This window comes from Hirundo rustica, chromosome 18, assembly GCF_015227805.2.
Source record: "Hirundo rustica isolate bHirRus1 chromosome 18, bHirRus1.pri.v3, whole genome shotgun sequence".
In the NCBI taxonomy this organism is placed as follows: Eukaryota; Metazoa; Chordata; class Aves; order Passeriformes; family Hirundinidae; genus Hirundo; species Hirundo rustica.
This window is the reverse complement of record NC_053467.1, coordinates 9,391,678-9,453,814: the sequence shown is the minus strand read 5'-3', so window position 1 is coordinate 9,453,814 and position 62,137 is coordinate 9,391,678. Positions and strand designations below refer to the sequence as shown.

The 62,137-nt window shown below is 52.2% G+C and overlaps 1 protein-coding gene across 2 annotated transcripts; it reads left to right on the top strand.

The window, feature by feature from the left end:
• The first annotated feature begins 1,722 nt into the window (after positions 1–1,722).
• Positions 1,723–33,171, top strand: RGS9 (regulator of G protein signaling 9). Of its 2 annotated transcripts, XM_040081847.2 has the most exons (19): positions 1,723–1,857; positions 7,505–7,601; positions 10,100–10,150; positions 10,308–10,414; positions 10,868–10,919; positions 11,899–11,957; positions 12,354–12,430; positions 13,804–13,885; positions 14,213–14,275; positions 19,838–19,867; positions 20,487–20,548; positions 22,647–22,760; positions 23,658–23,773; positions 24,353–24,440; positions 24,918–25,056; positions 25,687–25,772; positions 27,079–27,193; positions 31,050–31,435; positions 32,202–33,171. In XM_040081847.2, the coding sequence occupies exons 1-19, from the start codon at positions 1,795–1,797 to the stop codon at positions 32,350–32,352; spliced, it is 1,938 nt and encodes a 645-aa protein (XP_039937781.1). In that variant the 5' UTR covers positions 1,723–1,794; the 3' UTR covers positions 32,353–33,171. The 2 variants fall into 2 exon arrangements, with proteins under 2 accessions (XP_039937781.1, XP_039937782.1); XM_040081848.2 differs by lacking the exons at positions 31,050–31,435; positions 32,202–33,171 and having other exon boundaries at positions 27,079–31,041.
• The last annotated feature ends 28,966 nt before the right edge of the window (positions 33,172–62,137 follow it).

The following is a 62,137-nucleotide window of genomic DNA, read 5'->3' as shown; positions in this document are numbered from 1 at the left end:
ATGATACTCACACAAAGGACAGTGCCTTTTGGCCGGCAAGAATTCCTGGGAACGTGTCATCCCAGGCCTGGCACAGTCAGATTCTGTGTGACTGGATCTCAGCCTCTCCTCCTGCCCAGCTGTGCTGGCAGCTGAGCTGGGGGCAGCAGAGGAAATTCTGCCACTTTCTGGAGGAACCAGGCAAAATCTTGCTGGAGCTCTTGGTTTCCAGTGCTGCCAGGGGGGTACTGGTACCTCCTCACCTCGTGGCATGGGGCAGTTCCACTGTGAGGAAGCACTCTAACCACATGGTCTTCCTCTTGTCACTCTTCATCATAATTTCCTGTGTGAGAAAGCCACAAACTGCCCATCTGGCTCCTGCATCCACAGCTGAGCTGTCCAAGGCTGGTGGCATTCAAGGGGCAGATGCCCAAAGCACTGCCCAACCATCACACACACACAACACTCAGTCACAACACCTGGGCCTTAGCTTGTTTTACGTGACTTCACAAATTCCAGAATGATCTTATGCCTTTATTTTCTCCATGACTTCAGCACACGCTGCCCCCTCTAGCCTGACCCCCCAGAGCCAGCTGGGATCTACAGGGCTCTGCAACCCGAAACTCTGGGGGATGGGGCTGTCATTGCTTGGACCCTACACACCCTGGGGAGCTGTGGCCAAGCAGGATGTGACCATAGATCACCCTCTGAAGTGATGCCACCACATCGCCCTTCATGGACAATCGGCCTCCATCGGTTTCTGTGACTGCTACAAACCCAGGCCCAGGACCCTGGCCCTCCCATTCCATTCCATTCCATTCCATCCCATTCCATTCCATTCCATTCCATTCCATCCCATCCCAAACCGTTCCGTTCCGTCCCATCCCGTCACATCCCATCCCATCCTGTTCCATCCCATTCCGTTCCATCCCATCCCATCCCATCCCATCCCATCCCATCCCATCCCATCCCGTCCCGTCCCGTCCCGTCCCATTCCGTCCCATTCTGTCCCATTCCATTCCATTCCATTCCATTCCATTCCATTCCACTCCATCCCATTCCGTTCCATCCCACTCCATTCTATTCCATCCCATTCCGTCCCGTTTACATCCCATCCCATTCCATTCCATTCCATCCCATTCCACTCCATCCCACTCCATCCCATCCCGTCCCATTCCGTCCCATCCCATCCCATCCCATCCCATCCCATCCCATCCCACCCCATCCCATCCCATCCCACCCCATCCCATCCCGTCCCCTCCCCTCCCATCCCATCCCATCCCACCCCATCCCATCCCGTCCCCTCCCCTCCCATCCCATCCCATCCCATCCCATCCCATCCCATCCCATCCCATCCCATCCCATCCCACCCCGTCCCGTCCCATCCCATCCCATCCCATCCCATCCCATCCCATCCCATCCCATCCCATCCCATCCCATCCCATCCCATCCATCCCATCCCATCCCATCCCATCCCATCCCATCCCATCCCATCCCATCCCATCCCATCCCATCCCATCCCATCCCATCCCATCCCATCCCATCCCATCCCATCCCATCCCATCCCATCCCATCCCATCCCATCCCGTTCCAGCCCAGCCCAGCCCATTCCGTCCCGCTCTCCCACGAGCGCCCCCAGGCGGCGGCCCCACGCCTTCATGCAAATGAGCTCGTGGCGGCGGGCGCTGATTGGCTGCGGCGCGCAGCGGTGGCGCCGCCCCCGGCGGGTGTCGGTGTCCGCAGGCAGGTGCCGCCGGCCGGGGCCGCTCCGCGTTCCGCTGCGCGCTCCGCTGCGCTCCGCTCCGCGCCGCCACCATGACCGTCACACGGCTCGACCAGGGCCAGCGCTACCGCCCGCGGATGGCCTTCCTGAAAAAGGTGAGGGCTCAGCAGCGCCGGGGACGGCCGCACCATTATGGGCACGCCGGGGGCGCGTCCGGGCGGGGCGATGCGATGCGATGCCCAGCGCTGGCGATGGTTCGGGTGATGTGTGTTCACAGCGTCTTGCTCGGCCACGGCTCCCTGGGGCACTTCTGGGCGTGTGGGGTCCGAGGGGTGACAGCCCCTGCCCGGGAGTTTGGGGCCATGACCTGTTGCTGTGGATCCCGGCTGGTTCGAGGGGCAGGCTGGAGGGGTAGCGTGTGCTGAAGTGATGGAGAAAATAGGACTGTAATGTTGTTTATCTTTTGTAGCTTGTCTTAGCTGAAAGGTTCCCCTGACACATTTTCTCCCTCTTCCATTATATTTTTTTCAAAGTCCCTCAAAGCTGTGTCCGTTCCCAGGGAAAAAAATCCATCACCTGCAGTGCCAAGCCACTCAGTGTAGCTCTGGTCCAGTCGGTCCAGTGTGTGTTCCCAGTGCTTTCAGCTGATGCCCACATTCGGAGGGTGCATTACAGCCAACTGCGTGCTCTCTGCCTCCTTCCATTTTTTCAGAAATGAGCATGTTTGTGGCCAGAAGCAGTAGAAGGAGTGGGGTGATGTACGCCCACGCTTTTGGGTGTAATGTGTAATTTTGTAAAGCATTCGGTGGGCTTTTTCTGTAGCATTCATTCAAAGCATAGCCTGTTGTAGTGTAGCTGGTATCTGCAGATTTTAAGAAGAAGAGTGTTAAGCTAGCTTTTCTCCCACCCACCTCTCCTGAGTGTGGCTTATCCTGTTGAATGGGATTAACTGAATTTCCAGTGACAAGTACAGCCAGCAAGTTGCTGTTCGAATTGTAGTTAGGTTTCCTCAACGCCCACAACCTAAGGAGGATTCCAGGGGTAAAGGGAAGGGAATTTGGGGATATTCAGTGCTAAGGTATGAGTCTGGCAGCACATGCACTGTACTTACTACACCAGAGGAAGTAAAGAGGGTATTTTCTTTGGTGCTATGTCTTGCAGGGTAAATTTGGCTGGGGAGCCCTGCCAAGGGAAACACTCCAGGCCAAATTCTGTACTGAGGAATACTCAGTGGAGTTGTGTGCGGGGGTGCAGAGGAGAAGCTGTGTGCTTTGAGAAAACAACTGCCTGCAGCTGTGCTTCAGCTGCTCCGTGGGAGTGCAGCAGTCTCTGCAAAGTGCTCCGAGTTCCTCAGGTGGGAAGATCAGTCAAAACACAGCGGATGGCTCTTACAGAGTGTGCACCGCTCACACCGTGAGCAGCCAGGGGGGCTGAGCACTTCCAGTGCTTTGCAAGTCTGGACCTGTTAGCAGTAGGAAGGGAAGCTCCCGGTGGTCAGTGAAAGCCCTTGCCTCTCATCTCTACTTTCATTCCTGCTCAGTTTCTTCCAGACCCTGGAGAAACCGTGTTTGGAGCCTTGGCTGTTCCATGGCAGTGTGGTCTGTGTGCAGCCAGCCACGTCCTCAGAGCTGCCTGGAAACACCAGGCACCTTTCCTTCACCACGATGGGAGCTGAGGATGCTCAGCGAGCACCTTACAGGCTTAGACCCATGAGGAGCTAAAATCCTAGAAAGAAGCTTTGTTAATTGCTTAAGCCTGTGCTCACGCTTTGCTGCCAGCTGACACTCGCTGTGCCTGGGCTGCTGCAGCTGCAGGGAGGGATTCCTGCCCTGCTCTCAGCCCGTGGGCCCCCTGTGCCTTTGCAGCTGCCAGCACCTGGGTCCCTGTGCTGCCTCTCCAGCGTGAAGCTGGTGACCACAGCAGCAATCCTGCCATGGGACAGGGGAGAGCACAGGGGGTTGCTGTAGGGGTGGTGGGCAGTGCCCAGTTCTTGCTGTGAGGCTGCTCTGAATGACTCGGGCTGGATGTGCAGCTTGGTTTTTATGGCTGAACTATGAGGGGATCTGAGGCCCCCAGAGCCCTGTAAGACCTGCTCATCATGCTAGCACTTAGGTTGTTTTATTCTGTTTTTTTCCCCCCTTCTAAACCGTCTTGGCTGGAAGAAGAATGACCCAAAAGTCTGTTGGGATAGTGAGCAAGCCTCTGAAATGCATTTTGGCTGGATGCTGCAAGAGCTTGAATGAACCCAAGGTTTTGGTGCCTGTGCCTGCTCCAGCAGCCAGATCTGGCTCTGCTGGGCATCAGCTGGGCATCAGCTGGCAGAGCTGGGCTCTGCTCTCCAGGAGCTGCTGGGCTGGGTGTTTTTCCTTGCTGTGCTAAGGAGCTGCACCGTGACTCACACCTTGTGGGAAGGGCTGATGGATGGATGCCTTCTTCCTCTGCCTCCTCCTCACTCTGGTCCCTGGTGGCTTCCCCAAGCTATGCAGCAATAAGGAGGGACCATTAGGGTCTGCAGCATGGCTGGGGGCTTTTCCAGCCTGGCTTTGCTTCTCGAGGCTTAGGTTTCCAGCAGCTGCTGGCCCTCATCTTCCCAGGCATTTCCAGAAGTGTGGGAGCACCTGAATTGTGTTTTTGCTGGAATCCAGCAGTCTCTTGCTCTCTGAGTGAAGCCCTGGTTGTGGCTGAAGCTGAGCCTTTAAGCCAAGCTCAGCCTCATCCCATCCTCCCTTTCCCTGTTGCAGGCTGGGAGATGCCAGTGCTGCATCGTTCTTTGGAAAAAATCCCCTCCAGACTGGGAAGAGCCAGCTACAGCCCTGCCCTCCCCACTCACAGATTTACTTCCTTTAGCTGAGGCATCACTCAGTGGGAGCAAGCCACTTCCCCTCAGCTTTAATTAAGAAAAAGCAGGAAGTTTTAGGTGGTTAACAATGGATTTTTTAAACTTCTTCTTTTTTCTGACCATCCATCAACGTGCAAAGCGAGGTTGGTAGCTGTAGACCTTGAAAACAGTTGAAATGACCCTACAGAGGCCAGAGTAGGGGTAAGGACTGTATTCTTACCTTGGAAATGAGAGCAGGTAGGGCTGATCCTTGCAAACAGTAGCAGGGTCAGGTGGGATAGAACCACGCAAGTAAGATGGAGAAAGCAGCAGATGTTTAATTATAGCACCAGGACTGTGCACTCAGCTGGGAAATGGAAATTCCTGCTGGGAAAATTGATCTTTCTTATGTCTGAAGCAAAGATGTCTCTGGGTTGATGCTGAGGAGGGCTGGCTTCCTCACCTTGGCAGTGTTTTGCTGTTGCATTTCTGAGGCTCAGCACCTGGAGTTTGTTTTTTCTGCGTTGTGGATGCCCTGATCCTGGGGAGCTGGTGAGTGCCCAAAGGGTAAAGCTCAGGCAAGCAGGGATGGGACCTGCACCCAGGGTAACTCAGCCAAGCAATCCATCAGCAGTCATCTGCCCCCACTGCTCCTTGCTATAGGAAAGCATCCATCCTTCTCCAGAGCCATGGACACCCCATTCCTGGTTATTTGCTTCTCCCTGGGGTGTCCCACAGACTCCTAAACTCCAGTGATGTTTTTTTCTTACTTGATGGGAGTTTGAGTTCTGCTTTGCACTCAGTGAACTGAACCCTGTGACTCTGTGCAATCAGAGAGGGGACAGACAGTTTCCTTGTTGTCTCCTCTGTGGCTTTCAGGGTGAGTTCACCTCCAGGCAGAGATTCCAGCTGATCTGAAGGGAAATCTCCACGGGGCTCCTGCCTCCTGGCGTCTCTGTGCGTGAGATGAGCTCACCCTGGAGCCTGGCTCCTTTGGCAGTCCTGATATTTACCTCTGTGTGCATCTCCACCCATCAACCAGTCAGGAAGTGGCTTCTGGTTCTGCAAAATTCAAACCAGACAGCTCTTTCCTGGCTGAAAGCGTGACAAAATGTACTGGAGCCCTTAGCAAAGCGAGGAAGAGTTCCTGCTGTGTCTGAAGCAGCCCTCCTGGCCTCCCTCTGGCAGGCTGGTGCTGATGGCAACTCCTGATCGCTGTAATCCTCTGTTCCCTTGGGAGAGCAGACAGAGGCAGGCTGAGTTTTGATCAGCCAGGTGGATGGTTTGCAGCCACAGCTAAGCACCCCCCAAGAGCAGCTCCTTGCTTTTTGATGTATTTGTCATTTCTCCCGTGACAAGAGGGAGCGCGGCAGAGCGTGAGCATGATGAGAGCTGAAGAGCTGCTGGTTAAAGGAAGGGAACGTGCTGTGCTGTGCTTTGGGGGTTTCTGAGCCAGTTCCCTGCTCTCAGCTGCTTGAAGATGTCTCTCGAGCCCACCTGGAGAACAGCAGCTGTGTGCTGGAGCAGGATGTGCTGTCCTGCCTGAGCCTGGGGGGATCCTGCTGGGATCTGCTGCGTGGTCACAGCGCTGGGACGGAGGGATGAGCAGGGCTGTGTTTGCCCTCAGTATCTCTGCTCTGTGGGTGTGACTGTGCAGTCACAGAGTGACTTCCCAAGGTACCTGGGTTTGTTTAGAATTACCCCTAAATGAGTGCCCTGCCTGCTGGACCATCCTGCCTCACCTCATCCCACGCAGCTGAACTTTCTGAGGCTGAAATTGTGGGTTCTGTTAAAAGACCTGAGAGAGTCTTCATATTCCATCACTTATGGTCTGGTTTTGCTATTTTAAAATATTTTATAAGTATTTATACAAATATTTTTTGTTAGATTTTACCAGGCTTCTCCAGTTTAGCATTAATTTGTCGCTGCCTTTAAAAGCAGTTGAAAATCCAGTTTTACTGACAAGCCCAGAGTGTATCCTGTCACTACAGCTTAAATCCTCACAGAACTTGGCAAGACTTGGGACCAAAGTCACTGTGGTGCCTGTGAAGACAATACCCTCCATTATGTGTTCGTGTCATCAAGTCACGCTTGTTAAATCCTCTACTCTCAGTTAAAAAGCTACAGCCTCACCCAAAACAAATGTGTGGAGAGACCAAATTGGTCCTGTTGGACCAGTTTTGATTTAATATCCCTGCAGAAGCTGAAGACAAAAAGAAGTGCATCTTCCCCCAAGTTCTCATGGCACTCAGATAATCAAAAATGAAGATATGAGTGTGCCCCAACTCCGTCCATCTGAGCACAGATCCCAGGTGAAAGCAGGAGCTTTGTGCTTTTGGAATGGCGCTGGTAGGAAGCCAAAGAGGAGGAAAATACCTTTGAAAAGCTTTCTCTTTTAAAAAGAAATAAAGATAATTGGGAATGAGGAATAAAAGTTGTCTGGCCCTGAGTGTGAGACTCCTTCTCTGTTAAAAATGAGTCACCAGGATCCCTGAGGAATCCTAGACCAGAGATGCTGCCGGATGGGAGGATGTCCCTGCCCCATCCCTGGAGGGGCTGAGCCCTGGCTGGGGGAGTGCAGCCCAGCACAGAAATGGTTGGAGAGCCCCTCACACACCTCCCTGTGCACCTCCTAACAGAAGCAGATTTTATTCCCTCCCTTCTTTTCTAAGTGCCCAGTGAGGCAGAGAGGAACCTTTATGAGTAGCAGAGATTTCATTTATTTATTGGTTTTCTCCTTAGCTCTCATGAAATTACTCCATCCTGTGCCTCCTGTGCTAGCCCTGGCTGGGTGTGTGTCCAGTGGCAGTGTGAGCTGCCGTGGGCTGGAGGTGGCACCTCTGGTGCCAAGGGAGGGTTCAGAGGGCGCTGTGGCCGCTGCACGCGTTGCTGTGGCACACCAGTGCCCACCCCTGCAATGCTGGCTGGCAGAGCTCCCTCCTGCCCGCTCCTGAACTCCATCCCATCCACCCCCTGCTCTGCAGATCGAAACACTCATGATGGAGATGCAGAACCCCGACACGGGAATCAAGACCCAGACACAGACGGTGACGGTCGCCAGCATCCCCCACGCCGTGACAGGTAGGAGCTTCCCTGAGGGAGGGCACGGGGCTGGTTCAGCAGAGAAAAGCTGTGTGTAGACCCCAGGGCTGCCAGTGCCTGGCTGCGTGCTGGAGCTCTGTTCCCAATAAATATCAGCTGCACATCATTTGAAATGTACCTGCTCCCTTTATCTCCTTCTCACTCGTGTCTCGTTTCGTTCCAGCTCTTGGAATCAGACACAAAGGTTGATCCCCAGGCACTTTCAGCTGTCTCCTGGGGGTTAGCTCAAGTGACCTTGCCTTAGCACAGAGGTGAGGACGTGCTGCGGCTCTCATGCTCCCAGCGAGGCTGGATCACAAATAAAGATAAATATTAAAATCCAATTAAAACAAGCAGCCTGGAGGCAGACTGAAAGATGGTACTTCAGAAAGGAGCAATAAACAATTAGTCTCCCTTTTAATGTTTACTGCTAGTAATAATTTTCCTTGAGTAGGCAGGAAAAGAACAAAATATTCAACCCACTTCTGTGCCTGTAAATGACAGCTTTGCCTGCCTCAAGGAGGCTGAAGGAGCAGCAGACAGGAGCTGTGCTGTGTCATGTACAGTGTTACAGGCAGCTCTTATCACAGCCTCCTTGTGCCTGCTGCTCCTTTCACCAGGCACTATCAGTGCCTCTGCTTCCCTCTTCTCCAAGCCTCCACAAAAGCTCTTGTGAGGAATCCTCGACTATAAATATTCACACGTACTCCTATCATACCCAAGTTTCCTCCTCCTGCTTCGATCTTTCTTCGGCACTTTGAAATTCAGAGCAAAAACTCCCACTGAAACCAGGGAGTTTGCTCCAGGCAAGCCAAGAGACTTTTCCTCCCTATGTTCACAAAGCCTGGTAGGCCCGGTGTGTTTGCCCCAATATTTTTTTTAATAAAAATGAGGCTGCAGAGGCACTGAAGTCACTTGCCCATGGGAAGAGGCAGTCAGTGGAAGGCTCGGGAGAACGCGGACACGTCTGAAGCCTGCTCTCAGCAGCACCCTCCATGCACAGCAGTGCAAACCACATCCTGGCTCACACAGCTATTATGCAGCTGAGCTGGGTGGAGGCTCTGCCTGTACAAAGGAGCTTCCCAGAGCTTTGCTTCCCGGAGCTGGCAGGGAGCAGTTAAGGCAGCACAAAGAGGAGATTCCCTGTGCTGAGGATGACGTCCCGCGCAGACCAAGTGCAGGGGAGTGAGAACTTCTCTCGATGCCTGCCCAGCGTAAAATCCCACTTCCTAAAAGTCCACGGGTGTCTGGTGTGTTGGCACTTTCCCTCATTGCATGCTGTCTGCTTTACTCTGGTTCCTTAACTAGAATTGCTGCAAGTTCCCTCTTGCACAAGTCATAAATTCTGGTCCACCTCTGAGAGGCAAGTGCCTTCCACTCCCCCTGGGTGCTGGTCATCCCTCTCTGAACTGACATTTTTACTGCTGCATGGATACTGATTGGCTTCTAGATGTTGCAAACGAGACTGATTCATGTCTGATGAAGGTGTGGTGAAAATATTGGAGCAGGGGACAGATTCATGGGAGAGAGCCCGGCTCTGTCTGTGCAGGAAGCTAACTAGTTAAATTCAGTGAAAGTCAGTCAAATGGCTCACAAATAAACCTCGATGTTAAATGTGCACCTTTGGGGGAAAGTGCTTACAGAGGGAGCTGTCTAGAAATGAGTGATGAGATAATCCTTTAATTTCATCTATTTCAGGAAGCAGGCAGTAGGATAAGAGCTCTGAGCCCCTATTAGAAAGTTAAGTCATCACTGCAATGTCAAGAAAGGTCAACACCTCAGTCTGCAGTCCTAGGGGAGGTCTGGGGGAAAAGGCCAGTAACTGATCAGGGAACAAGTGCATTTTTGCCCTCTTGAAATGGAAGGAGGTTCATGAAATTTGCCCCCCAGAACGTAGAACTAAAACTGCTGGAGGTTTATGCTGCCTGTGGGTACAACTGCTCACAGTCCAGCAAAAGAACTGGCAGAGATAAAACGTGTGTGAATGCAGAAATCTTGTCTCCCTTTGATAAATCCTGTAAGCACTGCAGCTTGGATGTGAGATCTGGACATCCCTTCTGCCCGTCAAAGGACCGAGTCACTGGTCCTCTACAAAACTGACACAGGACTGTGCTCTGTGAACCTGGAGCTTCTTTGCAGTGAATCTTTCCAGGCAAGGTGGAGCAAAACCTCCCCTTCCCTGGCTGTGAAAGCTGTTTCATCCTCAAGCCCTTTCTGAGCCCCTGAGGAGGGTTTGGGTGTTGCTCAGGCTGTGGGAGTTGGTGCAGCTCTCTCTGAGAGAGAGAGAGCCCCAGGCTCCCTCTCCCAGGGCTGGATGCCTTGGGGGTGCCAGCATGGGCACTGGGAGCCCAGCAGTGCATTTCATCTCTTCCTCCTTGCCTTTGAAAGGGGGCTGTGCCCTCGGTGGGATCCAGAGCACAGGGAGGGCTGGGGACTGGGGAGATCTCCTTTCCACCCATGGCTTTGGGCACACTCCTGACCTTTGCTTCGCTTTGCAGGTAATGATATCGTGCAGTGGATTCTGCAGCGCTTGCAGATCGCCGCGGAAGGTGAGTAAAAGTGTGAAAATTGAGGCTTTCTCAGCTTTCAAACTAGGATCTCAAGAGGCAAAACCTTTGAGTTGAGTTCTCCCCTGCATAAGAGCTCACATTTAATTCCAGTGAAGTGTTTCAGTGCTATGAAAACATCTGCATTCTCCATTTTCAGAGGCACTCCACCTGGGAGACCTGTTTGTCAAATATGGATATATCTACCCTCTCCAGGAGCCAAAGAACCTCACCCTGAGGGCAGACGGCAGCCTCTACAGGTTCCAAGTGAGTTGCAGCTCCTCTAAGCTGTTGAGAGGGAGTTCAGCACTACATTTTAATAAAACCAGGCAGCTGGGGCAGTTCCCAGGAGCTGTGTAGCTGTGCAGGAGGCAGGAGAAGACCCAGAGAAGACTGAGATTGCAGTTTACAGGGAACCTGTGATAGTTTTTTCAATGAAATTCGTGTACTTGTCCAACCTAAAAATAGCTGTGCTTTCCTCCAAAGAGTGTTCCCTTCCAGGTCTTAAAGTAGCAAATGGAATTGCTGGTTGGAAACAGAATGATGTGGGGGCCCTGAATAATGAATATACAAAAAGCACAGTAATAACGGGACGGTGTCGAGGTTTGTGGCTGGACTGTTTCCATTGCTGTGGGAAATTGGGATGTTCCTGGTACTGGGAATGAGGAGTCCCTGAGTTCAGGGCCTTTGTGCACTAACAGGAGGCTCCTTTCCCTGCAGACACCCTATTTCTGGCCGGTGCAGAGCTGGGCTGCTGATGACACAGACTATGGTGAGTGGTGGCGCTGCAGGTGACCAGGGCTGTGGCTTTGTCACACAGTCCTGCTCCACACCTGCTCTGCATGTTCTTGTGCTGCATCTCTGTTTGCAGTGACCAGCCCTGGCGTTTTTTTCTTTCCTGCTATTTTGTGAATAATTCTCAGTAATGGTGAATTGAGGGTGTGACCATCTTGTGGTGGCCTTGATGAGAGAAAGTTCTTAAGCTCTTCTGTTCCACTAAGATCCATCACACAGGAACACATCTGAATTACCTTGCTGGGGAGGGAAGACTTTAAACACAAGATTAGATTTCCCTGAGTAGTTAAGTGTGTTCCTGGAGCTGAGCCCAAGGCTGTCTTCCTGCAGATTTGGATCAAGCCTTGCATTCAGAGATGGTTCTTTCTTTATAGAAAGCACAGTGACTTCCAAAAATCTCCTGATGGCTCTTTCCATATAAATCTCTTCTTGCCTTTCTGCTGCTTTTTTTTTTTTTTTTTCTGGTGGAGCTGATCATGAAGCTTGTGCTGATCAGCTGGGTTTGCTCCTGTGGGCTGTGCAGCTCACAGACTGATTTGTCCATTCCAGGATTGTCCTTTCTTTATCGGCCTTATGCTGTAGATCTTCCGAGGAAATAAAAAAGCCTGGCATAGATTGGAATGTTTTTAATAAAACACTGGCCTGTGCTCAGGAAACTTGGAGGTCAAGCTCTGGGGAATCTCAACACCTGAAAGGTTTGGTCCCATGTCCCTTGACCCATGGAAGCCTGGCTGAGTTCCTGGGGGGTCTCTGCTCCCAACCCAGGCATCACTGAGAAACCAAAAGCACCAAGTTCTTTTTTTCTTCACTGAGCTTTTGTGAGCTTGGAGCTCATGCCTGGGAAAATATTGTAGCAGACAAAGGCTCCTGTGTTTGTAATTTGGGTAAATTTATAATTATTCTTGGACTTGCTGGTCTAAGCATAACTGACTGCTAATTTGCTTTTACCTCCACAGCAATTTATCTAGCAAAGAAGAACATTAAAAGGAAAGGGATTTTGGAAGAATATGAAAAGGTGAGGAGACGCTGCACTTGTTCCATTACAAGACCTTCATTTGCTACAACTTTAGCCCTTTGATGCTAGTGAGGGGAGCATGGCAAAAAAATCACCTCTTCAATTGCATGAGGTGTTACTCCAGCAGTATCAAAAGCCAGCATTTTGCAAGTGAAAAAACGACCAGTACAGAAAACTCCTGTGAAGTCAATTATAATTTTAGCAGGGATAATTGCTCTCCTTGCAATGGTATTTTTGAACTGTTGCAATTCTTGTAATTACGTTCAGAACAATCCAGATTTCTTGGCTCAGTCGCCAGCCTGGCCTCGCTGAACTATGGAGAGTCAAGAAAACCCCAGCATGGGAGTGCCCTGGTCAGAATTTTCACACTAACTGCTTTTTTTATTTTTATTCCAGGAACATTACAACATGCTCAATCAAAAAATAAACTACAAGTGGGATTTTGTTATCATGCAGGCCAAGGAGCAGTATAAGTGAGTTGACTTGCATTGCCTTGTTTGCATCACTGGGGAGGGTGTGAGGAGCAGAGCTTGGCCGTCCTAGTGCACAGTTAAATCACACATTAAAAACCCCAACTGCAGCTCTAAAATGGCTTGGAGGGGAGGTCTGTGGTTCTGTGAAGAAGCTGGGTTCTGATGCTGCAAGCCCTCGTTAGAAACAGCTTCGTTTAGCTCAGTGTTCTCCATGAGTGTTTGTGGATCAGGCACTGGGCTTTGGGCCTGTTGTTGGTCCGGGTCAGGAGTTACTTGCACATCTCTCAGCTGAATGGAGGGAATCAAGAAGCGGTAACTTAAATAAAATAAAAGTTCTCAGCACGGACTTTTGTACAACACTGAAGCGCATACTTAAGATACTCAGTTAAAACGACTTGATTTTAGGAGCTGAAACCTTCACATTCCCAGGGAAGTTGGTGAACCTGAGTTGGGGCTTACTCCTTTAGGGATCTTTCCAACTCTCACCTTCCTTTACCTCCGGGCACGGCAGGCAGTGCCTCTGCCACTCAGCAGCCTCTGCGTCTTCCCTGGGACGGCAGCCAAGTCCTCGCAGCGCAGCTCATCAGATAACTGTCTCATTAAACACGAGACTGTTGTTCTTGTAAATTGAGGTCAGACTTGGGCTAAGAGATGCCAAATGCAGTTTCAAAGTTAGATGCCCAGCCTGTGTCTGGAGCAGTCGATTAAACTCGTCTGAGGCTGTTTGATGGTGCTGCTGGGGCAGACTGGTGCAGGGCACCCACCCTGCTAAACCACAGCAGGGAGGCCACATGCAAAGAGCCTGTTGGGAATGCTCCCTTCCTCGTGCTAAGTCCCAAATTGTGCTCAGGACTTTTCTGGGAAAGAATTACTTGGTTCAAGCCCAAACCATGCTAGTGTCTCTTCTGTTTAATTGTGGAGGTGATTTGGGTTTTAGTGCCTGGGAACACTTCTCAGAACCATTTCCAAGCAGTTTCTCTGAGAAATTGCCCCTGCTTTACTGAGAGACAGGGAGGAGACATGTGCAGGATGTATCTCTGGGTGGCAGTCCTTGGATCCTCCCTGGGGACATGGGACAGGGACAAACGTGAAGCAGCAGGACTGAGGGCAAGTGAGCAGAGAGCTACCAGAGGGCTGTGTGCCTGATCAAAAGGGGCTGTGTCTGCTCCCAGCTCAGCTCAGGAGGATGGGGATTTCTCCAAAACCAGAGTCATGTGTGGCCATGTGAACGTGATCTGCAGCCCAGAGTCAGCCGGGGCAGGATGTGCTCAGGAGGTGACAGTGGCACAGGAGGCTGGAGGTGTGCCCTGCTTCTCATCCCACTGATTTTAGGAGGGCAAAATTCCTGAATTCCCCTGTTCTTGGCTTTGCAGGGCAGGGAAGGAGCGGAAGAAGGAGGACAGGTATGCCCTGGACTGCCAGGAGAGAGCCTACTGGCTTGTGAACAGAACTCCTGTGAGTAGCAGGTGACAGGGTGACTTGAGTGACTCGGTGGTGCCCTCCCTGCAGCCACCCTGGACAGGCTCCCCTGTGGAAAGGGCACAGCCTCTGGGCTGTGTGCCAGGGCAGGGTCAGCCCAGGCCTGCCCTCAGTCCCCACCACCTTTCCTTGGTTGCTCCCACACGTGCACAGATGTCCGTGCTTGAAGAGGAGCATTCCCAAATCTGGGGGTTCCCAAGGCGCTGCTGGCAGTGGAGGCCCGGGGATCTCCTCCTGCATTAGTGTGACCCACAGCCTTTACACCAAAAGTTACAAAGCTTTGTTGTTTCTTGTTCACCACAGCCAGGCATGCTGGACGTCCTCGAGTACGGACTGGACCGTGTCACAGATCCCAATGAAAGTAAGGTAAACCAGGTGAGACAGGCTTGGGGGTTGTTTTTGTATTCTTTTACACACCTGAATTTGTCTGGGAGGACCCAGAAAATGTCCCTGGGGTTGTCATTTTTTGGGCACTGCAGGCTGAGTGTGTCAGCTCAGCTCTCACAGCTGAACAGGCCAGAGGTTGAAGCTCTCTCACCCGGGAGGTGAGGCCCTCAAAATAGGCTTTGGCAGCTTCTCCTGGCTTGAAAAGACTTTGTCAGCTTTCTTGCCACACCAGTCAGTGTGAGTGCCTGGCTGCAGGACATGTTTTCTTTGCTGGTGAAACTGAATTAAGGAATCCTCTATCTCCAGGTGCTCGTTGCTGCCTTTGTGTTAGTGCTGAATGAACTGTGTGGGGTGTAAAGGGTCAGTGCAAAGATCAGGGTTTAAAATAAAATTACAGAATACCTCCCAAAGAGGGATTAATGTGTGGTAAAAAGATGAAGAAGTTGATGTGGTGGATAGGAGACACAAAATGTTGCCCAAAAATGCATATTGTAGACCATAAAGACACAGAATCAATGAACTGAGAGGACGAGGGCTGGAACTGGGTGAACTGGTTCAGGGCATGGAGTCACACAGGTCCAGTCAGTGCACGAGGAGCTGGAGCTGCTGCTCCCTTTCTCCATCAGCCCTCTGAGAGGATCCTGTCTTTACTCCCTCAGCAGTGTTCATTGGGAAGCAAATTCAAGGCATCTCTCAGCAATTCAATGCAAATGTTGCTGCCATCACACTCGAAGTATTCCCACAACTCCCCGTTTTTGTAACAGCCTTTAAACAACTCAGCAGGCAGAGGCAGGGTAATTGCTATGGCCAGCTGTGTTCTGTTGCTATAGAGACTGAAAAGGAGCAAAGTGTAGGGTCGGGGTGTATTTTACTTTATTTCCTTGCTGTAAGTAGCAGCTGCTGAAAGCCTTTTTTTTTTTTTTTTTTTTTTTTTTTTAGGACTAAAGAAGTAGTGGGAAGGGAGAGGGATAGAAAGGGGAGTGAGCCAACTTCTCGCCCACAGTTTTACGGTTGACATGGAAGGGATTTTAGGTTTGCAAACGGTCTGAAGAGCTGGATCCATCTGCCAGCTGCCTGGCAGCACAGGGGAAGGGAGCTGAGGGATCTCTGCCCAGTCCCACCCTGGCCAGCAGAGACATTGGGGAGGCTCCAAAGAGGGCAGAGGCCAAAGGACACCAGCTTTGGGGTGGCTTCCCTGCTCTTCTCCTTCAAGCTGGTCTCTGAGCTGTGCCTCCTCTCTGGAGGCTGAGCCGAGGAGGGAAGGTTCTCCTTGCTCCTCCTTCTGCTTTTGAAAGAGTGATTGAGAAAACACGAGACAGCCAAGAGCCCTCGTGGAGCCACCTTTGTACCAGCAGCTTCATTTTTGTCCTCTGCAGGCTGCTCTCACCAACCTGTGGCTCAGCAGCCTTTGGTGAGCAGAAAGAATGGGCCAAGCTCTGATTTGTGTCCCTATTCCTGCTCAATCCACCTTCACTTTGTTGCATGAATAATGGGGGGGGTTTATCTTGGCAGTTGAGAAAGGAAAGAAAACAATTCATTTCTGATATCTTTGAAGCTGACATTAGCATAAACATCTCTCCTTCTCTTGCTCAGACTCTTTGGTGGGCTGCTCCTTTCCTCATGGATAGAGTCCTCTGGGGATAAGCAGGTGCTCAAACTCCTTTGAAGGGGACTTTTATTGCTGATCCCTGGTGGTTATAATGACTTAGGTGTTGTGGATGGGCAGCAGGAGTCAGGCAGAAGTAGCCACCCATTGAACAGCTAATTAAGGGATGCTAATTAAGGGATGCTTTAGCCTTTTGTTGCCTGGATTTCAGGCTCACATCAAGCCTCGCTGCTTGAGAATGACAACTGAGTGCCTGCAGGCAGCTGCACAGCCTCTGCCTCCTGGAACCAGACTCTTTCTGAAAGGTGCTTTGCTCCCCCAAAAATCCCTGTGCTGGATTCAGGGGCTGCTGAGTGAAATGCCCTGATGATGATTTCATGGGTTTTGGTTTGTTGAACGCAGCAAATCAGCCACAGATTAACGAGTCGTTGCTGGCCTTTAATTTCCGAGGTCCCTGTCAGTTTGCCTGGTCAAAGCACGGGGCCAGGGGCAGATGAACACCACAGGAGAGAAATGGCCATTTGAAAAAAACCGGGTGCATGGACTGGGGCAGGTTTGATTTCCAGCTGCAGGGCAGCACCAGCACAGTGGAGATGAGTGTTGAGATGATCTGATCCCAGAGTGAGGATTTGCCTCTGCAGGCTCTCGGCTGGCTGCGGGGAAAGGCTGAGCAGCGGTGTGCCGAGGCAGCTGGGTGTGTGCTGGGGTGCTCTTTGCAGGGTTGGAGAGGCAGATCTTGCCCAGAGCTCTGGAGGGAGGCTGGGCTGGCTCTGCCCCGTGCTCAGTGCCCAATTCCCTGCACAGAGTTCCCGGGATCAGGCTCTGCCAAGCTCCGTGCACGGAGCACTCGGGGCACAGTGAGGGTGGGACCTGCAGCATCCTGGTCCCAAACAAGCTCTGCACAACCTTGTGCTCATTCTTCACTCCCAGCTCCTTCCAGGCATCCACCCAAAGCTGCTTCCAGGTGTTTATGAGCTCTGTAAACAGGGAACAGTGGCCAGGCAGGCAAAAACACCGTGACCATCACCTCCCCAGCGCGGTCAGGGAGCCTCACACTGAGCAGAGGAGCAAACAGGTAGCTGGGAATTACAGATATCCCAGCTCTTGCAGGAGTGGGATCAGCCATGTGGGTCAGCTCCAGGCAGGGCTTTGGAGCAGGTCCTGGAGCAGGTCCTTTGGAGCTGGGCTCTGCAGTGCCCAGGGAGCACGGGGCTGGTGGCAGCGGGGTGTGACCAGGGCAGGCAGCGTGTCCCAGTGCCACGGGGTGTCTCGGGGGTGTCAGAGGATGTGGAACAGCTCGTGGCACTCGCTTGAGACAGACTGAGGCCTTTCACTAATTGCCATCCTGATTTGGGGGCTGGGGAGCTGATCCACAGTAATTGCGATAAGTCACTCGTTAAGGGCATTGCGAAATTAATCTCATTAGGAGAAACGACTCCTTTGTTCCAAATATGATTTCCTTCCAAAGGAGGCAGAGTGGGTGGGTGGTGCAGGGCGCTCTGGCACTGCACTGGGGGTGAGGGTGGGTGGATTCTGGGGACAGCTGGCACTGCTCAGTGGGACAGGGAGAGTGCTTGTAGCACAGGGAGCTGGGAACTGCTTGTGGGGGCACTGTGGGAGAAAGGGAGATGAAATGATGAGCAGCTCTGGGGTGAAATAGCTGAGATTCTTCCCAGTCACTGCTGATTTGAGAACTGGGAGGGGCTGAGCACAGCCAGCACCTGCAGCCTCCCAGGGTGTTCAGCACTGGGTTTGGCTGCAGTTCGGTTCGTGCCACTGCTCAGAGATGCTCAGCCCCTCTTCTGGGGGAGCCTTGGCAAATCCCCTCCCCACCTGGAGCACCCCAGCAGAACTCCCCTTGTTTTCCCAGGAGCAGCTGCCCCACACTGACCTCCACACAGACTGTGGCAGGAGGGGATCCTCGGTGTGGGGGGCATGTAAAAAAATAAAACCTTCCCTTTGCTGATTTTTCTTCACCCACATATAATTTTTTCTGTTGTGTTGGCATTTTAATTGATGCCTTTCTGTCTCTGTATAACATTTAACTCACTGTGTTCTCTTTCTCTTTCCCACAGCTGTTTGTCTCTTGTGTGTGTGGTGTGCTGCCAGCCTCTCAGACCCCTCTAGAAGATAACACCACTTTCCTGCCACGTGAGCTGCCTTCAAGCCACTGTGCCAGCGCCCACTTCTCCTCCCCCACTGCACCAGGCCTGTCTGAGGCCCCGGCTGAGAAAAAAAAAAGTGGAAGAAAATGGGGTTTTCTTAATGATTTTAACGTGTTGAAATCAATGCTCGAGCCACAAGTTCCATCAAATGGAACTTGTAAATCTGCTGAGGTTGATCTGGTTTATGTCTCAGATTCCCCAAGGAGACAGTGAACTCCTGTTGTGCAGGAGGCAGCTGGCCTGGAGCAGAAACACAGGTCTCTAAACAGGACACTTTGGGACAGTAAACAGAATAAAGTTCTCTGTGCAAGCAGGTGAATTTTCCATTTCTGCAGTCTGTCTGAACAACGGCGCTGTAGAAATGAGGGGAAAAAATGGTGTCTTGTGTGGAAGGTGGCCTGGAATCAGGGATGCAGCTAAGAGCAGAGAAGGGTGAAAAGCTGATCCTCAGTTCCTCCGTCATTGATGAGGGTGTCCCAGGAGCTTGTGAACCAGCAAGGGAGGTTGTACAGCCCTGTGGGCAATGCTCCTGCTGTCCTAGAGCTTTTTCTCTCCCTTGATGTGTCAGTCCTTTCCCCATCACACAAGGGGCCAGCACAGCATCCATCACTGCTGGTTTCTGTGCCCTGTTTGTCCCTGCTGGGATGGTCTGTGCTGCCCACTCACGGTATTCCCAGCAGGAAAAGCTTCCTCTCCTCACAGTACCACTGGCAGGATTTTTTTGGGTGCCCCACTGGCCAGGCTGGCTCTGGGTCAGGGATTGTAGGGATTGGGCTCACCTGCTGCTGAAATGGTGAGTGGGCCTGTCAGAACCAAGTGTCAGCGAGATGTGCGCGTTTTTCTGCCACGTGCAGAGGAGTCTCTCCCTCCTGAGTGACGATGGTTAAAGTGTAAGAGCAGCTCAGTGTCCCCACAATGGTCTCACAAAGCAGCCCTGGGAGAGCACCTTGCCTTTCCCAAAACAGGCACTTTGGGGTGCAGGGGAGAGCAGAGCTGCCCGTGGCATTCAGCACCACAATCTTCATCCCTCACCCCTCACAAACTGCACTTCACCAAGGCACTCTGCAGAGCCCCACCTGCCACGGGGTTTGTTTGATAGAATGATTTTGGGATGCAGGGCTTGACTGAAACCCTGCCTGAGCCTTTAAAGGCTTGCTGGGAGCATCCCTGACTTAGCCTGTCTTTCCTTCTCCCGTTTATTCCACACAAAGTAACTGTGCTTCAAAGGAAGCTGTGTGAATAAACACCCTGCAGTTAATTCCTTGCCTTCGATCGCCTGCTCGTTTGTGGATGACATGTAACATAGTCTGAGTTATTCAAATCACAACGTAAACACCCTTTGCACAGCAGATACTGCTTCTGAGGCTTTTAATTGTGGTGTTTATATTTTGCAATGTGTTGGTTCCTGTCTCCTTTAGCTAATATTGGATGATCTAATCTGTGTCTCGTAAATGAATCTATTTTAGCTCCATTAGAATAACCCCTTAATTGAAGGCATACAGGCAGCCTGTGATGGGAGAAGCAATGCTAAACAGTAAATACAGCTAATGGGACAATTTACCGTGTGGGGATGCTCTTAGCTTTGATGATACCCTGATTAGCTCAGCTGCTGTGTTTGATTTTAATTGTAATCAGAATTAATTGGAGAGCGCTGCACAACGGCAGCCCTGCAACGGTGTTTCCATGTCTCAAAAAAAAAAAAAAAAAAAAAAAGGCAAGTGTAGGCACCCATGCCAATTTAATGATTCTTTTTTAATACATATTTTACAGAAAAACACTATGGAATTCTATAGGAGAGAGGTAAGTGGTGTTTCCCTGACTTCTTGGGTGTTTATCCTGTCTGAGCTGCTTACACCAGCGTGGCTCGAAGCCCCCTGTGCAGGGATGGGCTCTTTGAAAAGCAGAATCCCTGCCTCACAGAGCTTTTATCAATGTAATTTCAGGACATTCCCTCCTGCTGCAGGCAGCCAGGAGCTCTCCCAGTGACGGGAAGGCTGAGGCAAGGACACACACCAGGGCTGAAATCCAATAGATCAAAATTATTGGTGGGGAAATCACAGTGGCGCCAGCACAGAGACAGCCAAGAATCAATGATAATTACATGCTAAATCATCCAGAGCATTTGTAGGTGCTGAGGATGGTAGCTATTATTCAATTTCTGTCTAACATGGGGAGTGCTTTTTAATTACTTGCACATTGCAAAGTGCACTTCTGATGTTTGCAGTGAGCTCAGTGAAAACAGACATTTTACTGAGACAGTTCGGGGATTCTCTGCTTCCTTGGACATCCAGTAATTAGGGAAGAAGCAGTCCCTGCTGTAATTAGCCTCACTACCTGGGAGAGAACCTGTTTGAGGTCTAGATAGGCCTTATCTTCAAACCTCCGTGCTCCTAACCATGGCCATGTCTGCTCCCCTCAGATCATGTACTATCAGCAGGCCATCCTGAAGACCAGAGTGAAATCTTCTGTCTCTCTTGGAGGGTAAGTCCTGATTTCCTTCTGTCCACACATTAATTAGTCTTCAGTGCTTATCTCCTAATGAGCTGATGAAGCTGTCTGCTGCGGCAGCTGGTGGCTCAGCCAGGGAATCCATGTGGTGGCCCAGTGCAGTCTGGGCTGTGCTGTCTGGGCCAGGAGGCACGAGGATGAGGAGGGATCGGTCCCAGGCAGGATGAAGAGGCTCTCTGGGAGCTTTGCTGCAGAGCAGCAGCAGCCTCTGGGCTGAGAATCCCACTGAGCTCAGGAGATGCTGGCGCTGCTCTGGGCACAGCCCTGCCGCCAGGGGAGGATCCAGCAGTGTGTCTGTCCTTCAGGAGGGGCAGCCAGCAGGACAGACTGACCCTGCTGTCGCTGCATTCAGCCCGTCAGTGTCCCTGCCCCGTGGTGAGGCTCACCTCTGGTTGTGTAATACCGGTTATTCTGACCTGCAAAGGGAAACAGCCTCTCCATCAACATCCAAGCAATTAATTAGCAATTCCCCTTCCCAGTGGGAGTGTTTCCTGATCAGATCCTTGATGAAGCATCCAGCCCTGGCGTTAGGCATTGGTGTGTTTGCCAGAGGCATTTCTGCCTGGAGCCTCCTGTGCTGACCAGGCACCTTGAGGTGCAGCCCAGAGCACCCGCCTGGTGTGCAGTCATTGCCACCAGAGATTCCTATCCCATCTGAGATAAACAAGGTGCTCAGGCCAGTTCCCTGGGGAAGACACTCTTGGATGAGTGAAATGGGTGGAAGAGAGAATCTCCTGAGAGCCACAACTTGCAGGGCAGCAGCAGCTCTGCTCATTTCATCTGTCACTGACTCCCAAGTCACTTAAAACACTCCTGCCTCAATTCTCCAAACTGTGAGCTGGAGCTGGGGACACCTGGCTCCTTTCCCGGAATTTTGTGGTGTTTAACTGTTTGGCAACGGGGCTTTTTTCTCATTAGCTCTGGTGGGGTAATGCCCATCACCTAGATCAAAAATCTCAGGAACTTTGGAACTGTGTCAGCTGCAGGGCAGGCTCCAAATCAAATTATTATTAACGAGGATATGAGCAGCAACTGGGCAGCGTGCACGCTTCAGAGCATTGCTGTGATTTAGGAGAAGCTGCAAAGCACTGGAGGAGCTACCTGAGCTGACAGGTTTAGATTTGCTTGATCAGAATATGGGCTGCAGTGCCTGATGCAGGTGCAGGATGCCTTGGCATTCCCAGTGGGAAGGTGGGATGGAGCAGCTGTGTGCCAGCCCTGTGCTTTGCTCTGTGCTGGAGCATTGTATAACTGCAGGATCTGGGCCAAGGTGCCTGTTAGCCACAGGCCCCTGGACACTGCACTCCCAGCTCCGAGCACATGAAAGCACTTCGGCCTGGAAGGAATTTTAAACGCAGAAACCAGAGGATTGTTTTTTGGGTTTTTTTTTCAAGAATGAAAAAGGGAGGCGGGAGCAAAGATTCCAGGACATTAGTGAAATCGGTCGGAATTAGAAGTCTGGCCAAGTTAGAAGGTAGGAGAAGTGTTTGTCTGGTTCCTGCTGGGAGAGAGCTCTGCTTTGTGCCAAGCCCTCAGAGGCACTCGCAGAGGAATGAGCCCTGTGGTAGGTGATGGAGGAAAGGAGAGGCTGGGATGAGCCCTCAGCATTCCCTCACTTTCCCAGAGCTCCCTGAGTTCTCCCGTGGCTCGTGGGAAGGCTGCAGAGAACCCACCTGAGGGAACACAACCCTCGTGTTCCTTTCCCTGACACTCTCCTCCCAGAGCAGTGCAGGGTCAGACCCTGGCCACCTGAGAGCAGATGGAGACAGGAACTGTCTGAGGGCTTAGTCCCACTTCCTTAAAATAAAAAGGCAAAAGGAGGTGATGGAAGAGGGTCTTGTATCTCCTTCTATTTGAATTGACAAACTCACCACTTCCAAAGACAACCAGGAGACTTCTGTTGGGAAATGGAAAAGATTAACTGAGCTAATGAATTGATTTTTCTAGGAAGACAGGGGCCATGTTCCTGTGCTGAGAGTCCTGCACCTTCAGGATATCTGTAGTTGTCTATAATGGGGCTGGCTGTAATTCTGGCTTCCAAATTCATGTTTTGACTTTGGATTTGTTGCAGGATTGTGAAGTACTCTGAGCAGTTCCTCTCCAATGATCCCATCCTGTCTGGATGTCTCCCCAGCAACCCTTGGATATCAGATGACCCTGAGTTTTGGGATCTCAATGCAAAGCTGTATGTATTTCTGCTGTTTTGCCAACCTGTGGTTTCCAGTGACCTTTATACTGATAGAAATCAGGAAAGGGAACCACTGATTTTCGCTGTGGTATCTGATCTCTGATAACGAGCAGAGAAGCGTTCCCTTTCAAACTCACTTTGAAATTGGGAGTTCTCCATGCTGAACTTGCAGCACTGCCTTCTTCAAGTGGAGCCTTCCTTAACATCACAGAAATCGCTGAGCTGGTGATGGGAGTGTGCCCTCAGGCCGTGCTGAGTGGGTCTGATCCTCCCCTCGGATGAGTGAAGCCCACCTCACCTAGCGCAGGGACGGAATAGGGCCAGTTCGGGGTTCAGCTGCTCCCCTGGCTCTTTGCTCAGCCCTCAGGCTGCTTCCTTAGGAGAGGCTTGGGGTTGAGGCACACACTGGTGGTCCATCCCTTCTCTGAGGCCTCCCTTGGTTTTCCCTTTGGGTAAGATTTGCTAATTACAGTGGCATCTCGGGGCTTGGAGCAACCAACATCTCAGTGGTTGTGAGAGCAGCAATCCTGTTCTGGACTGATTGTGTCCCATTAGACATCCCCGGGGGATGCCTGCACTGAATGCCTTTATGAGAAGCAAAGCTCTGGGCAGCAACCAGTGCCTCCTCCAGGATGGGACTGAGTCAGACCTCAGGGCAAGGCTGGGCTGTCACTGTGAGAGCTGCATAAATCCCAGTTAAATCCTCACCCCGCTGCGGCCAGAGTTGTTTAATTACAACTTACTTTGTGGGCTGACTTCAGGAGCTCATTACACCACTCTGGAAAACAAGAGAATGCTGAGAAGTCCCTTGGCATTGCAGCAAAGGGCACTTTGGCTTTAATTAATCCGCTAATTGGCAAAAGCGGCGGTGCTGTTTGTCTTCTCCCCGCGCAGGGTGGAGGTGCCCACCAGGATGCGCGTGGAGCGATGGGCCTTCAACTTCAGCGAGCTCATCCGGGACCCCAAAGGCCGCCAGAACTTCCAGATCTTCCTCAAGAAGGAGTTCAGCGGTGGGTGGGCAGTGCCCCTGTGTCCCCAGGCTGGGGTGGCAGTGGCACAGCCGCTGCAGGCTGTGCAGCCAGGGCAGGCGGTACCATCTAGTGGCACGGGACACACGGTACAGCCCGGCTGTCCCCCCGGCGGGGATCGCCTGGGAGGGTTTAGGTTACATTTTGGGAAGGAATTCTTCCCTCTCAGGGTGGGGAGACCCTGGCACAGGGTGCCCAGAGCAGCTGTGGCTGCCCCTGGATCCCTGGAAGTGCCCAAGGCCAGGTTGGACACTGGGGCTTGGAGCAGCCTGGGACAGTGGAAGGTGTCCCTGCCCATGGGACTTCCAGGTCCCTTCCCCCCCAGAACATTCCATGATTCTGTGACTGCTCCCAGAGAAGCTGGAAATGGCTGAGCTGACAAGTTTTTAGAGGTGTCAGTGGGCAGAGAACAGGGGAAAGCTGTTTTCCTCTTTCAGTCACTGGAGAGTTGGAGAGGCTTGTTTGGGGCCAACGAATTGTGCCAAACAAATCCAGGAGTTAATAAATGGGATTGTGTTTTCCTCCATCTCACTCTCTGCCGATTGTGTCCTTGTCATGCAGGAGAGAATCTGGGTTTCTGGGAAGCCTGTGAGGATCTCAAGTACGGAGACCAATCCAAGGTCAAAGAAAAAGCACAAGAAATCTACAAGTGAGTGTGAAAATTTTCCACTCATAAACTCTTTCTGAGTCCCATCACCTTCCACAGGTTCTCATTCTCCAAATGATTTATTTCTAAGATTTTTACTGTTACCAAGTGTGGCTGTCTTTTGTCCCCACATAGGAAAGGAGCTTTTGGAGATGAAAGTAGAAGTGATTTTTTTTTTTAATATATTTATGTACTTTTCCTCTTTGTTCTCTGTTACATTTCAGTCTTAGGATGTAATTTAAATACCGAGGTGGAATACCAAAGTTCTTGAGAGGCTTTTTGTTTCCAGTGAGCTAAAATTTGGCTTATATTATGTGCAAGAGGAAGTGAGTGCTCGTCTCTGATGAAGAGGACATTGATTGCCCAAGATCAGGAGAGCAAATTGCAGCAGGAAGCTGAAGGGACTTTTCCTTTCATGCACACACAGGAATCTGTGAATTCTCAGCTGCTAATGGCACTGTTGATTCCTCCTCCTGGCAGGCTTTTCCTGGCTCCAGGAGCAAGGCGCTGGATTAACATCGATGGCAAAACAATGGGCATCACAGTCAAAGGCCTGGAGCACCCTCATCGTTATGTTCTAGATGCTGCTCAGACCCACATTTACATGCTGATGAAAAAGGTTTGTTATTTGTTGCCAGAGCCTGAGGGGGATTCCAGCCCTCCGGGGCCTTTCAGTGCTTTGTGTGCTATCAGCTGTCCCTTTCAAGGGGCCTTTGTTTGAAAATCCCTCAAGTTTGCTGAGTTAAGCAAGTGCTGCTTCAGGCATTTGTATTTTGCTCCTTCCCTCTAAGGCAGCCTGTCCCCAAGGTGGTGGGGCTCAGGTGGCTGCTGCAAGGGCTGCTTTTCGATTCCAGCTTGGGCACCAGCTCATGCTTGGAAGCAGCAGAACTGGACTGATTTTCACCCGCTGGTGAAAAGTTTGGCTCCTGCAATGCAAGCTCCTCACCTTGCAGTGACTCTGAGACCCTACTGGCCCAGGCTAAGCTTCACTCCAATCTTTTGATCTGGGTCTTACCTGTGAAGCTTTATTGTGAGATGGAAAATCCTGGGAATTTTACAGCAAGATGAAAGGGTATTGGTTTAAATAGCTACATTTGCCTGAAAGATGCAAAGTCCCTTGGGCTGCTGGGGGAGATTATCCAGTTCCCAGCCTCCCTGGCTCCTGAGCAGCTGTATTTGGTGGTGATTTTGACTTTAATAAGGGTGTTTGCAGCCCATAACTACCAGTTTTTCTTTTTTCTCCTAGTAGGACTCCTATGGCCGCTATTTAAAGTCTCCAATATACAAGGAAATGCTGGCCAAGGCTGTTGTGCCACAAGAGGGTGTCAAAAAAAGGCAAGTGAAACTGGCTGTAATTGTGGGGTTCATTTTTCTCGTTGTAGCAAGGGTAGAAAAAGCCCAAAGTTGCAGCAAAATTACTATGATTTAGATGTTCTCTTAATTAAATAAAATTTTGCACTGAGAAGATGCTTTGCTTTGAGACTGTTTATTCATGAGCCCTTTGGAAGTGGCTTGTGAACAGTCGGAATGGAGCTGCTGATTGCTCAGCTGCCTTCTCTGGTGGGTCTGCTGAGAAAGGCTGTGATTGTTCAATTAATTCGTGGCTCCTTTCCTGGAAGGAGGGAGAACTGGGAGAATGGGAAAAAACTCCTGCCCACGAAACATTGGCTGCCAGAGCAGAGACAGACCCGAGGTTTGGGATAATCCACGGGATCTGCTCAGCTGTGCCTGGACAAAACCACTGACCCCTGGTGTAAGGGAAGGTGACAGGCATGGGGGAACAAGCAGCACCCTGTGAGTGGCAGCTGGCACAAGGTGCATGGCCTTGGAAATGGCTTTTTCCCAGCAGGATGAAGGTCATACAGCAAATTCAGGCCATTTGAACTGCAGCTGCTCCTAAAGCTGAGCGTGCAGTGCCAGACTGGGTGGTGTTTCTTTCCATGTTCCTCTTCCACTCATCAACCTAGCAGGCAAGAAAGAGGAATCGTGGACTTTCACACTGTTGTTTCGTCTTAAGGCCTGTTTCAAGTCAGTGCAAAAAGCCCTGCTGCTGACTGGCCTGGGGTTGGGTCAGTTTTTCCCTGAGCCACATCACGAGCTCACTGGCAGATGCTGGTTGATCCCAGTGATCCTGCCTTGGTGTTTGTCACTGCTTGTTCTGGACTCCCCCAAACCTCAGCATCCCATTAATCTGGAGCGGGTACCTCATCCAGAGGTGGCTTAGCCCCTATTCCCCCTGCGGGGGATGAGGCAGGGAGGGGATGTTTTTTGGGTGTTTTTTGGGGGCATCACAGACACCAGAAACACCATCCTGGTCTCTGCCTGATCCTCCTGCAGGCACTAGAGAAAATTCCACGGCTGGGAGTTGTTTGGCTTCATGCTCATCACGCTGAGCGTGAGCTATGTGCAAACACAACAAAGGAGTGATGTGGGTGGGCCCTGGAGCCCCTCAGGAGCAGGACTTCTACACTGTCAGCAGTTCTGTAGCTCCTGTGTGCCGCTGAGTCACCCAGTGCCCTTTAAAGCGTTTTGCTCTCCTTTGGCCATCTTTGTGTCCGAGTTTGTCCTCCCTGCATCCCAGGGGGAAGTTTCGGTGCCCTTCTCCTCACTAACCCCCCCTCCTTCCCCTCTCTCTGCCCAGCACGGGTCTGTTCGGCCGCCGCCACCTCCGCTCCAGCCCCAGCCCCATCATCCTGAGGCAGCAGGAGGAAGAGGCCAAAGCCAGAGAAGCCGCCAACACCGTGGACATCACGCAGGTCATGAGCAAGCTGGATCGCAGGAACCAGCTCCAGAAGGAAGCTCCTCCCAAGTAGGCTCTGAGCCCCGCAGGGAAAAGACAAGGCGAGGCTGGCGTTGAGCTTCGTCTCCCCTTCCTGAAGGTGTCAGTGCTGCTTTAGGTTTCCCAGGCCGGCTCTGCCCTCCGCCAGCTCCCCGCACGTTGTTGCCATGGCTTCTGCAGAGCAGATGTCCTTCCCCGGCAGGGAGTGCCGGGCTGCTGCTGCCGAGCCCGGCTCGGGGTGCACACCTCGGAGGGGAGATGCTTTCTGCTATCGCACATCCCCCCGAGAGGCTGCCGAGCCCGACAGCCTCTCCCCGCTGCCCCGGGAGGTGGGGTGGCACAAGGCAGGGCAAAGCCGTGCCCCGGGTCTGGACCAGGCTTCCTTGGCACAGAGGGGGTGACCCCGCGGGGAGCAGGGCGAGGTGACCCGGGCTGGAGTGTCCCTGCTGGCCTCCGTCCCCTTGGGGGCTGTGCACCCCCCGAGAGCAGCACAAGAGTCCCGCACCCCCAGCCAGCACAACAGGGCCACAGGCAGGAGAGCTGCTTGTGGGAACAGGAGCACGAGCACTTCTGAAGGCTTAGCTGACCCTCTGGATTTGGATGGTGCTCCCACCCTGGCACGCTGGAGATGATCAGCAGGAAGCTCTGCTCTGCTCTCCCCGTGACTCCTGAGCCGTGAGCTGGGTGTGCAGGTGCAGGGAGCTGCCCCTTGACAGAGCCTGCACGAGGCCAAGAGAGATTTTATCCAATCCTTCCCACCTCTTGTCTTGTCTTTTCCCTGCTCTTCTGTTTTCTGTTGTTAAAAATCCAGCAGGAGGTAGCTGCAGTTGTCACTGGCTTGTAGCCCAGAGGCAAGGGAGAACAGGGTAGAGGTGTTAAGCGCTGATTTCAACTTTAAGTAGTATTTTCTTTTTCATTTGCTCTGTTTCTTTTGCTCTGTAGAATGAGGCAAGCTAAAATACGACATTAGTGCTAAAGAGCTCAGAGAGATTCCAGGCCTTGCTGGAAAAGCCCAGTGTGCCTGGACCAGGCCAATGATTACCAGAAGTGTGGAGATTCCTGCAAAGCCCAGTAAAGGGAATTGAAGGGGCAGCAAAGCTTCCTTGTTTGTTAAAATTTTGGGGAAGCAGAGGAACTGGGTAGAAGCACTGAAGTCTGGGAAGCTGCCTCTCTCCAGTTCACATTGTTCATCCCTCTTTAGTACTGGTAGGGTTTTACAGAAAATGGGAGATCACAGAATCCCAGAATGGTTTGGATGGAAAAGACCTTAAAGCTCATCTCATCCCACTCCCTGCCACAGGCAGGGACACCTTCCACTGTCCCAGGGTGTTCAGAGCCATATCCAGCCTGGCCTTGGACACTTCCAGGGACAGGACAGCTTCTGGAGAAAGCTGGGAGTGGGAGCAGGGAGAGGGAGCCCTCGGGTAGCAGGGTGCACACAGGCCCTTGGAGCCCTGGGGTCCTTGCAGGGCAACTCCCTGTGAACAGGGGACAGTCATGATGTCACTGTGTCCCCAACAGCTGCTCTGGCCCTCCCCATGTGTGACAGGCAGGATCAGGGCTGGACACTCTGATCTGGTGTCCAACGTCTCCTCCACCTGTGGCTGAGCCAGGAGATTGTCCTGCCTGTCCTTACCCCATTGGTGATAAACCTCCATAGAGGAATTCAGTTACCCCAGACTTTCCCTCTGATGTCTATGCTGAGTTTCTGTTCTCGCTCCTGCTGGAAGCACAGGCACATTCTGCACTCCTGTGCAGGGGAGCAGGCTCAGGCTGCCTTTTTTAAAATTCTGCTTAAAACCCCAAGGCTTTGTTACATCAGGTGCTGAGCACCCTCAGCCTGCTTTGACATCAGAGCACTGGAAGACACTCCAGAACCTGTCAGGGTTGGCCCAAAGCTACTTGGCTGTGAGGAACTCTACAGTCTCTCCAGAGTTTGTGTAACATGGAGCACTGAGCATGTTGGGATTGCCAGTATGTAGTAACATGTAGAAGATCAAGTCAGGATATAAATAATAAATAGCAAATCTGTGTGTTCCCATCAGTCCCTCTGATTCTACTACTTCTATTTTGTCTGCTGCTTTGCTTGTTATGTTCTCTGTATCCATTCCTTTCTCTGATTTTCATCATCCCTGCTTGGCATCACTGTTCCCCTGCCATGGGTTTGTGCTGCATGCTCGAGGGTCACTGTGCTTGTGGAACACCAGTTATTTCATGTGGAACACCAGTTACTGCATGTGAAACACCAGTTACTTCATGTGGAACACCAGTTACTGCATGTGGAACACCAGTTATTTCATGTGAAACACCAGTTACTGCATGTGGAACACCAGTTATTTCATGTGAAACACCAGTTATTTCATGTGGAACACCAGTTACTGCATGTGAAACACCAGTTATTTCATGTGGAACACCAGTTACTGCATGTGGAACACCAGTTATTTCATGTGGAACACCAGTTATTTCATGTGGAACACCAGTTAGTGCTTGTGGAACACCAGTTATTTCATGTGGAACACCAGTTACTGCATGTGGAACACCAGTCAGTGCTTGTGGAACATGAGTTATTGCATGAGGAGCAGCAGTTACTGCATGTGGAACACCAGCCAGTGCTTGTGGGACAAAGAGCCATCCTTCACACACAGGCAGGAGCTGTCTTTGCCCTGCCACAGGCTGATGGAGCTGTCACAGCCCAGCCTTCTGCTTCTCATCCTCTGCTGCTCAGTCCCTGAAAAGGAAAGTTGCCTGGTACAAGCTGAACTTCACTTTGTGCCAGCTGAGAAATTGTTTGTTTCCGTGTGTTGTTTCATTTTTTTGGCCATGGCTTCCATGCATTCATCTGTCTAATAAAAATAAATGTAGAAAACGGAAGAAGAACTAAGTTCATCCTTCTCTGTCGTGTCTCAGTGTGTTCATCCTTCTCTGTGCCATCTCTGCATGTGTGTGTACGTGTCCTGTGTGTGCCTCTGCTCTCAGCTCCTCTCCTTGGACACTTGAGCTGCATTTCATTTCTGCTGGGAGTAAGTCCCTCAGAAATGGGAGGGGACCTGGCATGCAACATGTGCTGTCCTTGTCCTGTCCAGTCTGTGTTTGGGCTTGTCCTGAGGGCTGACTGAGCTGTGCTGGAGCCTTCCCAGCCCCAGCCAGGGACACTGTGATCTCCACTGTGTGGAGATGTGATTGGTACTTCGAGCCATCAGGGCCGGGGCTCGGGCTCTGTTCCCAGCCCCGGCTGGTGCCGTGGGTGTGACACGGTTGTGCTGTTCATAACCAAGATCACATTCCCGGGATGACAGCCTCCTCCGTGCCTGGAGCTAATCGTTGTGAGGAATGAGACAAGCTGGTGTCTCCTCCAGCATCCCGGCGGGTGTGGGGCTGGATCTGTCAGCACTCGCTGGGGCTGTGGCAGCAATGACCCCGCAGGCAAGCTGTGACACCTCAGTGCTCCGGCACTGCGAGGGCAGGGAAGGGGACAGAGCTGCAGGAGAGGGGGACGCCGGCACAGGCTGTAGCTGCCTCCCAGCTGAGCTCTTCTCTCCTGGCAGCACCAAAGGAAAGGGACTCTCCTCCTGAAGAAGCCTGGGGAGCCCTGGTGTTGGAAAAACCCAGCTCTACAGAGACGGGGCAACCGAGAGGCGTTTTTAAAGATCTTATTCCGTTATCAATCTCGTAGAAGGGCGAGACACCGGAGATGTAAAACTCAACACCATTCTATCAGCCGTTCTACCTTCAAAAACGCCTCTCAGTTTCTCTGTCTGTACAGCTGGGTTTTCCCAACACTCTGGGTGTCACCCCCAGACCTGACCGAGCCTCTCTCCTTCTCCTCCCCACAGCCAGGCCACCTCGCCTCCTGCTCCCGCGGCGCGGCCGCCCCCGCGGCCCGCAGCAGCGCGCCATGGCCCCCGGCCGCCCCTCAGGCCGCGCCCGCCGCGCCCCCCGGGCCGCCGGGGCTGCCCCAGGGCTCCGCCTGCCCCTCGCCCGTCAGCCTGGCCCCGGACAGCACCACGGGCCCCCGGCCGGGGCTCCGGGCGCCCGGCCCCGGCAGCAGGAGATCCCGCCCGGCCGCCGGGTCCTGGGGCCGCTTCCTCGGGAGGGGCTGCTGGAGGCCGGCCGGCCTGGGCGCGCTGTCCCCGCGGCGCCGGGCCGTGCCCCACGGGAAGGTGCAGCCGCTGGGCGGGCGGGAGCGGCGGCTGCGGCCGGACAGCGGCACGGTCAGCAGGTGAGCGCCGCACGGACACATGGAGAGGGCTCAGCTCCTGGTTCGGTTTGGGATTAGCCAGAGGGAGAGGTCCCTGAGAAGCTGACAGTCACTTTTGCCTCACTTGCCCCAAACCCCAGGCTCTGGAAGTGTCACTTCCCTGTCTCCATTCCTGCAGTTTTCCGATGGGAGCAGGCCAGGAGCCCATGCTGGCAGTGCCTCTGCTATTCCCACGCCTCCTTTTCAGGGTGCAAAACCCCAGGCTTTAGTTTTAGCCCTGAATCTGGAAAACCTCAGTGTTCTTGAGCACTGTCTCAGGTTTGGTTCAGTGATTTCAAGTCATAGGAGAACCAGAAGTGACAGGGGAGGGAAAAATCTTGAGAGATAGTCACCAAGTGTTTGTTGTTCCAGGGCAGAGATGGGAAATTTTTGCCTGGAAAGGCTGCCCCTGCAGGAACCAAACCTGCCCTTGTCCCTCAGCAGGAACAGCATGTCCCTGATCTCCTTTAACCCACCTCTGCTGCTGGCCGAGTGGATGAGTCCACATTAGAAATCCCAAAGTAAACCTGGGGGCTCCTGCTCTACCTGGCTCCGCTCTTTGGAGCTCTGTCACACGGCGTTGCAGCTTCAAAGGGGTGGCAGCACACATTCCCTTTGTCCTCCCTCTCCGTGGGCTCCTGCCCGGGAGTTTTGCCTTGTTCCACCGGAACAGTGGAAATCTCAAAGCCGAGCTCGGAGCACATCAAAAAGCGCCGCGTGTGTGATGAGTTTCTGTTTCCCAACGCAGCTTCTTCCAAGTCAAAACGCCTTCGGAGAGCCGAGCGTGCCCTGGGGGCTCCGGGCAGGGAGAGGACGGGCACCACCGAGCTCGGGAGGACTCTGCAAAGGAGCTGATCTGCCCCTGGGAGATCCCCACGGAGGAGGGGAGAGCGGGGTAACCCCGGCATGGATGCTCCTCCCAGGCCTGAGGCCGCAGTGTTTGCCGTGGATGGCTCAGCACATGGACCGTGCTGCTGGAAAAGTGTGTTAGTGCCATCCAAGAGCTCCAAGCCCTTCTGGACTGGTTTTCTTTCCTATCTTTGGTGTGTTTGGTTCTGCTCATGACAAACTTGTCCATAAACGAGCCTGGTTTCATGCCTTGGGGCAGATGGAGGATGTGTGGGTGATGTCCTGGGAAACTGCGTCTTATCGGAGTTTCTGGCTTGACCATGAGGTGTCAGCACACTGAACACAGCACAGCTGGAGCAGGGCTGGCAGGGGGCTGACAGGGCAGGACTCAGGCTTCAGTGCCAAAACTGGGGCGTTTTTGTGTCCCCAGCCTGGGCCCACCTCCCGTTAATTATGATTTTTATATTTTAAAGCACGCTGATTAAGAGACTGGGGACAATGGAGCGCCCCTTATCAGCAGCTGTGTGCCGAGTGGCAAAGCGTCATTCCTTCAGCCAAATAAAACGTGATCCCAGAGGCATCAAGGAGTGCAGAGCCCTCCTGCATTAGCTCCAGCTCCCCAGTGCATGGGTTTGAAACCATGTTGGTGTTTTGGGCCCCTTCAGGCTGGGATTGACACGTTGCCACAGGCTGTGCTGATATTGAGTGTTGGATTGCTGCCTTCCTTGTGTCTGTGTTTGAAGGTGGTTGTTTTATTCCCTGGAGGAGTTTCCTCGGTGTGTGTGTGTGCTGTGGGTCCCTGTTCTGTACCTTGACCTTGACCTGTGACTTCTGATGTTGCTGTTTTGTACTTTCTGATTATAAATGGAGTTTTTTCCTGTGTGGCTGATGTAGTTGCATGGGTTCAGTCCTGCTGTGGGATTTAAATCTCTCCTCACACACTCAGTGCTCTCCGTTTCCCCCAGGTCTGGGCTGACACTTCCCATCACAGGGCAGTTTGGGAATATCAGAGGGCTGCTTCTGTCTCCAAAGAGTCTATCCCAGGGTAGCTGGGGGCTGGGCAGGAAGGCTGCTGGCCCTCACTGCCCGTGGTGCTCCTCTTGTACACGTTGGCTCTCGATGGCTTTGCTCTGTCAGAGGGACCTGGTCCTGCTCTGCTGCCACTGACACGGACATCTGTTATTGATGAGAGACAAATCTGGTGTCTTCTGCAATTTTTTGTGTGAGTATTGTTACTCCAGCCAGTCCTGGCAGGACGCTGGTGATGTATAACCTAGGAAACACAACAGGAAGACATTGTGATTTGTCAGAGAAAAGAGTATATTTAATATTATATATATGATAAGAGTCATCCTACTGTAAATACTTGGTTTTGAGCTTCTCTTGGGCACCTCCTTGCCTTTGAATACTCCTTGTGCTCATCTTCCACACCAGAGGAAGGAGTTCAGATGCAAACCTGCTGCTCTGCCAGGGCTGGGACACCGAGTGCAGCAACATCCAGCCAGGTACACACCTCTCCCAGAGGCCAGAAGTGGCAGTTCCCAACATTTATCCCTTCAGGGCACTGCTTTTTATCCCCCAATATCTTCCAAATACCTTTTTCCCCAGTTTCCTTCAGCTACAGCCCTTTTCCCTGGGGGCACAGGGCCCTGCACTGTGCACCTCACGCCCTCCTCCCTTTGCCTTGGCTCCCCCGGGTGCTTTGCTGACTGCAGGCTGGAAATGACAGCTCCAGAGGCCCCGGACCCCTCCTGCCACCGTGCTGTGACATCTGAGGCTGTGTCCCCTGCTGGAGGCCTGGCGTGCCGGAGTCGGGAGCGCTTTCAGCTCTGGCACTTCAAATCCCCTCGCTGTGCAGGAGCCCACTTATCGCTGCCTGGAGTCACCTGGAGGAATTAGCTCGCTGCAGCAACTTAGACATCCAAGGTATTCCTGTAATGTGAGGGATGTGTAAGGTTAATGACTGGAAAAAGTGATTGCTCCCTGTGGGCAGTTTCTCAGAAAACTCCCTGCTGCTTGGCTGCCAGAAGAAAGGAGATTCCAGCAGCAGCAGCAGCCGAGAGGGAGCCCCGTGTCCTCTGCAGGGGCTCTCTCTCCAACCTCCCATGGCTGCACAGACCCTCCCACCTCGGCTGCTCGGTGCTGGAGGAGCTCCCACGCTCCAGGTGCTGCCGGGTGGGCTGCAGTGGTGCAGCTTTGGGCATCCACAGAAGGAAGCTGGAAGGGGATTCCCGTCTGAGCGGTTCTCCAAGTGCTCCACTCCCAAGTGGGGGTGGGCACCTCCAGGTTCCTGTGCTCGGGCTGACCCACAGCTGCTGGGATTTGTCGTTTGGACCAGCCTGGAAAACAAGAGCAGCTTCTGGGGTTCCTCTGCACCTCCATGAGGGCTCTTCCCAGGCTGCCTCAGCCACCAACCTCAAGGGGACACTGTTGGGATAGGATGGGAGCGAGTCCCACGCTGGAGATCCTCATCCTTCTCTGGAGAGATGGGGCTGCCAGTTTGGGGGGTCACAGCCTGTGCTGGGCAGGAGAGCTGCGTGTGGCAGCACGGCCAGCCCGGAGAACCCGGTTAAAATCTCCAGACTACGGATCTGTTTTCCAGGCATCTCTCGTATCTCCCTTCCAGCCTGACATTTCCCTCTCCCCTCCAGCTGGGCCACACGGCCAAAGCGCTGAAAACACCGCGGGGCTGTTTCTTCCCCGGCGTCCGGCACCGTGCATTGCTCAAGCCTCATTAATTTAAAAATGGAACAAAGAATGCTCAGCATCCAGCAGGATCAGGCCTCGGGAGCAGGAAGTACCAGCTGGCTCGGGAGAGGGCCGGTTCCCATGGGATTCCCAGTGTGGTTTTGGCAGGCGGCGTGGTTGGGATGGTTCCGCCAGCAGGCTCTTCCTGCCTGGAACGCCGGGCCTGGAAGAACAGCTGACTCAGAGCGTGACAGCTCCTCACAGCATCCCCTCCTGAAAGGAGCTGTCAGGGAGGGTTCCTGACACCGCTGCCTCTACATTTTGTGCGGGCGGCTTGAAAGCCGAGCCGTAAACCGAGCCCCGCGTCGTGGTGCTCTCGGGAACGCCCGCCCGTGGGTGGAATTCACCCCGAGCAGCGCCTGGCAGCCCACCCCGCTCCCAGAATAGGATGCCAGCGCAGCCCGAGTGCTCCGTCCGGCCCGGCATCTGAATATCTGAGCCGTGATAAACACGCGATGACAGAACCGCCGTGACTCGGCTCTTCGGGGCGCAGGACAAACCCGGGCGCGCAATGATTTTCCCCTCGCCACGAGGGATATGTTTTATGCATTTTGCCACACACCTGGCCCAGAAGCAGAGGTGAGCGCCTCGCAGGATCCCTTTCAGGCAGAGCTTCCCAGATCTGTTCTGCACCACACTAAAGAGGAAAAGATAAGCTCTCGCAAGTCAGTTTACTTTTTAAAATTCATGTTGCCATAGCAGCTCAGCACACTGTTTCAAGTCCTCCTTCTTGCAAAACTTTGATCACCATGAAAACAGAATTATGTTGTTCTCCAACACATTCTACACATAAATATATTGAAGTTCCCATGGTTCATGCCTCAACACCTCTGCAAAGACCTCTTTTATTTCTTGCTCGCAAAGAATTTCGCTGGCCAGAGGTCAGTGTTTTAAGCCTTGGCTTAAAGGCATCTCCTCAGCACCTCTGTGGTGCTGCTGCTCGTGTTCCCAGCCAAGGTTCTGGTTCCAGTGGTTTCTAACACGCTCTGGTGCACCACAGCACTGAGTCCAGGCACCAGCTGCTGTCCCCAGGATTGCAGGGATGCCCTCCTTCCTTGGCTCTGCTCCAGCCTCTTCCCTGAAGTATCAAAAGAGCACAAATCCCACTGAAATATCCCCTCGTTTGTTGTTATCCAAGGGAAGCACTGAGCTGTGTTATCCTCGCTCTGCTCTCGTGCCATCATGCCGGATTCTCTCTGTCCCAGGGAGGGAGTCTGTCACCCCCCTTGGGATGGGATGGATCAGCTGTGGGAAGGGTTTATTTTTGGCTTTAGGGGATGAACTCCAGGCTGGGCAGGAGTTCTGTGTGGGTAGGCTTTGGTGACAGCTCTGGGTGGGATCACCTGACACCAGTGGCTTTAATGAGAGTTTCTGCATCCAGCATCAGTGTGCAGGCAGCTGCTGCAGCCCCAGGGCTGAGGTCTGGCTCTCTGCAAGCTCAGCTTTCAGCCTCAGGAGCCCTGGAATCAGGGAATGCCTGAGGTTGGAAAGGACCTTAAAGCCCCTCCAGCCCACAGGGACACCTCCCACTATGCCAGGGCACTCCAACCTGGCCCTGAGCACTTCCAGGGATGGGGCAGCCACAGCTTCTCTGGAAAACCTGTGCCAGGGCCTCCCCACCCTCACAGGGAAGGACATCTCCCCAATATCCCATCTAACCCTGCCCTCTGGCAGTGGGAAGCCATTCCCCTTTGTCCTGTTACCACTTGCTCTTGTAAATAGTCTCCCTCCACCTTTCTTGACAGGTGTCCCATTTTTCCAGCTGCATTCATAGTAGCGATACGGGAAAAGACCAAGGGAAAGGAAAAAAAAAAAAAATAGTCTAAATATGGACTAATTTGGAATAAGAGCCTACAGAGTCATTTGATTAAAGAGCACATTACCCTGAGCCCCCCTTCTGCTGTTGTTGTTCACATGAATCCACCTCCTCACACAGAGAAGACCCTCCCAGACCAGGACTGGGAAAGGTCAGTGGAATTTTTATTAATACTCACAGCAAGACTTCTTCCAGTCAGCTTTCCCCCCCCTGCAATAACTGAAGGGAAAAAAAAAAAAAAAAAAAAAAGAAGAGGAAGAAGAGGAAGAAAAAAAGTGGGGTAAAAGTTGAAGAACACTTTAATTTATAAGAAAAAGAACTAAATAATTGATGTAGTCATGGTGCCAAAGGTAATTTCTGCTGCTCCCTCTATCTCACAAAGACATTTAGCATTGATTGAGATCAAAGTATCAAAAACCCCTGCTGCTGAGCTGAAAGGCAAAACTTTCGGCTGCCTTTCTCCGCTCTAATAATATCGTCTTTATGTAGTTAATAAACTGCACACTTCAGTCAAACTATATCATTACAGAAGACTTAGGGAGCTAATAATTTAAAAGCAAAGAATTGCCTCTGTTCTTCGCTTTGAACTAAACAACATTCTGTTGAATGAGGGGGACATCAAAGCTTTGTTACTATTACCAATGTGGCTGGAGCATAGGGCCGCACGGAGTGTGTACTTCAGTCATCAAGAGAAAAAAAAAAAAAAAAGATTAAAGATATTGGCTTATCAACCCACAGGCAGAACCAGGTGTTTTCTTTTCTGCTGTGCAAGCATCAGGTGGTTTGCTTATCAATGAGTTTTCTTGTTAAATAGATGTACATGACTTAGGCTGATCCCGCAGCCCTTTTCTTTCCTGAGCCACCTTTGAAAAAGTTGGGCTGTGGGGATGTTTGTTTGCGGGAGGACGCTGTAATTGGGCCTTTTGTCCAGGGCCAGCTGCTGTTCTGTCACTCCCCTGTCGTGCCAGGCCCCTCCCTGCTCCCACCTTCCCCCCTCCCACTTGCCCCTGGCATGAGGGGCAGCCTCATCCTCTGGGGATGCACCAGGGTGGGGTTAGGTTGGATATTGTCAAAACTTATCCATGGAAAGGAATTGTAAAGCATGGAACAGCCTGCCCAAGGTAGGTTGTGACCACACTGGAGGTAGAGTCACCACAGGGTCACTGATGGAGTCTCCACCCCTGGAAGAGTTCAAAATCCACGTGGACGCAGCCCCTGGGTTAGTGGTGGCTCTGGGTGATGCTTGGGCTCCATGATCCTAAAACAATTCTCCAGCCTTGGTGATTCCATGGTTGACCCCCGCCTGCCAACTCATCCCCATCACCTCAGCCCCTCCCTGGCGGAGCTGGCCCTGCTCTCCCTGGGCAGAACTGTGTCCTGCCCCCCAGGAGGAGCCTGTGGCACGGCTGGGGGTGAGGAGGGCACGTCCTGCTCCTTTCCCTGGGCGTGGGGAGGACAGGGAGCACCTGGGCGCTGCTGCTGCCTCCTCCAAGAGCTGCTTCTTCCCCACCAGGCAGCGGCTTGGGGAGCTCTGGCCCTGCCAGGGCTGGGTGTCCATGGAGGGTTTGGAGATCCTGAGCTCCCTGGTGGGCGTGTGAATCACTGCCGTTCATCCCAGTGATGCTTCTTTGCCAGAGGCTGTTCTTCTCCAAGTATGACCCTTCCTTATCAATCCCACAGGGCTTTTCCTGGGATGCTGGGCAGGGGCAGGGTCAGTAAAACCAGTCCAAGGAGCCTTCAGGAGCTCTCCTGTCATCCATCCCTTCCCTGCATGGCCACATCTGCCCATGTGTGTCTGGATCTGACACCAGGTTGGAATTTCTGTGTTTTTTTGACTGGAAACAGTTGATTGTGGGACTGTGGTGTGAGCCCCGAGGCCTCACCAGCACAAACCAGGTCAGCCGTGAGGTCAAGGGGTCTCTAACTCCCCCTGCTCTGGTGCCCCAGGCTGGGTGGGTCCCTGGATGTTCCAGGCAGGCCTGGGAGCTGGCAATGTGGTGGGGGCTCTATTATGGGATACTTGCACTTCTTAAATGCCGCTTTTCATTTGCATCAAAAACTCTCCTTGGTTCTTGGCAGTCTGGGTCTCATCCCCTATTAAAGACTGGAATTTAAAAAAGCAGAAAATAATGGCTTATTTCAAAGTAACAATTCGAGTGCTTTTTTGAAACGCTGTCCTTATTCAAAACCACTTAAATTTATACATATTTCTAAGTCGTTATTATCCTCAGAGGCTGAACCAATTTGGGTCTTGATTTCTCCGAGTGTTCTCCTGGATTTCTGTGTCAGAAAGTTGAGCTGCCATGTGAGCGGATCGGACGTTAACCACAGGTAACAAATGGTTTCCTGGGAATTATTGCTGAATTGTTCTTTAAAATACTTTGCAAAGCCTGTTGCTACGAGGAGAAAAATCGTAGCCAAAGGACTTTGGGAAAGGGATGATCTGATTTTACCCTGTTCAGGTGCAGGAGTGTGTGCCCGGGCACACTTGCGTGCACATGTGTGCTCTTGTGGGCTTGGCTCTTTTCTCAGTAGGACTGGCCTTGCCCTGCCTTGAGAGTGGTATTTTAGACCTGCTGGAGTGCACTCTTTGCCTTTAATTTTGGCAAGGTTAGATTATTACAATAATGTAATGATGTGACCAGGAAGGAGCTTGTCCATCACAGGTACCACGTGTAGGTCACGTGTGTTGTTTGAGCACAGAAATAGTCAAATGGAGAGGTGGGAAAAGGTCTTGTGCCCTCTCTGGCTCCGTGGTTCACGTGCAGACATGGAGCCACAGCTTGTGGAAGGCTTTGGGAGGCTTTGAGCTGCTCTGAGCTTGTCAGACTGATGCCATCCTGAACTGTCACACCTGAATCAACTCTGTTGTTCCTCGGTGGCAACTATCAAGCCAAAGGGGGCTCTGGTGTCTTCTGCTTGACTTATTTGTGCTTCCACCGATCACAGAATCAAGGTGGGAAGAGACCTTCAGGATCATCCAGTCCCACCATCACCCAGCACCTAAACCAAAACCCCAACTGCATCCAGATGCCTCTTGAACGCTTCCATGGTGACTCCACCACCTCCCTGGGCATTTCATCCCAATGCCTGGCCACTGATGGGCTCTGTTGGACACCACACCCCAGATCTGCACCCAGAAATCAGCTCCAGCTGGGTTGCATTGAATGAAACTTTCAGGGCAAAGTGCTTGAAGCAAATCTTAGAGCGCAGTGTCTGCCTGGCTGTCCAGCTGTCTGTCTGTCTGTCCCTCTCCAGGCAAACTCATGCCTGGCGTGGCTGTTTCTGCAGGATTTGTTCACAACAGTGCTGAGAGTGAGGAGAGAGGTTCTGGCTGGACAGAGCTGGAGGCTCTGGGGCCAGCCTTTGCAAGATGTGGTAACACAAAGATAATAAAGCGTCTCCGATGGAGTGCAAGGCAGAGGGAGGCTGTCTTTAGCCTTTACCAAAACCACTGTCAGTCCTTTGCCTTTGCACGGCACAGCTCTAGCAAAGCTAATTGGGTTAGTGCCTTGCAGGGGGCTCTCAGTGTCTGCAGGAGGTGGGCTGCTGCAAACACCTTCCCCTTCAAGGCACACAGCGTTGCCTTTTTCACACCACAGCTCTCTCCCTGGCTTCTGTTCTCGAAAAGCAAAAGTCCCAGGCTGTTCTTCAGTATCAGCCATTACAGTGTTTCAGCTCTTTCCTCCCAGCCATTTTCAAATGTTCAACTTAAAAGGAAAATGTTTCATTTTAGGCCAAATCCCCCCTTCCTCTCCCTTTTCCCTCTCTTCTCCTTCTTTCCCCCCCCCTCCCCTCCCCTTTTCTCTGGAAGAAGAACAAAGTCATTCAAATCAGGAAGCTGAGGAACTCCATGTATACTTTCCACTGGGACCTCAATCCCTACTGGTTTGGCATGATTTGATTGAAGTGTAATTTAATCCTTCATCATTTGTCATAATGTCATTTATATATAAAAACAACACTGCATCCAAACTTCAGATCAGCACCGAGGAGCTCTCCAGGAGGGATGGGAAGGGGGTGAGGAGCTGTGCTGATGGAGACGGGGGTGAGGAGCTGGCAGGCAGTGTCCCCCTCTCTGGGCAGGCCCCAGGATGGATGCTGTAGTCAAGTCAGGTCACCTCATGTTAGAGGATAAGCGTTTGGATGCACGGGCAGACGGAGGGGTGGCTGTGGGCACGTCTCTGTGAAAGGGTTCAGGCTGGGGAGGTGAAGCATTGCTGGGCAGACGTGAACAACCTGGGTTTCAGCGTGGCTGGAGGCTGGGCTGTGTTTGCTCTGGAAAGCAATGATGGTGTCACTGCCCTCTGTCACCAGCTGTGAGCCTGCACTCCTCAAACCTCATCTCTGTTTGTGCTAGAAGGGGAAAAAAGAGAAGAGCCCTTCACGGTAGGAAATTCCTTCCCGGCCTTGCTCTGCCACTGTGCACAGGTTTCCTCCATCCCCTCCTCCTCAGGGTGACCTCTGGCTTGTTGCTGCTCCCCTCTGGGTGCTGGGGTGGGGGTTGCAGCAGGTTTTTGTCACTGAGTCCCCCTCATGGAGCCTGTCACTGAGGGAGCAGAAGCACCAGACTCATCTCAGGGCTGCAGGAAGCTGAGCCTTCCTCCTTTTCACCAAATGTTCAGCTAAGCACAGCTAAAACACCAACCACCTTCATCCAAGAGAGGACACGTGGGAGAGCACAGCACAGGCTGGGGTCAGGCTGCAGAGGGCTGGAGGCTCCTGCTGCTTTGGGGCTTGCTGCTCACAGATGGTGACTACAGACCAAGCCCCGTGGAAGCTCTTTCCACTCCGGTGTTCTCTCTGTGCAGAGGGATGGGCAGGAGGCTGGTGGAGGGGCAGGATCATCCCCGTGTTACTGTTCCTGTTCTTCCCTGCAGCTTGCACACAATAAAAGTGTTTTCTGAAGCTTTGGTGCAATATGGACCAAAAACCAGCCCAGGGGTAGCTGAGAGGCGTCAGGAAAGCTCTGCCCTGCAAAGCCCCAGGGGTTTTTGTTTCCAGACCCTCACGGCTCGGGCAGAGTGAGCTCCCCACAGAGGCACCCACCTGGCTCTGTACCTGGGCACGGTGGTTTCTCATCCCCTGTCAAGCTGCTGCCTCCCTGCTCCTTGCCTGGGTATTTTTGGCATGTCCTGGATTGCACCATGGCTCATCCTGGGGAGAGCCTCCACACAACAGCAAGGTTACGGCTGATCTGCAAATGGCACATCAGGAGCCTGACTGGGGATTTTTTGAGACAGACGTTGAACGTCTTTACTTCCCCTTCCTATCTGTTCAGTGAACACCCTGAAAGGAAGTAGGAGCAAGGGGAGCAGATAAGCCTTATCCCTCCAAAAGAAAACATTCCTGGAGTCAGGGAATATCAGCCAGACACTGCCTGCCTTCCTTCAGCCTGAGCTGTGCAGGGATCCTAGCCGGCAGAGCCTGGGTATCCCAGAATCCAGAGCCTGGGTATCCCAGAATCCAGAGCCTGGGTATCCCATCAGCCAGAGCCTGGGTATCCCAGAATCCAGAGCCTGGGTATCCCATCAGCCAGAGCCTGGGTATCCCAGAATCCAGAGCCTGGGTGTCCCATCATCCAGAGCCTGGGTATCCCAGAATCCAGAGCCTGGATAACCCAGAATCCAGAGCCTGGGTGTCCCAGAATCCAGAGCCTGGGTATCCCATCAGCCAGAGCCTGGGTATCCCAGAATCCAGAGCCTGGGTGTCCCATCATCCAGAGCCTGGGTATCTCAGAATCCAGAGCCTGGGTATCCCATCAGCCAGAGCCTAGCTCTCCACTGGGGCTGGGACAGCAGCCAGAGGCTGGGGGCTGGTGGGGTCAGCACCCAGCACTCTCAGAGCCCTGCCTGTCCTGCCTCCCTCCCCAGGGCTCCAAGCTGCCAGCTCTCCTGCAGTCTGCTGTGCTCTAACCTGCTGTAGAGCACCCAGCAGAGGGGGCTGGGGGAGGGTGAGACCCCCACTCACCCCACCGGGCTCCCGTTGGGGTCGGGGCTCTGCCCCATCCCTCCCCTCTCCCAGCAGAGCAAGGTGTCTATTCACAGCACTTGTCAAAAATTAAAGCAGAACCTTCTTTCAAATGTTCCATCTGTGCTTGGCTGCCAGAAAAGCGATTCTTCCTCCAAAAAAAATTTGCATTTAAAATTCCAAATATGCACTTTTGCTCAGACGAAAGAATGTGTGTTCCCGCTTTCAAGTCGGGCTCCCTGTGACCTCTAGGTTTTAATAATTTCAGCAAAGTGTCATTTGACAATTCAAATACAGGCTATAAGCACAGGAAAGTAAATGTCCTTTAAGATAAGCACATCTTATATTGAGAGTTGATGATGAGAAGATTTCACCTACAGCTAGGAACTTCAGAGCCGTGTGTATGACACTTCTGCATATTAAAAACCGCTTTGGTGAAATATTGGTATTTCCAGATTTCAGCTTTGCCAGTGCTCAAGCATTCCCACTGTTTAATTCATAAGAAGGTGTGATGGCCTTGTGTATAGAGGGTTCACTGTTTAGCTTTTGCTTCCCAATTAAAAATAAATCAGTGCCCAAATCCTGCCAGCTGCTGACCTGAGGGGCTGAAGGACCACAGCTGGGATGGCCAAAATCTGCTCTGCCAACCCACTGCCGGCCCAGGGATGTGCAGGGGGCTGAGGCACATTCCCCCCCAGGCTCACTGGGGATCCCCCCTCACTCTCAGGTTTCCCCAGCTCCCCTGGGTTTCGCCGTGCTGCCCCAGCCCCTCGCACAGAGCGGGCTCTTATCTCCCCGACACCCAACCCAAGCCCCCAGCGAGCAGATCAGCGTGTCACCGTAATTAATAGGCCTCGCTGCGGTCCCTGGTAATCCATCCCCAGGCTGCACAGCCCTGCCTCTGTTTTGCTGAGGTACATGGGAGCCTCAGAGCTGCCCCAAACAGAGCCTTTTTCATGAAAACTGCTTCATTCAACACCTTCTAAGGGCTGCGGGCGCAGGGAGGGGGCAAGTTTACACAGATGCTTGTGTCTCAGGGCTTGCTAGCAGGTGTCTCCTAACTTTACACAGACCACCCTCACACTAAAGGGACTCTTTTGCTTTGAGCCTGTTTGGCTTACATGGCTTTGGTCTCCAGGTTCCTGTCCCGCGGGCGATTTATGGCTTTGCTGGCTGACAATGCTCCCGTGAGCGCAGGGACGGCGTCCTCAGAGAGCTGGGCTCTCCTGACCGTGAAATCCTCAGGCTTTCCAGGGGAAGGATAACAGCACCACCACCCCTACGGGGCTGTGGGGTCTTTCATTTGTTTGTTTGTTTGTTTAAAATGGGTCCGGGGCGGGGGGGATGTGTGTATTAGTGAGGGTTAATGATAGGTTTAGGCAAAGAATTTCCTCTGGATCTGGCCATTTTCTGTTGCTGAGGTCATTTGACAGCTGAGATTACACAATTAGAAATGTTTTGAGGCATTCCTTCAGCCTCGAGAGGGGAGGAGGGAAGATGTTTCGGGTTTGCTGTCTATAGTTTGGGGAGCAGACACCTGGAGAGCTCTCCTGAGCAGGGGTGATCATGGAGAGCTCTGCCTCCTTCCCATGGGGCACTGGCGAGCTCCAGCTGCTGCTCCTCAGGGAGAATTTGGGGTTCCTCGGGCTTTGGGAAGTTGGGGTTGTGCTGTTGCGAGATTTGCATCCCTTTTTGCAGTTCTCTGAAACTTCTTCAGTTCTCATTGGGAGTTAGTGGGAGGGGGGAATGTTCTTGGGGTGAAGGGTGGAGGAGACCTTAAAGATCCATGGCAGGGACACCTTCCACTGTCCCAGGGTGCTCCAAACTCCATCCAGCCTGGCCTTGGACACTTCCAGGGATCCAGGGGCAGCCACAGCTTCTCTGAGAATCTGTACCAAGGCCTCACCTCCCTCACAGGGAAGGATTTCTTCCCAATATCCCAATATCCCATCTCTAAGTGCAGCCCCAGCCATGCCTCCCCAGCTGGTGCAGGAGCAGAGATGGGTGCCCAGAGATATAAATGACATTTCTAGTTCACCTCCTTATCTGGTGCAATGAGGAGTGCCCACAAGATTCATCTTCCTCTCCTGCTTTATCAGCTCCCTCTAGAAGGGAAAGGAGGACAGTCTCCTGCTGTTCACAGGGAGCTTATTGGCTGAGTTTATTCTTGGCTGCTTGATAAGTCCACGCTTCAGCCCTCATCCCTCAGGTCGTTTAAGATTTTGCTCCTGCCAGGGCTGTGGAGGCACCAGTTGAAGGCAGCTGAGGTGTGCCAGGCACTGGGTTGTCCCTCCAAAGGCGGCTGGTGCCACTGGGGAGGGTCCCAAGGATGACTTCTCGTGCCCCCAGCCCCTGCCTCTCTCACACAGTGCTTCGGAAAAGCTGTAAGGGATTCGTTTGGAGAGGTACGATGAAAAATAAATGACTTTGTTGTGCTCTTGGAACAAAATAATGCTTTAATAGCAGAATCCTTTTCAAAGTTAGCAGTTAGGAGTAAGCAGTACTTTAGGCAATCCAGGCATCTGCTGCAGGGACTTTCCCTCGTAATTACTTAATGAGCTTGATGTACTTTTCCCATCTAATTAAGATGCCATGTTAGGAAAGGTAAACTTTTGAGACATGTTAGAGACAGGTCCCCTCCCCTGCCCTGGCTGCCAACTCCCCGAGGGAGGTGTGTGTCACTCTGTGGGTGAGAGCTGACCCAGGATGTGCCCAGATCTGTGTCCATCCCCAGTCTGGCCATCCTGCTCACTGGGATGCCCGGGAAAAAGGTGCTGAGGAGGGCCCAGAGCCGGGCTGGGGTGGGACAGCCCTTCCCCAGCTCCCTGCAAAGGGGATGACTCCTGAGCAGAGAGCGCACGTGGAGAAACGGCCCGGATCCAAGGAGAAGCAGCAGATCTCACCAAAGTCAGTGGTTTTCCCCAAACTCAAAAGAAAGAGCTGCTTTGAGAGACCTCTGAGGGCCGGGAGCTGCAGGCCTGGTGGTTGGTCAGGGCTGCGGGCTCAGAGTTTTCTCTGGCAGCAAATGAAAGCAGCCACAGCTCCAGTAGCTGGAAGCTGCCTGTGTGCTCGAGTGCCAAAACGCAGGAGAGAGCACTGGGAGCAGGATCCAATAGGGGCAGGGATGGAGTGCCAAAACACAGGAGAGAGCACTGGGATAAGGATCCAATAGGGGCAGGGATGGAGTGCCAAAACACAGGAGAGAGCACTGGGATAAGGATCCAATAGGGGCAGGGATGGAGTGCCAAAGCACAGGAGAGAGCACTGGGATAAGGATCCGAGGGGAGCAGGGATGGAGTGCCAAAACGCAGGAGAGAGCACTGGGAGCAGGATCCAATAGGGGCAGGGATGGAGTGCCAAAACACAGGAGAGAGCACTGGGAGCAGGATCCAGTAGGGGCAGGGATGGAGTGCCAAAACACAGGAGAGAGCACTGGGATAAGGATCCGAGAGGAGCAGGGATGGAGTGCCAAAACACAGGAGAGAGCACTGGGATAAGGATCCGAGAGGAGCAGGGATGGAGTGCCAAAACACAGGAGAGAGCACTGGGATAAGGATCCAGTAGGGGCAGGGATGGAGTGCCAAAACACAGGAGAGAGCACTGGGAGCAGGATCCAGTAGGGGCAGGGATGGAGTGCCAAAACACAGGAGAGAGCACTGGGAGCAGGATCCAGTAGGGGCAGGGATGGAGTGCCAAAACACAGGAGAGAGCACTGGGATAAGGATCCAATAGGGGCAGGGATGGAGTGCCAAAACACAGGAGAGAGCACTGGGAGCAGGATCCAATAGGGGCAGGGATGGAGTGCCAAAACACAGGAGAGAGCACTGGGAGCAGGATCCAATAGGGGCAGGGATGGAGTGCCAAAACACAGGAGAGAGCACTGGGAGCAGGATCCAATAGGGGCAGGGATGGAGTGCCAAAACGCAGGAGAGAGCACTGGGAGCAGGATCCAGTAGGGGCAGGGATGGAGTGCCAAAACACAGGAGAGAGCACTGGGAGCAGGATCCAATAGGGGCAGGGATGGAGTGCCAAAACGCAGGAGAGAGCACTGGGAGCAGGATCCGAGAGGAGCAGGGATGGCGTGCCAAAACACAGGAGAGAGCACTGGGAGCAGGATCCAATAGGGGCAGGGATGGAGTGCCAAAACACAGGAGAGAGCACTGGGATAAGGATCCAATAGGGGCAGGGATGGAGTGCCAAAACACAGGAGAGAGCACTGGGAGCAGGATCCAATAGGGGCAGGGATGGAGTGCCAAAACACAGGAGAGAGCACTGGGAGCAGGATCCAATAGGGGCAGGGATGGAGTGCCAAAACGCAGGAGAGAGCACTGGGAGCAGGATCCAGTAGGGGCAGGGATGGAGTGCCAAAACACAGGAGAGAGCACTGGGAGCAGGATCCAAGAGGAACAGGCACAGGGACCTGCTGGGTCCTGAGCTGGGTTTGCAGGGTCACCTTCACCAGGGCTGCAGGAGGGACAGGCCCTGCCCGGGGCAGAAATCCCTTTGGATGTCACAGGACACGACATTCCCAGCCCCACCAGGACCTCCCAGCACTTTTTCAGCTCCATCCAAGCCATCTGAAGGCTCAGCTCTGGCTCTCCTGGGGATGTCCTGCTCTTTCACGGAGTGTCCAGAACACCAGCCCCACGTCAGAATGAGGAGACTCAATAAAGCAGAGTGGCTGCTGCCTTTCACAGCCAGACACTCAACTGGTGGCCACCCTGGGATGCTTGTCAGCCTCTTTTCCCAGCTGACCCCATTTTCATGTATTCCCCCTTCCTAGCTGGGCTCCAAAGCCGGGATACATTTCCTCCTGGGCTGCCATCATGCTGATGGGATTTAAATATGAAAAGCATTGCTCCCTGTGAAAGTTAAACCTTTGGTTAAAAGCGCAGGATGCTAAGAGGTGCAGGGTTTTTTTCAGTCTCTTGTAAGGTCTTTTTCAGTGTTCCTTATGAGATGGCGTTGAAAGCCTCTGTAATATAATGATCCCACACGTGTATATGCAATATCTCTCCTCCCTTTACGCAGAGTTTTCCCAGCTAATTTCACAGTTTACTCCATTAAATCCTCGCCATCCTTTGCCATGAACTCTGGAGGTTTTGCTGCCACATGCTGCATGTGGCTGCTGCTTGTGCATCTGCCTGGAATTAATGTGGGCAGCCTTCATCTCCTGCAGCCTTTCTGCGAAGATCAATGGGCTTAATCCTCGGCCTCCAGGATCTGCTGAGCTCCCTGCCTTTTGCCCTGTGCTCCCACTTTTCCTTGGCAGCTTTTGAGTAAAAGTTTCATTGAATTACGGGCTGGTTTGGGTTGGGATGGACCTTAAAGATCATTTGTTCCACCCCCCACACCATGTGCAGGGACATCTTCCACTAGAACAGGTTGCCCAGGGTCTCATCCAGCCTGGCCTTGAATATTTCCAGGGATGTGATGTGTTTGGGAAAATTCTAGTGATGGGAACTTTGGCACACACCTTTAATTTTTGACATGCCAACTCCCAGAGACTCAGAGGACTGAGCCAGGTGTCCCTTGGAGTGGCAGGACCCTCTCCTGAGCCACAGCTGTGCCCCCAAGGCTGGCCCCATTCCTGGGCAGCTCCAATTGGGATTCATCCCACACCTTCACCATTGCTCATCCCCACCTGGGTTTGGAGGACTGCTGTTGCAGACAGCTCCTTCTCATCCCCAGAATTTCCAGAATAGGAGTAAAAAGATAGAAAAAGGGAGCAGCCATGGGTCCAGCTGCAATTGTACAACTCACAATTGTCTGCTCCGAGCCTTTCCTCAGATTTCCCTGCATGGGTCAGCCCAAGGCTTTGTGCACAGCCCCGTTCTGTTCCCGTTGTCTTTAGTGGGCCATAAATCCTGCAGGTGCCCCTCAGCTGCCCCTCCCTCAGCACCAGGCACCCCCTGTTCCCTCTGGGATGGCATTCCTTGGCTCAGGAACCCTGGCACAAGGCAGGGACAAGAGGGGACACTCGGTGAGGCTGCAGGCTGTGACACACACGCGCACACGCACACACACACAGAGCTTCCCCTGCCCAGCCCAAAGAGGAAAAAAAGAGATAAAGCAGGGATGAGAAGACAAAGAAAGAAAAGCAGGAAAACAAGACCAGGAGAGGGTTATGGCTATAAAGAACATTTCGGCACGAGCTTCGCCCACAAAGCGCGGGCACAGCGCAGCGGGGCGAGCGGGGAGGCAAATTCCCTTTTCCTCCCCGAGCCGGGCACACCTCGCTGCTGGCACCCCGGTGTCCCCAGAGACGGGCTGCCAGTCACTCGGGGGTGCTTTGAAGCGGGCACAAAGGAGCGAGTGATTTGAGACGCTTCCTGCCTGGTGGCCTGTATCAGCTTGTGAATCATCCCCGACGCTCCCGCTTAATCCGCTTGTGGATCTTTGAAGCCTTTTCTGTCTCGCAAACAAATGATCAACTGCAACTCATTTTTAATCCATTAAAAGGTTCCAGATATTCCCCCCTGTAAAAAAAAAAAAAAAAAGAAAAACAGCACAAAATACCCGGCCTTGGAAGCTCAGGGAGGAGCGAGTGTTTGTAAGTATTGACTCGGTCTCTGCTGAGCACAGCCAAATATTAGCATCAATTTGTGAGTTGCTTGCAAGGAAGGAATGTCAAAGGTTCAGCTTTTGCTGTGAGCTAATCCTGGCTATTAAAATACCAGGATCTCAAGGAAAGTAGCTACAAGATGGTGTCAAAATGTCTTGGATGCAGCATTGTGTATGGCACACTCAGCCCAAGGGACCACAGAGTCCGGCCTGGCGCTGGGAGAGAAATCCAGGGGCTGTTGTCTTCCATTTGCAGCTGGATGTACCTGGAAGGACACTGCTCTGCTCCCAGACATTTATATAACTACCCTCCCGTTAAGTTTGATGTGAATTAATTGGTGCTTTCCATTCCTTCCTTCGTCTTTTATTCTGAACAACAAAAAAAACCCCCTAAAATTACAAAATCCAACTGAAACTTAATTGAGAACAAGTTTCATCTGGCCCCATATAAATTATGGCCAATTTGCCATTTTAAAGAACAGTTGTTGTTTTTGTTGTTGTTGTTGTTTAATGCTGAACCATGAATCAGCTCAAATGGAGTTCAAATCTGCTCAAAATTGCCACCAGGTCTGCTCAAGGAGGTTGAAAACTTGAGCAAAAGGTTTTGGGAACAGCTCAGCTGAGCTCTGGACTTGCAAGGATCCAAGAGAGCCCAGGGTTTTGTACTGGACATTTCCCAACACCTGAAGGGGCTCTGAGAGAGATGGAGAGGGATTTTGGACAAGGGCCTGGAGTGGCAGGACAAGAGGAATGGCTTCAGGCTGACAGAGTGTAGGTTTGGATGGGATTTTGGGGAGAAGTCCTTCCCTAGGAGAGTGGAGAGACCCTGGCACAGGGTGCCCAGAGCAGCTGTGGCTGCCCCTGGATCCCTGGCAGTGTCCAAGGACAGCTTGGACAGGACTTGGAGCAGCCTGGGACAGTGGAAGATGTCCCTGCTCCCTTGGACTCAATGACCTTCAAAGGTCCCTTCCAGCCCAGCCCATTCCATGGTCCTGACCCCAGGGCAGGAGCTGTGCCCTCCCCTGAGTCACTGCTCTTTGATTGAACCTCAAATCATGTTGCTCTGAGGGTGGTTTTAACCACACAGTCTAAAAACTCCCTGCCAGGGCACTGAGTTGTGGTTGTGTGAGCAAAGCAAATCTTTGCATTTCACACCCTGCCCTGGCTGTGTGGCACCGGGGAGGTGCAGGAAAACTTCTCCTGCCCACAGCCCCGGTGTGGGCGGTGGTGCCAGTCTGGGTCCTGGCTGTGTGAGCTGCAGGTGCTTGTGCTGCTGAAATAGGGGCTGAACGGTGAGGATAGCATCCCCACACCCAAAATGTGTTTCCTCGGCACTGTCCTGCTGTAAACAGCACAGGAGAGATCTGCAGGATGGGTCTGGAGGAGGAACTTGGAACAAAATCGCTCTGACATGAGGAATGAAACAGCTCTGGTGAGCAGTGGGGCTGAAAGTTGTGTAAAATCTGTAAATTGTCTGAGTGTAAGGTGCTGCTGCCCTTGGGAAGCTGACGGGGCTATTTGTTGGTATTTATTTCATCACTGCACACCTTCAAGACACAAATACTCTGCTGATCCTCCTTCCTTTTTGGCTGACTGCACCTTGTGGAGCTGAGCATCCTCCTGTGATGTGGAAACGACAAGTGACTGCTGGTGATCAAAGAGCCCTGGCTTGATAGCCACATTTCAGCTTCCTCTTTGATACCCAGGTGGCATTTCCTATCAGCCCTCGTACCCCAGTGCATCTTTTCCAGAACATTCATTTACTGGATTAATTCTCTTCAGGCAGCCAGTTCAGTGGGAGCCATTCCTTCTTCCAGCCCTGCTTCTGCCAGGCTTGCCATGGCAGTCCCTTTGCTTCTGAGCGTTACTGCAGGCACCCCAGGATCCCCTGGGATGTGATTCAGATGTGCAAATCTTGCTCTGAGCGGGAGCGGGGGATTAGGATCGAGTTTCTGGGGAAAGTGTTAGTCCTGTGTGGCAGCAGCACGAAGGGAGCAAAACCCCAGCCTCCTGCCACGTGGGAGAGGGGATGGGGGAAACACAAATCGTCCATCCCATCTCTGGGTGATGGGGCAGTGCTGGGCAGCAGCCACCTGCCCAGCAGAGGAGCTGTGCCGGCCTGATTATCCATCAGACCGGTGGGGTTGGGACCCTCAGATCCTCCAGTGGGGTGGTCGTGGCCTGAGGAAGTGCCTCGAGTCAAGGCGTTGCCTTCCATGCAGATTTCAGGTGTGAGCTGGAGCATTTCTGCTGCAGCTGATTGGAAAACCCACAGCAACTCGGAAAATCCACAGCAACTCGGAAAATCCGCAGCAACTCACACCAGAGGGTGGAAAATGTTGTATTTTGTATTGCTTTTCATTTTTAAAAAAGGCAACTGGAATTGCTGTTCTGTCAAAGGAAGGCACCAGTCCAGTGTGTGGGAAATGCTTCAGCCTTGTTCCTCTCTGATATTTCCTTTTGCCTTTCGTCACAAAAGAAAAAGCAAATCAGCCTCTGCCCCTGCCACATCCTGGAGGAAGCTGCTCCCTGTGCGCAAACGTGAGGAAAAGGGAATTAATTGTAGGTGGTTTGTAGTTGGATCCAAAAGTTGGATCTGTAGGAGCATCTCCCGCTTCACTTTGCATTTGCTCCAGTTTTTCGAGGTGTGGGCACAGCCTCTCCCATCACTGGAGTGTGAAGGGGTCCAAACTGTGGCGGGCAAAAGCCAAACCGGAGGGAACTGATGGTTTGAAATGGGGTCCTGAGCCCAGAGGGGTCTGTGTCCTTCCCAAAATGTCAGTCTGGTGTGTGCTTTGGGAAACTGTGGTTTTCATGTCCTCTGGGGACTGAAGGGTTTCCCTTCACCACCTCCAGGAGTGAGGGATGGGCACTGAGACCCTGGCACTGTCAGTGCTTGCTGCAAAAATGTTGTGGTCGTGTGTCCAATTGCTGTTTTCCCACTGTTTAACCTTCCAAAGTGATGAAAAAACACTTCAGACCCCTGGAAGCAGCAGTGAATGTCCAGGACTGGCTCCAAAACCTTACAGGAATCACAGGCACTTTGATCTCCCATCACTCCACCCCCTTCCACTTTCTGTTGTTTAAGATTTACCAAACGTTGCATCTCCTCGCATCAAAATTCGCCTTTGTTTTGCTACGGATAATCACCCAAGAGTGATAATAACAATAAAATTCCTAGGAAATCTCCCTGTGGCAACAAGTAATTGACCCAAGAATTTTCACTACAAGGAATTTTTCCTTTTTTTTTTTAATAACCACACAGCTCTGGAGATGCTCGTCCGTCGGGGGACGCACCGCTATTGTTCTCATCAGTCCTGATGCTTTGCCTTCACCCTTTGAGTTCTCTCAAAGGATTGAGATTATTTGGCTTCTTTGAAGAACAAAGGATAGAGAATTTTTTTTAGATGACTGGCTATTTTGATCTGCGAGGTCTGCACGCAGTGTGAGGGAACAAACATCACTAAATCATTAAGGGAAAAGGGAAGGGTATGCATAATGGAAAGAGAGACACAAAAGCCACCGAGTCCGGTGGTTGCAGCCGAGCCTGGGCGTTGTTTGCAGCCCCACTGCTGATCCTGCGTGGGGTTTGCAGCTCTGCTGCTCTGGGCCTTGGCTCCGATGATCGATTACTGGGCACCAAAACACTCACAGCCACCTTGGCAGGTTTGGTTACAGCTCCTTCGGAGAAATGAAGGACGTTGAGAAGGATGTCTCGAAATGTAGATTTCAAGCGTCGTGGAAGTGTCCTTGAAAATCCTCTTTGGCTGCCTGGCCTCCCTGTCTGTGCCTGGACTGCCAGCCTTGGGTGCCTCAGAGGGGACCTTGAGGGACACAGCTGGCCAAAGCCCAGGAGTGTAAGGATTTGGAGCTTGCGCTGCTGTTTTCCAGCTCCAGGGAAATGGAGATCCGTTGGAATCCGGATGGCATAGGATGGAACACAGGCATCCCTCCCATTCAAATGTGCCTTTTCCATTTGGGGAGATAAGAAAATATCACCTCTTCTGAGGAAACAGGATTAGCCTGTAATTAAGCAAAAATCCTCCTATTTAGCATAACAATTTTTTTTTCTTAAATTAAAGAGTGAATATTACCTGCTAATTACGGGGTACACAATATCCATAAAGCAATAGCTAATTTGTATGTGAGTGTCTATTTTTGTTCTATTTGGAAAAAAAAAAAATTAAACTTTAATACAGTCATTTACCCAGATGCACAAGAAGAAGATGTCTCCTGGACTCCCAGCTAAACAAACAGCATCCTGCTGAGCTGAGTCCGTGCTGATCCTGCCAGCTGGAATGCAGCAGGTGATGCTGTCGCTGACTTAGAAATGCTCAGCTCGAGGTGGTCACCTGAAAGGGGAGCACACAACACACCTCGAGGCTGTCACAGGCCGTGCAGGTCCGTGCCAGGCGGTTGTGGGGCTGTGAACCACAGAGGAATCCTGAAATCCTGAGCAGTTGTAGGCTGGATCCAAGCTCTGCAGCGTGATCCTTGGCCAGGGCCTGGAGCTGTGCTGGGCTTCTCCTGCTTTTGGCAAGGAACTGAAAACCTGGTGCAGTTCTGACAAAGTTTGGGCTTGTTTGAGTGAGCTTGAGCTGTGTTGTGGCTGAACTTTGCCTTTTCTCGGTGGAACTTGAGAATTGGTTTGCTTGGAGCTGTGCAGGGTGAGTGAACTTACTCCCCTCAGATTTTGATCCCGCTGTTACCCACCAGTTTTAGGTTTAGCTCTGCGTTCTGCAAACACTTAAACTCGTGGTTTGCTCCCCACACTTACCAGGAGTGCTCACTCACTCACAGCCCAACACATGTGCTGGTTTCCACAGCATCCGAGAGGCTGCCACAAATATTTCAGGTTCAGCTTCCATTTTCATTGAATTGGATGAAATTCCCTTGAATTGGAGCTGGTGCTCTTCCAGAAAGTGCCCTAATTAGTCACTTTGATGCTCTAATCCCCTTCCTGCCCTTCGGACACATGGATTTGGGAGTGTCCCTAAACTCCAGTGGGGATTTTTTCCCGGTGATTCCAGGGTCCAGTCGTCTCCTGGAGATGAGTGAGAGTTCCTTGCACACAAGTAGCTCTGTTGGTCGTGGGGTTAACCAGAACAACTTCTGGAAGAGCGCGAAGGGGGAAAACACCACCATGGCTGGAGTGGCACTGCCGTGTGGGAAAACATTCCCGGCTGTGGCCGGCTGTCCTCGAGGAGGGAGGAGTCCTGCTGTGCTGCACCTCTGTGCTGGCTGCTGTGCAGCAGGGCTACCCCTGAGGGAGGGCACTGCCAGCTGGCACAAGGCCTCTTTTATTCAGCATTATTTTCCAAACCCCAGCAGCGCTGCCGTGCTCTCACCAGCCCAGCCTGGCACCTGAGCAGGTTGGTCCAGGTGCGCTCTCCTGCCTGAGTTTGGGTGCCCAGGGTAATGTTAGGGCACCCAAAGGGCATTGTCCCTGATCTGGGGGTCAGGACAGTCCCCGTCCCCGGTACAGGAGGCTGATGCCACCTCTGCTGTGCCCTGCCTGGCAGCAGAGCCACCCCCGTGCCGCCGCTTCCTGCTCCTTGCGGAGAGATGTTAAATTCTACCTTGCAGAAAAGTGCAATTAATAAAGGTGCTCACAGGCTTGCCAGATGAAAGAAATGTAAAATACCTTGATAGCTTCTTTTATGATCATTAATAATAGCCGAACTTACCTGAAAGGCACGGAGCGTGTCCCCAGCGAGTTTTGATCTCCTGTCACGCCTGCCTGTGCGGGGTGGGTGAGGCTCTGTCTCTTTGGGGAGTTGTTAGATGAGAAAAACAGGCAGCAGAGATTTCTCCACCCCCTGCTCCGCTCTATTCCCAACACCGCTCCGCTCCCAAGGATCGATATCTGAACGGAGAAATTATATTATTAGGCTGCACATTGTAATCAGACATCAAGTAGAGTCCGGTTTCCCCCCCTCGGCTCGCATTAGCATGCCCTGGTGGAGTGCTGGTGCTTTTGAAAAGATGAAGAGCATCATCCATGCAAAATACGTGGGGTGCAGGAGCGGGCCAGGCCTGGTGCAGAGCGCGCCTGACGACTCCGCTCCTCGCCATTTGCATTACAGAAAAACAATCTTTTATTTATTTAAGTTGGAAATCCCTCTGCATCTGAACTTCAAGTGTGCAGCAAACACACTTTGATCATTTTAATGCAGAAGTCGCTGATTTACAATAAATATTGTGTTTTCTTTTCATACTTCTTTTTGTTCTTTGAGGGGATTTGAGCAAAGGAAGGAAAAATAATTTTTTTGACCTCATTAGAATCGCTGGTGGTGGGAGGAGATGTGCAGAATGAGGGAGATGCTGGGCTTCAAATGGTCCCAGGCATTACAGCGTCGATGGGTCATTAATTCCTGCAGCTGATTAGAGCAGGGAGGATGACTCCAGCCCCAGTGCCTCTGCACGGGGTTTTGGGGATTCTCGTTTTCTGTAAAGGATCAGGAGGGAATGATGGATCCTGAGACACTTCCTGGCGTGGGGTGCTCCTGATAATTTGCCCTTGAGGGGTTCCAGGTTTGTGGATCCCTGAAAATCACAACTTTCTCTGTGTGGCTCTGAACTTGTGGGATTAAGCCCAAAAGGGGCAGTGAAATGTTCAAAAAGCAGCGGCTTTTCTGGAGCATCGGGCATGGTCCCAGCCTCAGGTTAGAGATATTCCAGCCAGCAGGTTTGTGGTGCCTGTGAGAGATCACTGAGCTCGGGGTTGGGCCAGGCAGCAGCTGATCCCCTGTTGAAGCTGATTTTTGGGATTTGGGGGATTTTTGGGATTTTTGGGAACGGGTGGTTTGCTGGAGCATCGTGGCGGGTTCTGCTCCTGCCCAAAGGGGCTGAGCCCACCCCCAGCACAGCTCCTCGCAGCTTCCCAGGGAAGCTTTCCTGTGGATTTGCAGAATTCCTCCCCCTTTTGGGGACAGAAATAGATACAAAGTGGATACTTAAAAAAAACCCAAAAACACCGAACAAAACCCGAAACAAAAACAAACAAAAAACCCGAAACACAAACAAAAACCCCCAAAAAATAAAAAAAAAAAAAAAAAAAAAAAAAGCCACAAAAGAACCCAAAACCCCAAAACAAAGCAACCACTCCCCCCAAATCCCATGCAGCCCACCTCGAACAAACAGAGCTTTCTTCTGGAGCAGCGCAGTGGAAAGGGAAGGGCTCAGGTCCCTTTATTCCCCCAGTGCACTGACACTGATCCAAGCTGACTTGGGCCTTTGTGGCTTCCCCAGGGCAGGAGCAGCAGGTCCAGCTCCCAGGTGTGAATTCCAGCCTGGCCCCCTTTTAAAAAGGGCATTTCTTGCTGGGCAGGCTGGGACAGAAAACAATTGAACAAAAGGAGTGGTTTGCTTTGGGGTCACTCCTGCCTTTCCCCCTCTGTCCTCTGCTGCTCTTTTTATTTCCTTAGTAGTGGGTTCCTTTTACTTCATTCAGTGTGGGGATTTTTTTTTCCCTTTTATTTTTGTTGTTGTTGTTGTTCATTTGGTTTTGCTTGCTTGTTTGTTTTTGTGGGTTTTGGGGTTTTTGTGTGTGTGTGTGTGTGTGTGTGTGTGTTTTGGTTGGTTGGTTTTCGGGTTTTGTTTCTTTGTTTCGTTGGGTTTTTTTGGTTTTTTTTTTTAATCCTGGAGCAAGCCTATGAAATCATATTCCTGGTCTAAATTTCTAATGAAAAGGCCACAAGGAAACTCGGGCCGCTTGAACTTTATTCAGGGGTGCAACTGGAACCATCAAGAGCTGTGGGGGTATTGGTTGCACCAAGGTTGGTCACTAGAGCCTAAAGGATTATTTTGTACTTGGTCAGAAGTCCCCAGCTGCTTAAACTCTTGTGTTTATTAAATTCGCAGTCCTGAGCATCGGGAACGGATGTGGGGAAGGAGAAGGATGGGTTTGCTTTTTTACGGAGAGGGATCTGAGTAAAGAAACTGAGAAGCGTCTCCCAAAATGAGATTTCTTCCAGGATAGAGAGCTCGAAATCCAGGCTGCCACGGTCCCTTTCACCCCATATGCTAATTTATTGTCACCCGGGAATTCCAGCAGCTCAGTTCAGGCCAGAAGGGATCCACTCAATTATCTGCCACTGTGTTACTTCAGCTACAGAGAGCCCGGGGACGCATCCCCTTATCCCGAGCATCCTGGGCAAACAGAGCAGGGGCATTAGCGGCAGCGTAAACACATTTAAATGACGCTCTTTGCAAAACCCCGCTCGCTCATTATGGTCAAATCCAGCTGGATGGAGCCGGAGTGGCACTTGAAGGTTTTTTTGTCTGCCGGGAAAATGTGCGCTGGAGAGCTGTGAGTGACAAACCCGGTGTCAGCGTGCCGAGTCCGGGGGATGTGGCAGTCCTGGGCTGGCCAGCAGCTGTCCTGCTCCATCCTGGAGCTCAGGGTCTCCTGGTGGGGTGTGACCCTGCCTGTTCCTCCCGAGATGGAGCTTTGCACACACGGATTATCCGTCCTGCACTCACGGGGTGCTTCTTCCAGTGGAGACAGCTCTGGGAAGGGAAAAAAACCAAAAACCCAGACATCATTTATGAGCCCATTTTGTACCCAAACACATCCCTTCCTTCAACCTCAGCAGGTGGAGAAGACCAAGAAGGGCATTTTAGGGACACGTTCCCACCCTTTTCCCAGAGTTTCCCATCTCCGTGGAGGAGCTGGCGCTGCAATGGGCCATGGGATCCTGTGCAGGGCACGCCTGACCCTGCCAGCCGGGCTGATGGTGACCCTGCAGGTGTCCCAGCAGGGCAGGTGGGCACCTCCCTGCTCCACTAATCCCAGTCTGGGGGGCTGAAACACCAGAGAGACGGTGGGGAAATCAATCCCAGCAAATCTCTGCTGGGGAAGGAGGCAGCCCTGGCTGCTGCTGCAGTCCCTCCACCCCCGGGGGTGTGTGGAGGGTGCTGTGCAGAGTTTCCCTGCAGTCACCCCTCTTTATCCATGCCTTGTCTCAGCTGGGAACGTGCTGGAGCCACAGCCCCAGCTAGGGACAGAAATCGCAGCAGCCCTGGGAGGAGCCTGCCTCTGCCAGTGCCAAGCTGGGAGCATCCTGAGGCTGGAGTGAGGAGGAGAAGCAGGAGCTGGTGATTCCACCTCAGAGCCCCTTTCCACGAGAAAAGGAGCAGTAGTTTTCACTTAAGCCTCATTTCCTGTCGATTTAATGGGATGTGATCGTGCGGTGAGCAAGTTTTGCTGGGAAAACTCTCTGGATGTCGGAGGAGTTCCTCCTTTCCTGCGAGCTGGGTTTAGGGAGGCTGCACCCAGGGATGGCAGCAGCTCCTCCTGAGAAACCTCCAGCAAAGCTCAGACAGCACTTCCCAGTTATTATCTAGTGGCTGACTGAGTTTAGGTTTTCTGCTGACAATGAAACAGTGGGTAAAAGGAAGGGATTAGCAGCTTACAACTGTATCTAGTTCCTCCTGAGCAAAGCTCCCTGCTTTATTTTGGGCCTTGGAAGATGAACTGTACAGTATATTGTTTGAAAAGGCGTCCTCTGTTTTGGGAAATCTCCATATATTTTGTTTCCATGTTATCTGCATGGTTGTAATTAGAAAATTATGTGCCTGCTGCATGACCTCCTCATAAAGAACATATTTAAAGTGAGACAATAACATTCAATTCCCTTTCTAAACCATCAAAAAGAAAATGGTTTTCAAGGCATTTCTTCCTCCTTCCCAATTCCCTCCCTCTGGCCACTTGGGTGGTCTCATTTGACAAGTTTTACAATAGAGGACTTTTTTGTTTGCATGGACAAACATGCAAGTGCAGGAGAAAATCTGGAACTGGGAAACAAATGCTTCCCCCCCTGCCTTCCCCAGGCAAAACTCAGGGGCTGAATCTCAGCAGATCCTGGCAAAGGCAGGGTGAGAGGGAAACCTTGCAAAGGGAAATCCACTCTTTTTTTTTTTTTTTTTTTTTTTTTTTTTTTTTTTTTTTTTTTTTTCCTGTTTACCTTCATTCCTGCTGCAAAATTCCCAAATCCATGCCCGTGGGAAGGGAGAAGCATGTGCATGGCCCCTGAGGGAAGCTGGGGACAACGATGAGGACCCACCTGGGGCACAACCTCAGCTTGTCCCTGCTCCAGGTCAAGGTGGAATGCACGGGATGGGCACTGGTGGGACCACCAGAACCTGTAGGTTTTAGATAAAATTGCATTGCAGGTGAACAAGCTGGAGCACTGTGTGAATCTTACTCCAAGGGATTAGGGATGAGGTGATACTGGAATTACACAGGAGCTGCTGTGAGGGGCTCATTGGAGCTCTGCTGGGAGTGAGAGAAAATGCAATTTTTTGCATGTCAAGGATGCAGAAGATGAGGTTGATAACTCTGTTTCTCACCAGGGAAACGCTTGAGTGCCCAGGATCCCCAGGTTCTGTGGGTGTTTGCTGTGCTGGAGCTGGGTTTGGCTTCCCCAGGCTTCTGGCCATGAGTGCCACACACCATGGGCCAGGGAAATGCTGCCTTTGGAAATCTGTCCCCGCTCTCAGCAGACCCCTCAGAGCTCAGGGAGGGGCTGCAGGTGCAGTGTGGGGGCAGCAGCTCTCTTGGGGCTGTGCTGGATCCGTGCTGTTGGCTTTGGGGCTCTGGTTCCCTGGTGTGAGCCGTGTCTGCACCACACAGCAGCACTGCTCCATTGCCTTTTCAACCTGCACACGAGCAGCTTCCTGATTTCAGTGCCCCGGATCACCAGGACTGCACATTTCCCTTTGCATGTCACTGTGTCACACGGGAGAGGAGCACCTGGGGCACCTGGAGGGGAAAGGCAGGGGGAGAAGAGAGGGCAGGGCCAGGTCTGATGGAGATAACAGAGCACAGGTGCACCAGGAGAACTGAGGAAAAACGTTTTGGTTCTATAGAATAGAATGGAGTGACTGGGATAACTGTTCAGCATCGTCGTGAATGATGGATTCCACTCGTTTGGAGGAGAGCAAATGAGGATTGCTCTGCTCACTGCTCTGGAGGGTGCTGCTCCTGCAAGGAGCCACCTGCCCCGGGTCTTGGCTGTGGCTACCAGAGAATTTACAGGACACGAGCTGGGAGCTCGCAGCACTTAACTTCGGTAGCCTGTGCAGGATCACGGCCCTGCAGAGAAATAACCTGCTGTGAGCTCACCTGCTCTGACCAGCAGAAGTATGAGCACGATCACCCCTTCTACTGCCGCCCTTTTAAATCCCTGTGCCAAGCTAAGAGGCCTTCAGTAGAGATGAGAATTTATATTCATGACCAGGGGCAGCAGAACTGGAAGGTATTTGCAGCCTCCACTTCTCCTTTCTGCTCGTCCAGCTCAGCCAGGCCAGGGTGGCTGTGGAGCACAGAGCCTGTCCACCCCACTGCTGCTCCTTTGGGGTGTGCCAGCAGGAGCCTGCTTCCCTCCTCTCATTTTCTGTGAGCTCTTTGTTACCAGCTGCTGTGTTTGTGCAGCAGAAAGCAGAGCAGCCTCTCCCAAGGGCAGCCTTGTGCCTGGGGGGTTTTCCACGCTGCGGTGCCAGGAGGGCACAGGGGCACAGCCAGGGAGCAGGGGACATTGTCTGGGCTGGTGACAGCTCGGTGGCTGCCGTGTGCTCCCACCAGGCAGGATGTGTCAGGGGCAGGGCTGAGAGCTGGGCTTTCAAACAGGTGAGCAGCGGCTTTACCTAAAAGCTCATTAAATAATCACCATAAAGAAAAAAATCCTGAAGGTGTAAAATGTGTTGGGGAACCTCCCACCCGGACTCTGGAGAGGCAGAGCTGGCGCTGGGAGCTTCCCTTTAAAGCTGGCAGAACTTTTTGTGCATTTTTTGGTTTAAATCTAGGTAGCAGAAAGAGCACCCAACGATGGGCGAATGCAGCAGAGCGTTCCCCGGCCTGCACAGAGTCATGGAACGGTTTGGGGTGGAAGGGACCTTAAAATCATCTGATTGCAACACCCCAGCCGTGGGCAGGGACACCTTCTACCATCCCAGGGTGCTCCAAGCCCTGTCCAAGCTGGCCCTGGACACTTCCAGGGATCCAGGGGCAGCCACATCCTTACAGGGATGATGTTTTTGCTGATATCAAACCCTGCCCTGTGTCAGCGTGAATTCCCCCTGTCCTATCTACACCTGCTCCAATCTCTACACCATCTTCTCTGTGCTCCCCTCTGCCTTTCCCCTGCAAATAACTCCTGCCACAGCCCTGTCTGCAGGAGTGCCTCAGTAATTGTGTCATTTGGAGCAAGGGCTGCAGGACACTGTCCAGCTCTGGACACTGCAAACCAGGCGCTGAGTCACTTCTGCCCCGGCACATTTACCTGCATGACAAGAATTTCAAATACAATCCCGTTTTTGTCAGGCCTCTCCTGTAGTTAGTCACGTCTTAGGGGCTGGGGAAGCACTGGTGTAAAAATAATTCATGAATAATCGGAAAATTATAAACCAAATTGGAAATCATACAAGGAAAAAATCATAAAAAGGAAAAAAAAGGTTCTCTCACAGCTGTGTGTACTCCCTGTCTGTCTGTCTGGGCCTGCAGACGCTGACACTGAAGTGACAGCAGCGATCTTGTGAATATTTAAAGCCATCATCAGCATTTCCATTTTCATTATTGCTTCATGTTGTCTCTGGCATTTTATCTTCCCTGCAAATGAGGTTTGAGATCTCCATCTGGTCCTGGTGGACAAAAGCTTTCTCAGAGAAAGCAAACAGCTTCAGCAGCAGCCTCAAAGCTGTTGGGAGTCTCATGTGAAGATGGGAAAGCGGCTCTG

Bases quoted from the DNA above. Each gene is read 5' to 3' on its own strand.
- RGS9 (XM_040081847.2), top strand. From the start codon at position 1,795: ATGACCGTCACACGGCTCGACCAGGGCCAGCGCTACCGCCCGCGGATG. The intron at 11,958-12,353 runs GTGAGGAGACGC...TTTTTATTCCAG, and splicing joins TTTTGGAAGAATATGAAAAG to GAACATTACAACATGCTCAA. The intron at 25,057-25,686 runs GTTTGTTATTTG...TTCTCCTAGTAG, and splicing joins TTTACATGCTGATGAAAAAG to GACTCCTATGGCCGCTATTT.